Genomic DNA, 72,089 nt, shown 5'->3' on the forward strand with positions numbered 1-72,089 from the left:
TAAAATTTTTACCCCTCGCCTACGAAACTATTCTTTCTTGCCTCAAGACGTGTCCTGTCAACTGAGCCCTTCTTTTAGTCAAGTTGTGCCATAAATTTCTCTTCTTCCCAGGTCGATTATCTCCTCGTTATTTTTCCGATCTATCCATATAACATTCATCATTATTCTGTAGCACTTTACTTCAAGAGCTTGTGTTGTCTTCTTGCTCGAACAGTTTATCTTCCACGTTTCACTCCTGTACAAAGCTACTCTCTACACAAACGTCTTCAGAAAAGACACTTAAATTAATAGTCGATGTTAACAAATTTGTCTTTTTCATAAATGCCTTTATCGTTATTACTAGTCTGGATTTTAAATCCTCTCTACTTTGTTATCGTCACTTATTTTGCTGTCTTAATATACAGGAAGTGTTTGCAAAGTAAATACGAATAAGTTAAGCAATCTGGAGGTACTGAACGGTATTTATAATAATTATATTGATTACATTACCGCTCATCCACGCTATCAATGCACCCAAAAACTGCAAAATTTTAGAGCCACGTACTAAGATTTTATCTGTCTTCCGATGCCACACACTGCCACAAGCTGCCTACGAAAATCGTATCTACAAATTCTTTCTTCCTCATTCATTTAACTAATGATGGAGGTTTTATCTTCCAAAACGTGGTTACTAAATGTGATTGATTACGTTTATATGTGTTTTTCAGTTGATATTCGAAACAGTTAGGGTTAGGCCTAACATAAAATGTCTTTTTTTATTTGTAAATGACACAAAGATTTTGGCTATATCTTTATAATTTCTTTTAACGAAATGTAATGATGTCGCTCCATTTTCAGTGTCTGCTATGGCTGCTGAGTAGGGAAAATCGGTTGGTATTTTCTTTTTTGCACAGCCTTAATTTCTGGTTTGAGGTACGTTTATCATATGAAGAGGAAAATCAGAATATTTTGGAAACTTTAAAAATCCACAAATATTTTGCATAACGTAAGTTTGGCTTAAACAGTCAGACCTAATCAAATACATCCCTTAGGTCTGTTCAATCTTTCGCGTTATTTTATTGATTCATATGTTTTAATGTTTCCACAATTACCCCTGACGTTTTGTTTTGTACTTTTCTACTTTTCTTGTGACAAAATTTACAATATACATCTCTTCCTAATCCAAGGAACATTCCTGGTGACCTACATGATTCTAGTTATGACTACTAGTACTACAACTATCATTCATCAATGACTTAGCGAAGAGTAATATAAAGATACTTTTTCTTTATATTTACAGCAATCAGTGATGTTACAAGCTGAGGTGTTCATGAATCAGTTAATACACAGTTTTCGTGTATTTTCGAGTGTGATAGGCAGCATGAATACCTTATGATGAAAGTATTGTCTGGTGCCTCCAGACAAACATTTATGTTTGGAATTCTCCACACAGCCAGTACTCAGCCACTTACTCCACCTTTACTGAAGGGAGATCTTTCTTTAGTGACAAACATTCGCTAAGAAATCTACCTCTGAATACTGTTCCTCAGGTATTAACAATAGCGGTTTTACATTTGGTAAATTCTCGTTTCTGAAATTGTGGCGTGATCAGGTGAATGGTTTAAGTGTCACGGTAATACTGTCATACAAATTTTTTCTACTTTATTAGCCCCCCTACGTTGTATTTCCTGTATTATTCTGTACTAAAGCTTTCAGCCTCTAATCGGTGCTCTAAAAAATGGTTCAAATGGCGCTGAGCACTATTGGACTTAACTTCTGAGGTCATCAGTCCCCTAGAACTTAGAACTACCTAAACCTAACTAACCTAAGGACATCACACACATCCATGCCCGAGGCAGGATTCGAACCTGCGACCGTAGCGGTCTCGCGGTTCCAGGCTGTTGCACCGAGAACCGCACGGCCACTTCGGCCGGCTCAGTGATCTCATTTTATGGACGTTTTGGTTACAAGATGAGCGGAAACGTGATCTCTGCCTTGATGAATGAACCAGATAACCGTGTTGTAGAAAATTATTTCAAAGCTGCAGGTCAGGTTTCTCAAAACTGCTCTTTTTATTCTATTCTGGTTGAACCGTACTGAAGCGTTCGCTGTTTCCATTTCACTACTGTATAAAATAACGGATCTTCCCTTAAAAACCGAGCAAGAAGAGGATAATGTAAAACTCTGGTAAGTTTTTTTAGACATTATTGAGATACTTTTCATCTACACTGATTATATTAAATCCCAATGTCTCCTTTTTCATCATCGTCCAAGGAAACATCCCTAGGCATTACAGTTTCAGATGAGTAAATTGACATTACTTCTAATTTACCAACCAGAATATTCCATTCTCTTCCGGTCCACCAGTTTTCTAAAAGCAAAAACATTTAATCTTTTTGTAAAATCGGTTGTGCTATGGAGCGTGCACTGTACGAGAATTTGAACTGACTCCAATTTTTAGAGGGTTAAAATCGACGTAACGTTAACACCACCTTATGGAATGGATTAGATGTACCACCTTACCACATATTTAGTTTACCTGGATCTTTTTTTTCCATCTGTATGTCTACATATTTAGATTCGTATTTCGTGCATGGTTTTAAACCTTATGTACGCTAAAGTACATCATGTTCAGTACAATATGAACATTTAACTTATCATGTGCATCACTAGAATTTGTGAGTGCAAAAAATGCCGGCAAGGTTTGTTCAGAAATGTTTTGTGAGGATAACCAAATGAATGTGCAAGGCTTGCTGTGTCACTTTTCTATCGTTCGCTTTGAATATGATACAAAGGAGGTAGCGCTCGTAACTGAATCCGAGCAGTCATTGGCGACTTCGGCTGTATTGGCTACCTTGAAACTCCGTGGATTGCAACTAAGCAGTAGATAATTTAAGCTCCTGATATTTTTTCGGGAAAACTTTTTACTCTGTCACTGTTACTTGATGCTACAGACGAGACTGAACATGCCAAGGGTAGATGCCTTACTTCAGGGTGAAATGCTACAGTAGCTGCCTGAAACAGACGGTCGTTTCTGGTAGTAGTGAGATGACACATTCTTTCTGCAGGTTAGTTTTTGTAAAATTTAGGTGGTATGACTGTCTTCGAGTTAAATTTCAGATGGTAAATAATATTTCCTACTCCTCACATCTTGTCTACAAATTATGGAAAATGTAGATTCATATTTGTAAGTGCCATATGTGACTTGCTGTAAATGGTGGGTTAACACAATAACAAATAACGGGCTACATAAATTATGTAATGCTGATAAAGTTCTATACATGAACTCTACACATACTCGCAGCGGTTGTGAATAAAAGTGATTTATTCACTCTGATTCGATGCGAACTGACACAGCGACCTTAAAACTTGAATTTCCCTCGTTTAACGCTGAAGGGATGGAGATGACTTTTTTTCATATTTCTGAGATGTGAATACCACTTAAGTATAGCTTTTTCTTTATTATGCCACTACATCATTACGTTTCATTCTCAACTAAGTTAAAATTTCATCGTATTTAATACAGATAACTATTGCAATAGTGTCCAAAAAAGACACAACAAGTGTTATTACTTGTTCTTTTTTCGGGATTAATTCTCTCGATTTTATGAAAGAGTAAGGTACTTCTTTCTGATTTGTAAGTACGTAGTATTTCCAATGTAGATAATAAAATGTCGTGTGCCTCCCAGTCTGATGTGGTTTTTCGATTCGATGCTACTCGACTTAGCCAGACAGCTTCTCATTCACTGTCTGAGCAGGCTGCTTAAACTGCAGGCATTAAAAACATCCAAAAATAAAATCTAAATTTTATCCATTTCTACCTGTGGTATAAATATCATTTTATGTACGAATTTTAAATGATTATCTAGTCCCTCAAGTAGTCACTTTTTTAGTTACTACAAGTCGTTTTCTGCCTCCATTCATCGAATGATTTTCGATATATTTCTCCAATTTGACGAAGTTGCGTGTATTATATACGTATTCGCATAAACAGAGTACCCGTTTCTCACTGGTGGTAGGACTCGTAATCGGCCATAGACAATATGCACGTGTTAGAGGCTTCTCGCAGTACATTGAAACTGTAGGAGTATTGTAATCTTAAGGGTCGATAGTCTGAACACCGAACAGCAATTACTATAATCGAAGATCAGATTTGTTTCTTGAAAGACGACCTATTTAGTTTTGCCTAAGCTTCACTCCACAGGGAATTATTTCAGTTTACACCTTGCTTGCTGTTAATTGTTCAGCTACGGAAAATCATCTAAATGTTCACGAAATGACCATATATAGCCTATATCTAACAAAAATAGGTTTATTTTTTCTTTATTTTATTTTATTTGTACAAAAGTGGTTCTTTCAAGTCTGTGACTGTATAAGAGAGCTCCACTGAAACTAGACTCCCGTTCCCGTTTCTGAATCATTTATGTTTTCAAAACTGTTGCAACGTATTGTCACACGACGATCCCATTCTCAACTGCATATGTAAATATTCTATTTAGAATTAAGTTAACAAGACCTTGCTTTCTGTTTTCAACGGATGTTTTCTGAGATTCTTCATTAGTAACTTCATTACTAATCAACAAAATAGCGTTGATAGTTTGCGAAATGTGATGCTACAGGCTTTGAGAGACTGTGTTCGAGATCCAGAGACATCATTATAACAATAAAGAACTAGTTTCGACAAGTGAAACATTTCTTTTATCATCATCCAGCTTCTTTTACATGTAGTTTAATGCATACTAGATATGACCAGCGGAAACAACTGTAATAGTCGAGATCTGTAACCGCCAGAATATGAAGACAAACGAAAGTATGCGGTTTACACAGCGTTAGTTATTTCTAACGTTCTAAACCCCTGCAAGAAAATTCCCCAGAGCGTCTGGTCCCTTCGAAATCCAAACAAAGATCCAAAATACCGTCAGAACTGTTAATCACATATAGACTAATAATCACGATGTAAGAGATCTCAGTTCCTATATCTAACGTCATTGTCGTAGTTGGTGGAGCGAAGTAAGATTTAAAGCCCGTCGCAGTTCATAGGAAGGTAACCGATGAACCAATGGAGACTCTAGGATGATCGCTGATCCTTCCACTACCTTTTCATTTTCTTTATAGATATTTCTCCCGTTTATTTAAAACCGTAGAACTCACTCTCTCAAAAAACAACTCAATAAAATTAAAAGAGGCGAGCAGAAGGGGCATTATTTACACATGGCGCCTAGTTGAAATATTTGATGGAATAATTATTACATTGGGATGTTAGCCTGTTAAGCGTTTCAGAGACATGATAGATGGCACCACCTGTTTACTCAGTACAAAAATACACTGACGGGAAAAAAATTGGAACATCAGGGAGTTGTGCGACATAAACGAAAGTTGGTAGGCGCGTTTCTACATCTGAAAGACGATGTCTCTTCAGATTTCACACCAGTTGGATAAGATTGGCGCAAGTAGCGCCACTATTAGGATGCAAATTAGGTTTGCTTTAAATACACGCTGTAACGGTCATGAGCGTTAGTTACCTTTGAGACTGGACGAGGTGAGTTGATGTTAGTCAAAAACGCTTTTAAGGCGACAAAGACACTATTATTGACGCATCACTGAATTTGGGCGTCCGTCCCAATAGCTGAATGGTCAGCGTGACGGACTGCTGTCCTAAGGGGCCCGGATTCGGTTCCCGGCTGGGTCCGGGATTTTCTCCGCTCAGGGACTAGGTGTTGTGTTGTCTTCATCATCATTTCATCCCCATCCGGCGCGCAGGTCGCCCAGTGTGGCGTCGAATGTAATAAGACCAGCACGAAGGCGCCGGACCTGCCCCGTAGGAGGCCTTCCGGACAATGACGCCAGACGCTCATTTCCACTCCCACTGAATTTGGGCGAGGTCGTGTAATAGGACTGCGAGGATCTGGTGTGATATTACAGAAAGACTGGACAGGAACGTAACCACAGTACATGAGTGCTGGCAGCGGTGGTCACGCTGTAAGGTGCCAGGACATGGGCACTTACACGTTAGCTTACCAACATTAGTATTTATAATAAAGGGACTGGCAAGGGCATCAGATCATGACTCTATTGAATTATGATGAATATGAGGCACTCTCGAGCAGTACTCCCTGCATTTCTGCAGGATTGAGCCACTAACTTGTAGTCTTCTATCTCAGCGACGGACTGATAAGCTTACAACGCGAATGCACGCTCGCAAGAAGACTGCCCTTCGGACGGCCGTGTGGCACTACTGAGAGAGGTCATCGAGTTCGCTGTATGGCTCTGGCGCATCATACTGCTTTTGCAACACCAATTTGAGCAGCAGTTGGCACCACAGTAACAGAACGGACTGCTACAAATCGGTTACTTCAAGAACGGATCCGAGCCAGACGCCCTGTAGCGTGCATTCTACTGACCCCAAACCTCCGCCATTTGGGACTTCACTGGTGTCAAGCGAGAGCTCATTGGAAGGCAGGGTGGAGGTTTGTCGCGTTTTCTGATGAAAGTTGGTTCTGCCTTGGTGTCAGTGATGGCCGTGTGTTTCTAAGAATAAGATCAATAGAGGGGCCGCAACCAAACTGTCTGCGTGCTAGACACAGTCGACCTTTGCTGGAATTACGGTCTTCAATGCAACTACGTACGTCATCAGGAGCACTCTCACGGTTATCCCACACACCCTGATTGCAAATTTGTACGTCAATCCGGCGATTCGACCTGTTGTGCTGGCTTTCATGAACAGCATTGCAGGGGGTATTTTCCAGCTTGATAATGTCGACATGTTGCCTTACCTGCTCGATCACCCGATCTGTCTCCAATCGAGCAGTTATGGGATACCATCGGACCACAACTCCAGACCGTCTCTGTACTGATCGACGAAGTGCAGCACGCACGGAACTACATCCCAAAAACTGACATCTGGCACCTGTACAACATAATACATGTACGCTTGCATGCTAGCATACAACATTCTGGCGGTTACATCGGTTATGAATGTGCCAGCATTCTACATTTGCAATAGCTTATCTCGCTCTTATATTAATCTATAATCTTGCAATGTTAATGGCTTAAATGTATTTCCAAAATTTCATTACTCTACTTTCTTTTTTTTTTTTTTTGTGCTGCGACTTTTTCCGTCTGTTTACATTACTTTGATACACGACAACAGACATTAACTGTGATACATACACTGATTTTATCTTCATGGAGTAAATAAAGCAATAATTAAGGCTAAGGCCACAATTTCAGTGAAGATAGTATGTGGGTGAAAATCTTGTCTTGTCCTTATACTAAGCAGATTCCCTACCTCTTTACAAAAAAAAGCACCGACGTTCCATTGCAGAACATAGCAAACTATCACAATTCTAGACCGACGTTTTTGACAGTTCTGGATGTGTGCCATAAAACAAAAGATTTTACAAAACGTGTTACTAGTGGAAACTATAGGGAAGCGGTTCCCACACTCAACTGGACTACTGAAAAGTCCTTTTATTCTCCGAATTATTAATAAGGGCGTGCGTGGGGAATGTTTCTGTCGTATCATATACTAAGATTTCCACCCGTTTCAGCCACTGGAAGAGCGTCAGAAAATGACTTCTTATACGCCTAGACGCCGGTTCATTTGCTACAACTCATTTGCCTAATTTTATCCGCACATTCTCTACAGGAGAAATACACAGGGAGCTGAAGAATGTTTGTGGTTTCTACCGTGAGAGATTGTTCTTCAAAATTTATAGTCGAGCTCTCGCGTGAACCTTGGTGTCTTTCTTCCAGTGTCTTCCGTTCACGATTTTTCAGTATTTCTGTTAAACTCTCTCGCGTGTCCAACAAGCCTGTGACTTGAGCACCAAACTTCTTAGTATGTGCTCAGTGGCCCTTGTTCGTTCAACCGAATATGGATCCAACATTCCGCACCTGTTTTCTGCTACGGGCCGTACAAGAGCTTTTTAGGCTAACAGCAGCTTCCCAGTATCAACCAATGAATCGTAATCTGACATTTGCTCTGTGTTAACTTAGTCTGTGGTCGTTCTAGTTCATGTCTCCACATACTGTTTCACCCAAATATTTGCGTGACATTATTGCAACTAGCTACAACTCATTTACCCTGTAGTCACATTTTAACACACTTCTGTGTTTTTGAATGTGTTTATACTTTAACTATAGCCTTAATGAGTTGCTGTTTTATCAAGATCTGACTAAACCAGTGAAATGTTTAGCATAAATTTCCATCATCTGCGAAGACTCTAAATGTGCTGCTCCTACTATCCGCTAAGTCATATATGTACGACATGAGCAGCAACAGTCTTGCGCTTCTCTTGGACAGACGATATATTAACCTAGTATTAAGAAAACAGTCTTAATCGCGTTGTTTTTTATTCATTTAGTGCCGACCGCTTTCAGCCCATTGCAGGGGCCATCTTCAGGGCGAAAATACTGTGAAATTACAATTATATCTTAGATAAAACTAATGGCAACCGTCTTTTGTCTAAGATACGTATTGTAATTTCACAGCATGTTCGCCCTGAAGATGCCCCCTGCAATGGGCTGAAACCGGTCGGCACTAAATAAATAAAAAACGCGATTAAGACTGTTTCCTTAATACTAAGTTAATTTTATATCAATCGCTGTTACTTCACAACCATGTTGTCCAAACATCTAAGACGATATATTTCTGTTGTGTCTGTATATGACTTTCCATACGGGATTTGACTCTTTCCGTACCTTCATCTAGATAAGATGAGGAGTGAGGAAGTTCTCCGCAAATTCGGCGAAGAATGGAACATATGGAAAACGTTGTCAATAAGAAGGGACAGGGTGACGGTAGATACGTTAAGACATCAAGGAATAGCTTCTGTGACACTTGAGGGAACTATGAAGGGTAAAAACTAAAGGGGAAGACAGAAATTGGAACTCATCCAACAAATAATTCAAGAAGTTGGTACAAATGCTACTCTGAGATGAAGAGATTTCGACAGGGAAAGAATTTGTGATGGACTGTATCAAATCATTCAGAAGAATAATTATTAAACCAAAAGAATATCTAAAACTTCCATTGAAAACGTTATGTCGCGTATCACGATAGTGCCGCAACAGACACGTCCAGGAAATGCGAACTGGTATGCTTGTGCCTTAACTGGGATATATTGGGAGGCTAAGACGAAACGCTCTCCAATGGAACGTATTCTGGTACAAAAATAGTATGCTGCATTGGAAGGCCTTCGTAAAATATCGTTTGTAACTTTTATTAAGAATTACGTATAGAAACTTTGGTCATGACATCTGCTGAGAAACGTCGGCCCGATTACTTATCACTTGTATTATGCATCAAACATGTCAAGTTGCATTTTAATCGTAAATTGTAATTTAAAATGTTTGGTGCGTAAAACAACAGTTAAGCGCTCACAATTTTGAAATTTCTCACCTAATACCAAGACTAAAGATTCTGGGTTTCTAGTTCTTTGTTTCTAATATTTGATTTCCTACACACTAGTGTGTCTTGTTGGCACTAGTCAGTTGTTTCGTGACGATGATCCAAAAAGACGAAACCGGCTCGAAAAAAACAAATCAGTGGAACAAAACATAGTTTGTTTATTTTAAAACCTGAAACGAGATTAGCTTCCCGTTTGCCTCGCGGTGATTTCACACGAGAATGGGTAGACACTTCCCGCAGTCTTACTGGAAAAACTGTCTTGACAGTTCCAAAAGTGATTCAGGAGAAACACTGAAAATCTAAACTGATTGTCTGGAAGAGTTTTCCTGCAAATTCGAACCTAGTGTCTTACCTATTGTGCCAACTCGCCCGTTGAAATTCTCATAACCTAAGCATTGTTTAATACTTTGAACATGGTTACATTCTCCTGAAGTAAAACTCATGGTAGTTCTATAAGCGATATCCACTACCTCAAAACCTTATCACACAGACCTACACATTAACATGTATGCTGACCCACGACGCAGTTTGTCTTCTCGTAAACAGTGTGAGGGAAACTGATATTTCGCATACGTCAATCTGTTGTAGAATAATGGAACATGTTTTGTGTTCTCGTATTATGACGTTCTTAGATAATACAAATCTCCTTCATCATAACCAACATGGATTCCGCAAACAGAGATCATGTGAAACTCAGCTCGCCCTATTTGCCCAAGAAATTCACAGTGCCGTAGACACTGGCGAGCAGATTGATGCCGTATTCCTGGACTTCAGGAAGGCATTTGATACGGTTCCGCACTTACGTTTAGTGAAAAAAATACGAGCTTACGGAATATCGGACCAGGTTTGTGATTGGATTCAGGATTTCCTAGAAGAAAGAACACAACATGTCATTCTTAACGGTTCCAAATCTGCAGATGTAGAGGTAATTTCGGGAGTACCGCAAGGAAGCGTGATAGGACCTTTATTGTTTACAATATACATAAATAGTTGACAACATCGGTAGCTCCGTGATGCTATTTGCAGATGACACGGTTGTCTACAAGAAAGTAGCAACATCAGAAGACTCGTACGTACTCCAGGAAGACCTGCAGAGGATTAATGCATGGTGCGACAGCTGGCAGCTTTCCCTAAACGTAGATAAATGTAATATAATGCGCATACATAGGGACAGAAATCCATTCCAGTACGATTATGCCATAGGTGGTAAATCATTGGAAGCGGTAACGACCGTAAAATACTTAGGAGTTACTATCCGGAGCGATCTGAAGTGGAATGATCACATAAAACAAATAGTGGGAAAAGCAGGCGCCAGGTTGAGATTCATAGGAAGAATTCTAAGAAAATGTGACTCATCGACGAAAGAAGTAGCTTACAAAACGCTTGTTCGTCCGATTCTTGAGTATCGCTCATCAGTATGGGACCCTTACCAGGTTGGATTAATAGAAGAGACAGACATGATCCAGCGAAAAGCAGCGCGATTCGTCATGGGGACAGTCAGCGCGAGAGCGTTACGGAGATGCTGAACAAGCTCCAGTGGCGGACACTTCAAGAAAGGCGTTACGCAATACGGAGAGGTTTATTATCGAAATTACGAGAGAGCACATTCCGGGAAGAGATGGGCAACATATTACTACCGCCCACATATATCTCGCGTAATGATCACAACGAAAAGATCCGAGAAATTAGAGCAAATACGGAGACTTACAAGCAGTCGTTCTTCCCACGCACAATTCGTGAATGGAACAGGGAAGGGAGGATCAGATAGTGGTACAATAAGTACCCTCCGCCACACACCGTAAGGTGGCTCGCGGAGTATAGATGTAGAAAAAAAATGTAGAAAGGCTTGGCTACAGCAGATTGTTTAGCTGTGTTTGACATTGATGGGAAATATTACGTAGACATCCCAGGAACAACTTGTAAACACGTAAAGCTTATATCACAACACTGCATGAAACAAAATAACGTCCTGTTTCATGTGTGGAATATTGCAGAAATGCACCAATGTATTTTACACAATAGTGATTAAAATAAATTTTACAGGAGTAGTGGTCAAATCTCAATAAATTATTACCATAAGAAATCTACGAAGTATGTTACATATGAAACTATGAAGTAGAGCACTTGCCCGCGAAAGGCAAAGGTCCCGAGTTCGAGTCTCGGTCGGGCACACAGTTTTAATCTGCCAGGAAGTTTTATACGAAACTATGTTAGCATACTGATAAATATGTATATCATTGTTAGAGCTTCCATTTCACGCTATGAGCATAGTCGGAAACTCAGACACGAAAGAGGTGTCAGGCAAGAAAATATCAAATTAGGTACATAGTTCTTTTTACAGACCCACAGTGAAGAAATTTCCGAGTATGTGGAATATGCCAGACCAACAAAAATATATAATTCATATTTGCAAAAAATAATATGCTAATATTTTGATGAGGAGTCGTTCTACTGCTTAATGTAATTATTGCATGTAGTCATTCCGCTTAGGAATGTTAAAAAATTGTATTACGATCTCAATTTCGACATTTTTCGTTTTCAAGCAAACTGAAAACAAACATTGTCACAAAATGAGATACGCTTGTTTTAAAGATAAAACGACAACATGATAAAACTGAGAACACAAGTATTACTCATCTGGAATATTTAAGCCCACTACACAGCGTTAAGTGGTAACATGCTGGAACGTAATTTCCGGCAGTTTGAATGCAACTACGTATAGTGTTACAATAATACCAGCGGTTCAGTACATCACAGAGTACGACCCATGTGGCGTTCAGAGAAACAGCAGTTCACTTATACAAGAAAGGTCAACCACAATATACACTCCTGGAAATGGAAAAAAGAACACATTGACACCGGTGTGTCAGACCCACCATACTTGCTCCGGACACTGCGAGAGGGCTGTACAAGCAATGATCACACGCACGGCACAGCGGACACACCAGGAACCGCGGTGTTGGCCGTCGAATGGCGCTAGCTGCGCAGCATTTGTGCACCGCCGCCGTCAGTGTCAGCCAGTTTGCCGTGGCATACGGAGCTCCATCGCAGTCTTTAACACTGGTAGCATGCCGCGACAGCGTGGACGTGAACCGTATGTGCAGTTGACGGACTTTGAGCGAGGGCGTATAGTGGGCATGCGGGAGGCCGGGTGGACGTACCGCCGAATTGCTCAACACGTGGGGCGTGAGGTCTCCACAGTACATCGATGTTGTCGCCAGTGGTCGGCGGAAGGTGCACGTGCCCGTCGACCTGGGACCGGACCGCAGCGACGCACGGATGCACGCCAAGACCGTAGGATCCTACGCAGTGCCGTAGGGGACCGCACCGCCACTTCCCAGCAAATTAGGGACACTGTTGCTCCTGGGGTATCGGCGAGGACCATTCGCAACCGTCTTCATAAAGCTGGGCTACGGTCCCGCACACCGTTAGGCCGTCTTCCGCTCACGCCCCAACATCGTGCAGCCCACCTCCAGTGGTGTCGCGACAGGCGTGAATGGAGGGACGAATGGAGACGTGTCGTCTTCAGCGATGAGAGTCGCTTCTGCCTTGGTGCCAATGATGGTCGTATGCGTGTTTGGCGCCGTGCAGGTGAGCGCCACAATCAGGACTGCATACGACCGAGGCACACAGGGCCAACACCCGGCATCATGGTGTGGGGAGCGATCTCCTACACTGGCCGTACACCACTGGTCTTCGTCGAGGGGACACTGAATACTGCACGGTACATCCAAACCGTCATCGAACCCATCGTTCTACCATTCCTAGACCGGCAAGGGAACTTGCTGTTCCAACAGGACAATGCACGTCCGCATGTATCCCGTGCCACCCAACGTGCTCTAGAAGGTGTAAGTCAACTACCCTGGCCAGCAAGATCTCCGGATCCGTCCCCCATTGAGCATGTTTGGGACTGGATGAAGCGTCGTCTCACGCGGTCTGCACGTCCAGCACGAACGCTGGCATGGCAAGCCGTTCCACAGGACTACATCCAGCATCTCTACGATCGTCTCCATGGGAGAATAGCAGCCTGCATTGCTGCGAAAGGTGGATATACACTGTACTAGTGCCGACATTGTGCATGCTCTGTTGCCTGTGTCTATGTGCCTGTGGTTCTGTCAGTGTGATCATGTGATGTATCTGACCCCAGGAATGTGTCAATAAAGTTTCCCCTTCCTGGGACAATGAATTCACGGTGTTCTTATTTCAATTTCCAGGAGTGTATATAGAACTGAAGCTCTCGAATAGCCTATATGGTGTTATAATGACAAAGGCATCAGCAAACAGAGATTGGGATATTTGGGGTACAAATATATTAGCATCTGGAGTTGACATCATAGGACTTATAAGATGTGGACCCACAATAGATGATGTGATTAAAGTATTTATAGTAATATATGTTTCACGTAACTAAAAGCGCGAATGAAAAGTGAAAATAAGTAATACGTCATCTGGCAAGAATAAAGTGACTTACCTAGTCATAGTAAACAAAACCTTTAAAACGCGAGTCTAAGGGATAAAAAAATCATAAATTTAAATCAAAAGAATGTGAAATTCACATTCGCAAAGCAAGCACATGCAAAAAATCACACATCATGTGTCGTATCATACACATGAAGTGCTAAAGTGAACATACTTCATAGGTTTAGGTTATTTAGCAAGAAGTACATGATTTATTTTCTACCAATGTTATCATTAAGTAAAATAAGGCTCCAGCCAACAGATTTAACACAACTATTTAAAAATCTGTAAAAAAGTGCGATTTTTTTCGGCGCGAGAGACAAAAGACGTCTTCACTATGAACCTACACACTCTAACGTTACGGGCGCACCTCAAAATCCTTAAGGCCGGTATTACTATTCGACCCTTCGTCAAACAATTAAACGTGGATTGTAGAGCAGTCATGTAGGTGTTGGTCGTTAATTATATAAATAGTTCTGCTTATAAAGATCGCTAAAATTGTACATACTTTGTCCCTCCACTCCTGACACCGGCCGCCCTCAGGTGGCCGAGCGGTTCTAGGCGCTACAGTCTGGAACAGCGCGACCGCTACGTTCGAAGGTTCGAATCCTGCCTCGGGCATGGATGTGTGTGATGTCCTTAGGTCAGTTAGGTTTAAGTAGTTCTAAGTTCTATGGGACTGATGACCTCAGATGTTAAATCCCATAGTGCTCAGAGCCATTTAACCATTTTTTTCCCCCTGACATCGACTACAGACTGCTGCGACGACTTAATTAATGGACAAAGGCATTTATTTCTCGTATAGCTGCTGTTAATGAGCGTGTGCCGCCAAGCCGCAGGTGCAGATCCTAGAATGTCTAGAACAAAGACAAACCCGCAATAACACTCACATACATCAAGTGTTCTAATGTTTAAATGTGTTTCTTTTACAAGAGATCATTTTCGCTAAGAAACTAAAGACGCATGGTAATTTGGACGTAGTATATGGAGCTATGTAAGTGGTAAAAATTTGCGACATTGTGAAGCAAACGAAGACTTCATACAGCTATGTTCCAAAAAAATGATAATCTCTTGTGTCAAGTACTCTTCCATGCACTTCTGTAATGACATTATTTAACAGTATGCTTTTTCCTGGGTAAATAACCGTTTAAATAACTCACTTCAAATGATATCATTAACTATCCCTCGTCAATACAGTTTAAATGTCAATGTTCACCTCATTATAATCGCAGACAGAGATAATACTCTTGCTGACGACAGGAATAATGCGTGTTCTAATATCACTACGATATTAATTCTAGCTGACTTACAAGACACTAGCAATCTACAAAAAGATCACTGTTAGATCGTGTAACTTCTTCAACAACGCCTAAGTAACTCACGTGCTCTAAATTCACGATCGTAGTAATAATGTTCATTGTATTTCTTCTAAGCATCAACTCACTATGAAACTGGTTAGACAAGCATTAACAGTTCGTAAAGCTTTGATTGAAGTTCACTACGCATTGAATACTGAAGTGCAAAATAATCAGTCTGAATCTTCGCAATATTAACTGTCAGAGATGTTGCTACACTTCCGATCCTATTCTGTGGGTAAGAACACTTTCTGTCATTTAACTGTCACCTTAAGCTTCTAGTAACTTCCACTAAGCTGCAAAATAGCCATTTACAGTTGTCCGGCTAATCTTCATGCAACTAGGAGGGCTCGATATTAACACTCCAATGGTCGCATCACTAGGAGGAACATTGGTGGTCGCGTTGTATCTGTGTGATACACTATCAACGTTGCACCATTAGCTTCAATTAACCTCAGATGTTGGAGTGAATAAGTAAACGAAACGCACGTATTAAAATAATAGCAACTAAACATTTATTGTATGAAAATGAGCACTAGAATGTTTATTTATTAACTTCCAGAAACTTAAGTCAGAATACAGCATTTGTATCTAGAAGCTAGTAATGAAACTGACACGAAATAAGTACAAAATAACGTCCCTTTTTGACGAAGTGAAATAAAAACGGAAGACGTAACATCACCCATCATCTTCGATGTCCTCATCAGCGCCGCAGCCATCGGGGCAAAACATTGCACAGTGTGGTAGACAAAAATATTCACTACACCCTTTGCATTCTACTGGGTGAGTCTTGTAGTCCTGTTCGCCCAACATATTTGGCAGCGTTTTCGCGTTTTGGTGTAATGGTTCGAGGCAAGCCGAGCAGGGACGAATGTTTTAGCATCTGGCTTCTTACTAGTTCTTTTCCCAGATTACAGAGGAATGTTCGGCGGACCAACACTTCGATTCCGTTTCCTAGACATATGATCTGGTTGTTCAGGCAAGTAACATTCAACATAGCATAAAAAAATAACCACTGACCACCGCCTTGTGCCTCTTTGAATATTGTACGCCGAACTCATTTTATCGACCATGTCCACACTTATTTTATGGCGGTTTTAATAGGTAATCGTATCGGGTTTCTGTCTGCCCTCGGTTTTCGTCATCAGTCGCTCCATCAGTATGCATGCTGGAAATCACAATGACGTTTTTATTTTTATTTTGGGGCACATACGACACCATAGTGCTCTCTTTGCGGAACGAAAACACGCTAGAAAAAGCGTTCAACGATTTTATCTCTTTCAGTTCATTGGGGATATGCTTTATTTTCTTTTTGAGTGTCCCCACGTAGGACAATCCGTATTTCGCGGCCAGGTCGTGAATAAGAGTGGTTCCACTAAACCAGTTGTCAACAGTGATATTTCGACCGGAGTTACCTGAAAGAGTAACCAGACATTCAGCCACGTCTATAGAATTGTTGCTAACCCGAAAAGGGCCACCGTGTTGCCTTTTTGCATACATTTCTATGTTCAATGTATAGTATACACCTGAGTCTACTGAAGGGAGTATCTTTATGCCGTATTTTGCGGACTTGGACGGTATGTGCTGGATGAAAGAACACCTGCTTCTGAAGACCTCTAACTTTTCGCTTATTGTAATTTAGTCTCCTACACAATAATATTGTTGGCAGTTCAGTACAAACTTCTGAAAAATTTCCCGAATAGGGGCAAGACGACCTAGAGCTTTTCGCTCTTGTCTTGTTTCTCTTTTGTCAAACCTCAGGACCCGAAGTAAGAAACGGAACAGCACGAGAGTCATGGTGAATCGGGAAACCACAATCACGAATCCATCGCTAGCCCATAAATCCTCGAGGATTACTTTTCGAGCTTTATTGAGTCCACTAATACATAGAAGCCCAATAAATGTTTTCAGCTCTGTTTGGTCGGTGCGTTTGACGTCCCTTTCCCCCGAATAATTATCTTTTACGGAATCAATATATTCTTTTGTGAAACGTACGATGATGTCCAAAATACCTGTAAGTAGGCTGTTCAGCTTTTTATATTGGTAACGCCATGTAGCGCTCTGTTTGAAAATCACTGGCTCTGCTGTGTGCAGTCTGTGGCTGGGTAGCGTTGTTGTAATATTCGCTATTGTAGTGTTGGGCAGTTGGCTGTTAACAGCGCGTAGCGTTGCGCAGTTGGAGGTGAGCCGCCAGCAGTGGTGGTGGATGTGGGGAGAGAGATGACGGAATTTTGAGAGTGGACGATCTGGACGTGTGTCCATCAGAGACAGTAAATTTGTATGACTGGATGCCATGAACTGATATATATATATACTCTCCTGGAAATGGAAAAAAGAACACATTGACACCGGTGTGTCAGACCCACCATACTTGCTCCGGACACTGCGAGAGGGTTGTACAAGCAATGATCACACGCACTGCACAGCGGACACACCAGGAACCGCGGTGTTGGCCGTCGAATGGCGCTAGCTGCGCAGCATTTGTGCACCGCCGCCGTCAGTGTCAGCCAGTTTGCCGTGGCATACGGAGCTCCATCGCAGTCTTTAACACTGGTAGCATGCCGCGACAGCGTGGACGTGAACCGTATGTGCAGTTGACGGACTTTGAGCGAGGGCGTATAGTGGGCATGCGGGAGGCCGGGTGGACGTACCGCCGAATTGCTCAACACGTGGGGCGTGAGGTCTCCACCGTACATCGATGTTGTCGCCACTGGTCGGCGGAAGGTGCACGTGCCCGTCGACCTGGGACCGGACCGCAGCGACGCACGGATGCACGCCAAGACCGTAGGATCCTACGCAGTGCCGTAGGGGACCGCACCGCCACTTCCCAGCAAATTAGGGACACTGTTGCTCCTGGGGTATCGGCGAGGACCATTCGCAACCGTCTCCATGAAGCTGGGCTACGGTCCCGCACACCGTTAGGCCGTCTTCCGCTCACGCCCCAACATCGTGCAGCCCACCTCCAGTGGTGTCGCGACAGGCGTGAATGGAGGGACGAATGGAGACGTGTCGTCTTCAGCGATGAGAGTCGCTTCTGCCTTGGTGCCAATGATGGTCGTATGCGTGTTTGGCGCCGTGCAGGTGAGCGCCACAATCAGGACTGCATACGACCGAGGCACACAGGGCCAACACCCGGCATCATGGTGTGGGGAGCGATCTCCTACACTGGCCGTACACCACTGGTCATCGTCGAGAGGACACTGAATACTGCACGGTACATCCAAACCGTCATCGAACCCATCGTTCTACCATTCCTAGACCGGCAAGGGAACTTGCTGTTCCAACAGGACAATGCACGTCCGCATGTATCCCGTGCCACCCAACGTGCTCTAGAAGGTGTAAGTCAACTACCCTGGCCAGCAAGATCTCCGGATCTGTCCCCCATTGAGCATGTTTGGGACTGGATGAAGCGTCGTCTCACGCGGTCTGCACGTCCAGCACGAACGCTGGTCCAACTGAGGCGCCAGGTGGAAATGGCATGGCAAGCCGTTCCACAGGACTACATCCAGCATCTCTACGATCGTCTCCATGGGAGAATAGCAGCTTGCATTGCTGCGAAAGGTGGATATACACTGTACTAGTGCCGACATTGTGCATGCTCTGTTGCCTGTGTCTATGTGCCTGTGGTTCTGTCAGTGTGATCATGTGATGTATCTGACCCCAGGAATGTGTCAATAAAGTTTCCCCTTCCTGGGACAATGAATTCACGGTGTTCTTATTTCAATTTCCAGGAGTGTATATATATCAGTTCATGGCATCCAGTCTTAGTGTTGATATATATATATATATATATAAATAATGACTTTTCAACACTATTAAGGTAAATACATTGTTTGTTCTCTATCAAAATCTTTCCTTTGCTAACTATGCCTATCAGTAGTTAGTGCCTTTAGTAGTTTGAATATTTTATTTAGCTGGCAGTAGTGGCGCTCGCTGTATTGCAGTAGTTCGAGTAACGAAGATTTTTGTGAGGTAAGTGATTTGTGAAAGGTATAGATTAATGTTAGTCAGGGCCATTCTCTTGTAGGGATTATTGAAAGTCAGATTGCGTTGCGCTACAAAATATTGTGTGTCAGTTTAGTGTTGATCAGAATAGGTAAAGAGCGAAATGTCTGAGTACGTTCAGTTTTGCTCAGCTGTTTGAAAATCAATAACTTAAGGGGTTTACCAGCACAGTAATTCATTAGGTTTTCTAAGGGGACGTTTCATATTTTGACCCTTAGCTGAGGATACCTCACTGGAATCTTCTTATTTTTTCTTGTAGTTTGTATAATTAGTGTAGCTATTGTTTATTGCTAGCGCATAATTATAGAGAGAATTTCCTTTCTAGTTGTAGTTTTTCATTGTTGTACAGTAAAACAGTTGTGGCATGCATGCAGATTTGCACCAAGTATTTCGCAGCTGCGCTTGCAATTAACTAGATATTATTTCCAGTGCTATGCTAATGTGTTTTCTTATTTTGCTCTTCAAATTGTGCTTTTCTGTGTTATCGTGTGATATATTGTGACAATAATGGCGAGTGAAAAACGTAATACTAGGCTCCAAAGCAAACTGAGAAATGACAGTGAAGACGAAAGCAGTGTGTTAGCGCCGCCGAGTAATGAATTAACTAATTTGAAAGTAGTAATTGGGTAATTGTGCATAGGGAAATGGAGCGAACTGCAAATAATGGTGTAGACAGTGAAACAATTAGTGAACAGGAAAGCATTATCGATCGATCGGTCGGCAACAGCTCACCTCAGGAATCCGAAACGACAGGACACAATCTTGCAAATACTGTAGATTCAGGTTTTGCGTCCTCACCGTTTTCTCAAATAAGTCAAGACACATTTTTTGCTTTTAAAAATGCGAATATAGCCGGATCAAATGCACTGCTGAACAGCACTGAGCATCATGTTTCAGACACCAGTGCATTGTTATTATAGTTAATGCAACAAATTGGACAAAGGCTACAAAAGTTAGACATAACGCTTGAACAAAATCAGAAACAAATGGGACAAAATCTTCAAAAGTTAGACACAAGGGAACAAAATCTTCAAAATTTAGACACAATGGAACAAAATCAGAGACAAACACAGCAAAAGTTAGACACGATGGAACAAAATCAGAGACAAACACAGCAACAGCTTCAAAAGTTAGACTCAATGGAACAAACGCTTGAACAAACACGTGAAGGTTTAACTGCTGAGTTACTTAAAATCGAATCGAAATGTCAAAAAGTCTGTAATGACGTAAAAACACAAATTTGTGAGCATTTTCAACCTATTTTTTCGCGTCATGAAAATGCATTACAGAATCACGAAGCAGCCATAAAAGAACTGCAAAATATTATTCATAAAAATAACGACAATTTGCAAGCTAAAACTGATTCAGTTGCATCTACCGATTCGGTTACGCAACTTGCAAAAACTCAGGAAAAATTAAAGGACACAGTAGATACGATTTCAACACAAATGGACACTCTGAAACTTGGTTCAGAAAAACACAATGAGGAAATCTGTTCACTATCGGAGAAAGTAGCCGAACTTTCGGATCAGTTCACTAACTTATCTACAAAGGTAGATGATGATCTGAATGACACAAGACCTATAGCCTTCACTGACACAGAAGAGTATGAACAAATTAGAAAATTCAAACAAAATCAAAATGAAATCAATACACAGTACAAAAGAGAAATCCGGGAAGTACAAGATCAGTTGACTCAGGTAATACAAGAATTACATATTTCAGAGGACACTCGCTCTCCAATACGGGAAGAGGGACATAGAAATACGGAACAGCCACAAAATAATAACACAGGGCACTTCGGAAATTATGAAAGAAATTGGCAAGGTACACCGAATTTTGAGATGAAACCGCCGAAACGACGTAACAATGACAGTCATGCCACTCGCCGTCATGATGATTTTGACTATAAGCTGTTTATTACTACACGTAAATTCAAAACATTTAAGAATTCTGGCAACGACATTTATCCAAAAGCGTGGCTTCATCAATTCTCTCATTGCTTTCCTCCCAACTGGTCATTAGAGCACAGATTAGAGTTTATGTGTGGCTATTTAGAGAATGAACCAGCTGTAAGAATGCGATCGGTCATTCACGATTGTCACAGTGAAGGAGAATTTTATCATGCCTTCCTCTCAGCACATTGGTCTCAAGCTACACAAGACCGAGTAAAACATAACATCATAATGATGAAACATTTCGAACAATCTGAATTTTCCAGTCTTGTGAAATATTTTGAAGACATGTTGCACAAGAATCAGTATCTGTCAAACACATACAGACCCTCAGAACTCATCCGCATTTGCTTAATCAAATTTCCTGAACTTTTACGACATATTATTTTGGCAGGACGTTCCAAAGACTACATTGAAGCTTTTCAGGGACTGTTACAAGAATTGGAAATTGACACTGAAAATCGCAAGATGCGAAAACAGGAAACAATTACAGGTCACATCAGTCACAATTCCGCAATGAAAGAAATAATAACTGGACACAACAAGGTTGTTTTTACAACGTAAATCGTGACCAAAACAGACACCACCCGTATGAGAACCGTTGGCAGAAAAATAGTTACAGAGAAAGATCGCATTTCCGTAGTAATGAATATGACAGAGATAACCATAGAAACAGACAATATGGGAACCAAAATAATTATTATCAAGGCAGACAGAATAACTTCAGACACAACGGTCCACCTTACAGTTACTATTCCGGGAGAAATTCTCCACCACATGACCGACAAAAAAGAAACTATGTAAACTATCGACAAAACGACAGACCTGAATTTCATCAGAACTGATGGAGTTCAAACAGGGCAGGGCCCTCTCTGCAAGGTGAATTTGTAGAAGTTAGGTCTCCTAATCTCAATAACGATGCGTGCCAACAAAGAGACAGACAATGACTCGCACCGCAGGCGGCCACGTACGCTGGCTGGTTCAGAGATAAATAACATAGACGCTAACCTTGAGAAAAATTTTAGCATTCTTTACCGACATATACCGCATGATAATTGCATTCAAGTTGATTTGTTGCATACTGAGGAAAGGTAAAGGTTTACACCACATTTCACATGTAAAACCGTCTATTGAGAGATAATTTGCTTTTTAACTTAGTCTTTGCCATAACATCTTTCACTTCACGTTACTAGTATGCTTTGTCAGACTTAGAAACTGTTAACATGCAACAATGTTTGAAGTTAAATATCCAGTCAAGAACCAAGAGAACTAATTAAAACATAAATTACGAATGCATTGTTATAGTGAACAGATGGCACAGTGTTGTTATTTGTACATTCTTGCTTGTTAGTTGCACGATTACGTAACGAATATACAGCTTACATACTTAGAACATATACTTATAATGAGATTTTAATGCAACATTTTGGTTTACTTGAAAAGATATTCTTTATTTCAAGTACATTCTGTGAGATTAAGGATGAGTTAGCTTTTGGTTTCTTTGACAGCTACACGATTATATCACAACGCTACTAATATGCGACACAATTTACATTGTTGCTTTTGCGGGGTATCTGTTTTATATCTGCACAATTTTTCTATATTATTCTGGAAAGTAAAACATGTTTTAGTAGTAACTTTTGTGGTATAGCTACAATGAGACAACCTTTTTCGTAGCACAACAATACATTACAGTATAGTACTTTCTTTATATGGTACTGTACGTAATAAGTACGATATCTATACGCAAAGCATTTAAAAAAAATGGCTCTGAGCACTATGGGACTCAACATCTTAGGTCATAAGTCCCCTAGAACTTAGAACTACTTAAACCTAACTAACCTAAGGACGTCACACACACCCATGCCCGAGGCAGGATTGGAACCTGCGACCGTAGCAGTCCCGCGGTTCCGGACTGCAGCGCCAGAACCGCTAGACCACCGCGGCCGGCGCAAAGCATTTCACTTTTGTTTATGAGGAGGTGAGTACACTGACTTCAGCAGAACTTTGCTTACAGAGAACGATAACTACGACACTTCCACAGAATTATCTTACAGCAAGACGCACATTTAGCGCTACAGGACACGTATTTGAGTGATTAATTTTGTACTTAAAACATTTATTTTTAAAGATTTTTGAATTACAATGATACAAAGGTTTTCCGTGATACATTTCATTCCATTGCTGTAATCTGTAACACCTGAGGGTATAATTACATTAATCCTCAGGGGGGTACACACTCACTTTGTGTACCATGTGTTTGGCAAGCACAAGGAGCCCTAGCTAATATGGTATTTGCATATACAACTTTACACATCGATACCATATTTCTCTAACACATAATTACACAGCTATCTGATCATTTAACTGAGAGAGACAAACATTTATTTTACTACATCAGTGACAGATGTTTACGTAATTACACAGTTGGATAACTTCACACTTATGAAATTGTATTTTGTCTGTACTTTGTGAACTGTTCATATTTTTTCGGAACTATTGTGATACTATGAGAGCTTTGAATGTCGTATTTGGTATGGGATCATGATTTTTAAAGTACGTTTGAGGTAGATGACACTTTCTAGTTGAGAGATTTTTTTTTTTTTCCTTTGGAGACGCCATTTGCCTAGTGAATGACGTTTCATATGTTGCTTTATATCTATATATTTTCTCATTTCGTTTAATATCTAGTTTCTAGTTGCACTACAGCATTGGTTAAAATAAAATTTAATAGATGTACTAATATCACTATTTTCTGTCTATAGACCCAGTAAAGAATAATTTTATGATGTACTTTCTTAGAAAAGAGAGCACAAATAGACATTTCCCTTCACAGGAATTGCATACATAATTTTTGTCAATGACTGAGTAACTTGTTTAGTAGAGTAAGTCAAGGTGATGCATCACTCTAGTGTTAAGATGTGGCATAGGTATTAGACATGGCCATCTTTACTGTAATATTTTTTCTGCTTGAGCTTTGTCATGTTTAGATATAAGTTATTGCATTTGCTGCTGCTGTTTGCCAGGTATAGTGCTACTACATTTCAGTTTGTATTACTCTGTTAAGCCAGTTTTACTATTGATTTATTTTTCTTACTGCTGCACATTGGCTCATATTAGTGATAATGTTGCATTTGCTTTGCTAACTTATATTTATTGCTGCTAGCTTTGCCAATTTGTATTTTTTTGTCATTGCTGTTTCTGTTAATTGTTTTGTGCTGCTGCACTGCCTCGTCCCTTAGTTTATGCATCTAAGCTCAGTAGATTTATGTTAGCTTAAGATGGGGTAGGCTATATAAGAGAACGAGTTGCGATGAATTGGAAGAAATGCATTGAGAAGCTATAAGAAAATGGTTTGGCCAAAAAAAGTATTTTGAAAGAGGATATGAACAAAAAGTACAGTTTAGGGACAACAGGTTTAGGTAGGATTTTCTTGGAAACAAATAATGAGGTAAGATAATGGAAAATAAATAATGAGGTAAGAAATATGTGAACATATAAATACAGAAAGCATGCTTGGATTGGATTTTTTTGGTGGAAACAAATGTTGAAATAAGACGAAAGATCTATGAAATGAAGTTTTGGGTTGGACTGCAGTACCAAATGTTACACTGAAAACAAACCCTGACCTGTCCTTTTGTGTCATTCCACTATGTGTCTGTGTGCCTTGTGTATTTGTGTTCTTCCTGTCTTTATGTGTTTATCTGATAAGACTTATGTTGTAGAATTTTTCTAATACTCAGCTACATTCACTATGATGAGGAATACTGTTATCCTCAAATATAATTTGCATTTATAATATGTTATTTACTTTGTAAAGATGTTTAGACATTATTTATTCTGTTTTGTTTTAATGCTCACGTGTGAAGTTGATGTTTCGAAAGTTATTCTGACCTTTTATGTATTTACTTAAGTCATAATTCCTGTAACACTGATGTATACGTTATTTCGATTCTTTTGTAAAACCTGCATTACCACAAATGTTATCCGTATTGTTATGATCTTTAATGATGTATTTTGTACCTTTGTAATTGTATTCTTATGTTGTAAATTTATAATTGTATAGACACCAGTTCGTCAAATTAAGTTACATTTCACTGCGCAAGTTTCTGTTGGTCATAGTATATGCACAATATGTGAGAAGTTAGAAGTGTTAGTGTTTGCACGTTTGTTAATAATTCAGCAAAGGACTGGTTAACAGCATTGCTGGTTCCAAGGACAATTCCAAAAACTTTGTGAGTACACATGTTGTGGTTTATGAACTTGCTATATTGTCCGCAAGACTCTTCAATGCTGATTGTGCACCTGCACAGTCGCAGAAGAGGGGTGCTGGCCGTCTCTACAAGGACTGCAGTGAGTCTGCACCTTTGATGACCCACAAATACCATTATTTCTACAAGGACTGCAGTGGGTCTGCACTTCTGGTGGCCCACCAATACCATACTCTCTACAAGGACTACAGTGGGTCAGCACCTTTGATGATCCACCAATACCACTATTTCTATAAGGACTGCAGTGCATCTACACCTCTGGTGGCCCACCAATACCGTAATATCTACTGGGACTACAGTGAGTCTGCTCTGTGATGGCCTACCTACCAATATTCTTCAAAACTTCGACTGACTCTGCTGTGGGTTTGCTCTGTTGTGGCCCATTACCTGTTTGCATGTCAAGAGTCAGCACTGTATTTCCGTTGGAAGGACAACACTACTTCTTCAAGACTGCATGGAAATCCACTACTTCCATGTGTATTTTCTTTTACTAATGAGACTTTGTGAAAAAAATCTGTAATTACTACTGTGATGAATGATCAGGACTGTCTTTACGGACTGTAAGAAAATTTTAACTTTTGACCAACATTGTATCAATAAGTGTGTGCATTTGATATCTTTGTTATTGTAATTATGAAATTTTTTTTCAAATCTGCATTGGCCACAGCCCAAAACAATTTGTAAAATTTTTTGTGAGGAGCATGGGGGTTATGGAAGTAGGCTGTTTAGGTTTTTATATTGGTAACGCCATGTAGCGCTCTGTATGAAAATCACTGGCTGTGCTGTGTGCAGTCTGTGGCTGGGTGGCATTGTTGTAATATTCGCTATTGTAGTGTTGGGCAGTTGGCTGTTAACAGCGCGTAGCGTTGCGCAGTTGGTGAGCCACCAGCAGTGGTGGATGTGGGTTGAGAGATGACGGAATTTTGAGAGTGGACGATCTGGACGTGTGTCCATCAGAGACAGTAAATTTGTAAGACTGGATGCCATGAACTCATATATATATATATATATATATAATGACTTTTGAACACTATTAAGGTAAATACATTGTTTGTCCTCTATCAGAATCTTTCATTTGCTAATTATGCCTATCAGTAGTCAGTGCCTTCAGTAGTTTGAATCTTTTATTTAGCTGGCAGTAGTGGCGCTCGCTGTTTTGCAGTAGTTCGAGTAACGAAGATTTTTGTGAGGTAAGGCGATTTGTGAAAGGTATAGGTTAATGTTAGTCAGGGCCATTCTCTTGTAGAGATTATTGAAATTCAGATTGTGTTGCTCTAAAAAATATTGTGTGTCAGTTTAGTGTTGATCAGAATAGGTAAAGAGAAAATGTCTAAGTACGTTCAGTTTTGCTCAGCTGTTTGAAAATCAATAACGTAAGGGGTTTACCAGCATAGTAATTCATTAAGTTTTCTAAGGGGATGTTTCATACTTCCATCAAATAAACGAGCTCACGTGTCTAAAATAGTGTCTATGCACCGAGCTCTACCGATCGAGCCCGGAATTTTCCTAATTAGGTTATGCTTCCCCCTTAACGACGAACAATAAGGAATTTTTTGCAGGAGGTAATCGAGTCGATTACTTTCTTGGATTTCTTTTTATGATAAACATAGAATTCATCGCCCTCTTCGCCTTCAGATGAGACATCCGTGTCGCTTTCCTCCGCTTCAGAACTGTCCTGATGTTCTTCTATTATTTCCTCCGCATTCGTGTCACAGTCCTCTTCTGGCACATCGTAAACTGTAGGCGGTAGGCCTGAAGGACCTGGTGTGGAACCCAACAGACTAGGAATGTCATTAGCCTGCCTATGTGGCCGAGCGGTTCTAGCCGCTTCAGTCTGGAACCGCGCGACCGCTACGGTCGCAGGTTCGAATCCTGCCTCTGGCATGGATGTGTGTGATGTCCTTAGGTTAGTTAGGTTTACGTAGTTCTAAGTTCTAGGGGACTGATGACCTCAGATGTTAAGTCCTATAATGCTCAGAGCCATTAGAACCATTTTTTAGGAATGTCATTAGGACTCATGTCACATCCATCAAAGAGGAGTTCGTGTATTTTTTTCGATGTGAACAAAATTGTAGAAATCATACTCTTTCTTGTGTCCACATTACGTTTTAACAAGACGATTGTATTATATTCATAGATAGCCGTAAAGACAGTACACATATCAGGTGTAACACACGTAGTCGTGTTGTATCTGTGGCATAAGAGTACATATTTGTCAATGGTGTTTTACCGGCGAGTAAATAACTGCAAGTGAGAGGCATCACTATACCAGCGACCTACATCAAGCGTCAAAATAGGAAGACAGACACAATGGACCTAAGTGATAATTTGGTCGTGTGGTATCTCAGAGATACAAAATAGCCTCACATTGACCATTCTGAAGCGGGAAAGGTCAATGCTCGGCCGGTCCTAGTCTCGCAACTAGTTAGAGGCACGGAGGAGGGTCATTGGTTCAAATGGCTCTGAGCACTATGGGACTTATCTGCTGAGGTCATCAGTCCCCTATAACTTAGAACTACTTAAACCTAACTAACCTAAGGACGTCACACACATCCATGCCCGAGGCAGGATTCGAACCTGCGACCGTAGCTGTCGCGCGGTTCCAGACTGTAGCGCCTAGAACCACTCGGCCACCGAAGCCGGCTGAGGAGGGTGAACTTGGTCCGCGCACGTGGGGACCCCTATCATGAGAATACGTAGTCTTCTATCTACTGATCCCACGTGACCATTGGGGTGTTAAAGATTGCCATATCAACCTATTCTAGCAAACGAACTATCTTAATATGTCTTCTCAGAACAAATCAATCACCAGTACGTACGGATCAGATATATCACAATAGAAGTGGATAAAATTTTATGTTCAATTACTAGGAAGACACTATAACAATTAAAGTGAGTCTGGACAATGTCTTCCGAATCGCCTGTCGCCGTTGGCCGTCGATTGGACCCTAACAGCGCCCAATACATCAGCTGCGGTGTCGTCAGAACAGCACCGGAACCACTTGCCCAACTCGATCGTGGCTCATGAAATAAATACAAAACAAACATTTTCAGTGCATTACCTCGTATAAAATATACAATACAAAATTATAACCCGGCGTCTCTTAACGGAACCTATCCGTGTTAGTCACGAGAGACACTATGTGATCAAAAGTATCCGGACACCTGGCTGAAAATGACTTACAGGTTTGTGCTCCTCCCCCCTCCCCCATCGGTAATGCTGGGATTCAATATGGTCTTCGCCCAACCTTAGCCTTGATGACAGCTTCCACTCCCGCAGGCATACATTCAATCAGGTGCTGGAAGGTTTCTTGGGGAATGGCAGCCCATTTTTCACGGAGTGCTGCGCTGAACAGAGGTATCGTTCCAAAACATCCCAAAGGTTTTCTATGAGACTCAGGTCAGACCTCTGTGCAGGCCAGTCCATTACATGGATGTTATTGTCGTGTAACCACTTCGCCACAGGCCGTGCATTATGAACAGATGCTCGATCGTGCTGAAAGATGCAGTCGCCATGCCCGAGTTGCTCTTCAACTGTGGGAAGCAGGAAGGTGCTTAAAACATCAATGTAGGCCTGTGCTGTGATACCGCCACGCAAAACAACAAGGAGTGCAAGCCCCCTCCATGAAAAACACGACTACACCATAATACCACCGCCTCTGAATTTAAGTGTTGGCACTGCACACGATGGCAGATGTTCACCAGGAATTCGCCATACCCACACCCTGTGTCGGATCGCCACATTGTGTACCGTGATTCGTCACTTCACACAACGTTTTTCCGCTGTTCAATCGTCCAATGTTTACGCTCCTTACATCAATCGAGGCGTAGTTTGACATTTACTGACGTGATGTGTGGCTTATGAGCAGCCGTTCGACCATAAAATCCAAGTTTTCTCGCCTCCTGCCTAACTGTGATAGTACTTGCAGTGGATCCTGATGCAGTTTGGGATTCCTGTGTGACGGTCTTCAGAGATGTCTGCCTATTACACATTACGACACTCTTCAACTATCGGCAGTCTCTGTCAGTCAACAGACGAGGTCGTCTTAGCCTGAGAAGGTCCGTTGTAATACCGTCGAAATTTTGGTTTCACAGTTTATAATTAAAGTGTTTTATACAATGACTCGGTACCACACCCAGAAGAATTTTAATCATCATCACGATGGCGCCGTGACGACCATATTCGCCTGATACGAACCTGATAGAACACATCTGGGACGCTGTTGGGCGCCAGCTCTACCCCGTTAACCACGGGCCTGTTACTTACCGCATCTGTGCGACCTCTGGACGTCTTGTGCTACATACCTTCGGAAACCTACTAAGGACTTGTCGAATCCATGCCACGCAGAATTGCCTTTGTATTTCGTTCAAAGGTGGACCAACACGATAATAAGAAGGTGGTCATAATGTGGCTCATCAGTATACCAACAATGCAATGTGGCTTGAACCAAACTGAGCCGTTGCCTAGCATTCGTCTGAAGCATAGACTGCTTGCTGTACGTCAAGCGTAACAGCTCATCGTTAGAAGAGAGCACATTGCACGAAGATTGCAGTGGAGAAGAACGACTCGTAAGGTAAGCAAGTACCAGATATACAAGTAGTTCTCGTGGATCCGTAGAGTGATCATGGTTTGAAGCAGGTGTGCCAGATTTGGTCTGCTCGTGTACATAGATGGTCCTCTCCTAGAATCTGGGAACAGATTTTTATTCTTAACAGAATGCTCACGTGTTTCTAGCCATGACTGTCTGCGGCTACAGATTTAACATCCCTGTGTGCGACGGGATGTATATGGTGACTTTGGCAATCAGCATGTATATGTCTTCATCATCATTTCTTCTTTTTCTATTACTACTACTTCTTCTTCTTTTTCACGCTCTTCGAGGGAAGTTATGTTATTTTCTTGATGCGGCGGCTGGTTCCGCTCTGTTCTAAAGGGGTGAAAAACTTCATTGAACTGCGCCGTAATATTATCCCTAACCTCTTGTCGTACTATTTAGTTCGACGAAATTCGTGGCCAAGCGACTGAAGACGACACGTGTGAAACGGGCCAGCGTGATGCGGGAGACATTCGCAGTACAAGCCGATATGAGGACAACTGCTATGTAGCTACACGTTTATTTGCTTCACGTGATACTGCTTTTGCAGACGTTAACACTAATTTAAGTCGTGTTCCTTTGTTATACATGTTTTAATACGATATCTCAAACAATACTTCAAAATACAAATATAAATTTTCACACATAAGCAATGTTTTAAGAGAAATTATAGTCTTCGTGGGCGTCTTCAGGCGTGTCTTCTTTAGAAAGAATATGATAACACGATGCCTAAACGTAGACATTGTCAACAAAGAATGTGACTAACGTAATTACAAGAAGAAATACTCCCCTTGAAAGAATTTCTAATAGGAAAATTGAAAGAATTTCTAATAGGAAAATACCTTAAACTATAAAAATTAAAAGTCCGGTGTGACGTGGTAATTTAGAAATCATTGTGGTAGATGTAACGCCACTATAAACCTCTTGAATTCCCACGTCGTTTCGCTTCGTACTTTGTGTTTCAAGCACACTTTATTTATGAGTCGGACGGATATGTTTTGGGAAATGGCCTAAATATTGCGCTTGGAGTCGGATGGGTTTTCACTTAATGGTTTTCCATGCTTTTCGTCGTCCGGCAGTTGGCCATTTTTGAACATTACCTCTGCTATATTTATTACGTAATCAACATATATGTCCTTTCTCTGAGCGTGTGTTGCTTTTTCGATAATGTACGTACTGAAAGGAGCTATATCCGACACAATAAGGTTTGGACCGGTTTTCGTTCTCACGAGTGTGGCTCGTGATGTTTACGTTTGGTCCACGTTGTTTCCACGAGTCGGAGTCGTCGAAGTACGGTAAGAAGTTAATATTTTCTCTGTCGCTTCCTAACACGGTCTTTATCAAGTTGCAGAAAGGGAGCGGTCCATCACACTGGCGCGCGGATTCCGCCGCCAATTCACAGCACAACGTGAAAACGGTAGGAACATCTATGCCCCTAATTCGTCCACAATATTCATAAAAACGTCTCTGTTTGTCGCACAATGGAACCACAACAGTAGGCTATTGTTTGTCTGTGGGCGTAGGAGATCCGTGTTTTTACACATTCTGTTTCACGTGACAGGGATATTGTAATAAACTCTGAAGAAGACAACCACGCTATACTGTAAGTGTGTGTGTCTATTACTTACACTATCGGGCCAAATGCCTCAGTCAAAAAGAGAAAATACCATTCTATGCGCTAGGAGATAAGAAGAAGGTTTGAAATTTCAAGACAGAAAGGATGTCCACTCCAGGAATTGGCAGCTTCTCAAACTATGTCGAGTGCTAAACAGTGCTACGTGCAGAAATCTACGAATTCTGTTCTTCAGATGGCTTGGCTGCTCAGAAATGTGATAAACTGAAGAGACGGCGACTGGTCAGTTTGAGGGTGGTTTTCGGAGGTTTTCCATGTTCATCTAATCGTTTACTGACCCTGAGTTACACTTTACCCAATCAGCCCAAAAAATATCGCCTACAAAACATATTTTGTTGAACTTTAGTTAAACAGGTCAACACTAAAAAATAGATGGCACGAAAAAATGCAGCAAATTAATTAACATGATCAGCTGTAAAGTTCTTACCATCAGAGCTATAAAAAAAAATTCAAAGAGTTTCCCTGTTCGATTTAGAGACTTCGAGAAGCGTTAATGTGGCATTTTTGTTGGTTATTTTGTTGATTTTCAACATTGTTTTAGCAATCGTTCTGAATTTAGTAAATTTCAGATTTTCAATTTTCGGTGACAATCTGAAATTGCTGGAATGTGACCAAACTTGATGTAAATGTTTCTAGCTGTCTTTCATAATTCGTAGGCTTTATGGACTGTATCATATGATAATATAGGTTTAAGATCGTTGAATCAAAAACTTGGCGCCCATTTTGACACTAATAATCTAAAACGATGTACTTTGCGTATACTAGATAACTGTCAATCGTTAGGGATAAAATAACTTCATATACATCATGTCTTTCCTTGGGATGACATTCACAGGGTGTGACAAAATGGTAGAACAAAAAAGGAAATAGACCATTTCCTGGTAGACCAAAGGCACAAAAGCAGTGTGATGAATGCGAAAACCATAAGAGGAGCCAAGGCAGGCACAGACCACTACTTAATCATGATAGTGATACGATAATAAACAGCTACTGGAAAGCAAGAAGAGGAAAAGCATAAAAGAATGGAATAATGACGCAGACAAACTGAAGGATACTGTAATGAAAAGGCATGGGAATTCGTCATTAAGCTTCAAAACGCATTTGACTTTCGAACAATGCCAGACAACCTTGACACTGAAGTCAAGTGGGAAATGTGGAAGCAGCAGCATTAGATGTATGCGGAAATAGAAAAAGAAGGAAGAAAAATGCACAGTTCTCAGAAGAATTTGAGCAAAAAGTGAAAGGAAGAAGAGTAGCAAAACGAAAAACACCTACGGGTAGATTCCAATAAAATCAAAGAAGCATATGAAAGTGCTAATAGGGAAACCAAAAATCTACTCAGAAGGAAGATGAGAGAGAATGTCGTAAGTCGAGTTAAAGGAGCAGATGAGGAGAAACTGCATGGAATGAAAGCGATTTTTATAGATCAGTTAGGGTCTTCAGAAATGGATACATACCACGAATGTATTGCATTAAAGACAAAAACGGCAATAATGTTTTGGAAAAAGGCATGGAAATTTGGTAGCAATATTTTTAAGAGCTTTCAAACGTTGAGGATGGAAGTACAGAAGTGGAAGAGCGACATAAATATCAGAACGTAGAACACTTACTTATAACGTGACACTGAAAGAGACAGCAGACGCAATCAAAATACTAAGAAACAACAAAGCTCCGGGGAAAGATGAAATAACAGCTGAACTACTTAAGAAGGAAAAAGATACAATAGAGAAAGAAGAAAACAAACACATGACCAACATTTGGAACGAAGAAAGAATGTCTTCTGACCGGAAAGAAGCGATCGTAGTAGCAATCCATAAAAAGGACGATGAAATGAAATGTCGTGTGACCAGGGCCTCCCGTCGTGTAGACTGCTCGCGTGGTGCAAGTCTTTCGATTTGACACCACTTCGGCGACTTGCGCGTCGATGGGGATGAAATGATGTTGATTAGGACAACACAACACCCAGTCCCTGAGCGGAGAAAATCTCCGACCCAGCCGGGAATCGAACCCGGGCCCTTAGGATTGACAGTCTGTCGCGCTGACCACTCAGCTACCGGGGGCGGATAAAAGGACGCTCAACAAGGATGTATAAATTAAAGAGGAATCTCGTTAATTAGCACCGCCTATAAGGTTTTCTTTAAGATTTTTCAGAAGTGATTGAAACCATATTTAAGAGACGTAATAGATGAGAAGCAAACAAGATTTATGAAGAATCGATCCACCACTAATCAAATTTTTGTACTAAAAAAACATATAAAAATATTAGGAATACAGCGAAGCAGTCAGAACATTGTTGACTTTAAAAAAGCTTACGACACCACGAACACAGAAAAGTTGTGAGAGAAAATGCAGAGATTAGGAACACGGAAGCCTATAACAAAGCTTGTAAAAGTTATACTGGAAGGCTCAAAAAGAATAATGAAAATGGACGAAGAATTTCCATGACCTTTGACATAAAAACAGGAATCAATTAATGAAATGGAATAACACCACTATTGTTCTGTGTAATAACACACGAGGCACTGGATGCAATAAGTGAAGCAGAGGGGGAATGAGACAAGAATAAAAATTAATATACTGGCATTTGCAAATGATGTAGCATTAATCCATGAAAATCTAGATAAAATTAAGATACTGGCAACAAAGCAACTTCAAGAAGCAAAAGAAACTGTATCAGAGGTGAATGAAGAGAAAAAAATTAAGACGGTAGAAAGAAATGGCCAGGGAACTATACAGGTTGATGACCATGTGTTTGAAGAAGCAAAAGCGTTAAATTATCTGGGGACTGTAGTGAAAAACAGAAATGACGAGAAGCTAGAAATGGAAGTGTGGATATAAGTGGCATACAGAGCATCATATTCAGCCAACAAATTACTGTCACCCAAAATTTTATCAAAAGGGACCAAAATAAGGACATATAAAATTATAATCAGACCAGTATTACTACACTGAGGTGACAAAAGTTGTGGGATACCTCCTAATATCTTGCCGGACCTCCTTTCGCCTGGCATAGTGCACCAGCTCGACTTAGCATGGACCCGTCAAGTCATTGGAAGTGCCCTGCAGAAATACTGAACCATGCTGTTTCTATAGCCGTCCATAATTGCGAAAGTGTTGCCAGTGCATGACCCTGTGCACGAATTGATCTCTCGATTATGTCCCATAAATGTTCGATGGGACTCATGATGGGATATCTGGGAAGCCAAACCATTCTCTCTAACTGTCCAGTATATTTTTCAAACCAATCGCGAGCCGGCCGGAGTGGCCGTGCGGTTCTAGGCTCTACAGTCTGGAGCCGGGCGGCCGCTACGGTCGCAGGTTCGAATCCTGCCTCGGGCATGGATGTGAGTGATGTCCTTAGGTTAGTTAGGTTTAATTAGTTCTAAGTTCTAAGCGACTGATGACCTCAGAAGTTAAGTCGCATAGTGCTCAGAGCCATTTGAACCATTTGAACCAAACTAATCGCGAACAATTGTGCCACTGACTTGGTTCATTGTTGTCCATAAAAATCCCACCGTTGTTTGGAAACATAAAGTCCACGAATGGCTGCAAATGGCTCTCGAGTAACCCAGCATAACCATTTCCAGACAACGATAGGTTCAGTTGGACCAGAACTCCCACTCCATTCCTCGTAAACACAGCTGTGTGGGCTGGAGTCACCACCAGCTTGCACAGTGCCTTGTTGACAACCCGGATCCATGGCCTCGTGGGATCTGCGCCACACACGAACCCTACCTACCATCAGCTCTTACCAACTGAAATCGGGACTCGTTTGACCAGACCACAGTTTACCAGTCGTCTAGGGTCTAGCCGACGTCGTCAAGATCCCAGCAGAGGCGCTGCAAGCGATATTGTACTGTTACCAAAGGAAGTCACGTCGGTCGTCTGCTGCCATAGTCCATTAACGACACATTTTCCCATACTGTGCTAGCGGATACGTTCGTCGCACGTCCCATATTGATTTCTGCGATTATTTCACGCAGTGTTGCTTGTCTGTTAGCACTGACAGCTATAGACAAACGTCATTGCTGTCGGTCGTTAATTGAAGCCGTCGGCACACTCTTGACCCTATTGATCGCGGAATATTGAAATCACTTACAATTTCCGAAATGCAATGTCCCATGCATCTAGCTCCAACTAGCGTTCCGCGTTCAGAGTCTGCAGCCATAATCACGTATGAAACCTTTCGACACGAATCACCTGAGTGAAAATGACATCTCTGCCAATACACTGTCCTTTGTGTAACTCGTTTACACGATATTACTGCCATCTGTATATGTAGATATCGCTATCCCATTGTTTTTGTCACTTCAGCGTATTTAGCTCAGGAATGTGAAGAATGGATAAGTATACAGAGAGAAAGATAAACATTTTCGAAAATAAAAGCCTACAAAAGATATTTGGACCAGTTTGTTAAGGGAGGAGAGTGGAGAAGAACAAAGAACAGGGAGTTGATGGAGGTATGTAATGAAACACATGTTGTCGGTGAAGCCAAGACAAGGAAGTTGAGATTGGCTGGGCACGTCTATAGATGAGAGGAGCGGTCTAGATTGAGAGAAGTTTTAGAGATGAAGACGTTTAGGCAGACTCAAAATAAGAGAGAGAGACCAGGTGGCCAAGGATCTTCAGTTACTTGGAGCAAGAGTAAAAATGCCAAGGACAGAATGCTGTGGCGGGGGTTACTTTACGATGCCAAAAATCGACTGCGGTTTGTGAGGTCAGGAGAATAAGATGAAGTACGTCGCGACACACTCGTATTAAATTACAATTAAATCAATATCTTAGCTGCTGACAGGCGTTGATATACATCAACGGGGACAGTTGAAAATGTGTGCCGCGACCGGAACTCGAACCTGGGATCTCCTGCTTCCATGGCAGACGCTCTATTCATCTTTTTTTTTTTCATTTTGTTCGGTATTGTTCGTTGCGTTTGGTCTGGGTGGACATCACAAGACATCCGTTCAAGTTGATCGTTGATTCCTTTACTCAGATTTTTATTACAGAGGGCGAGCAGCTCTATGACCGAACACGCTGAGCTACCGTGCCGGCTATCCATCTGAGCCACCGAGGGCACGGAGGATAGTGCGACTGCAGGGATTTATCGCCGGCACGCTCCCCGTGAGACCGACATTCTCAACCCATAGTCGACACACTACATTCGTGGTGCCCCTGCCATTATACCCAACACTCGCGGCAGACGATCCACCGAGTCCCGTAAGAGTTCAGGCAATTCGTGTGCATCCGCACTGAAGAAGGTCATTAGCCGGATAGATCATGTGAAACTCAGCTCGCCCTATTTGCCCAAGAAATTCACAGTGCCGTAGACACTGGCGAGCAGATTGATGCCGTATTCCTGGACTTCAGGAAGGCATTTGATACGGTTCCGCACTTACGTTTAATGAAAAAAATACGAGCTTACGGAATATCGGACCAGGTTTGTGATTGGATTCAGGATTTCCTAGAAGAAAGAACACAACATGTCATTCTTAACGGTTCCAAATCTGCAGATGTAGAGGTAATTTCGGGAGTACCGCAAGCGTGATAGGACCTTTATTGTTTACAATATACATAAATGACTTAGTTGACAACATCGGTAGCTCCGTGAGGCTATTTGCAGATGACACGGTTGTCTACAAGAAAGTAGCAACATCAGAAGACTCGTACGTACTCCAGGAAGACCTGCAGAGGATTAATGCATGGTGCGACAGCTGGCAGCTTTCCCTAAACGTAGATAAATGTAATATAATGCGCATACATAGGGGCAGAAATCCATTCCAGTACGATTATGCCATAGGTGGTAAATCATTGGAAGCGGTAACGACCGTAAAATACTTAGGAGTTACTATCCGGAGCGATCTGAAGTGGAATGATCACATAAAACAAATAGTGGGAAAAGCAGGCGCCAGGTTGAGATTCATAGGAAGAATTCTAAGAAAATGTGACTCATCGACGAAAGAAGTAGCTTACAAAACGCTTGTTCGTCCGATTCTTGAGTATCGCTCATCAGTATGGGACCCTTACCAGGTTGGATTAATAGAAGAGACAGACATGATCCAGCGAAAAGCAGCGCGATTCGTCATGGGGACAGTCAGCGCGAGAGCGTTACGGAGATGCTGAACAAGCTCCAGTGGCGGACACTTCAAGAAAGGCGTTACGCAATACGGAGAGGTTTATTATCGAAATTACGAGAGAGCACATTCCGGGAAGAGATGGGCAACATATTACTACCGCCCACATATATCTCGCGTAATGATCACAACGAAAAGATCCGAGAAATTAGAGCAAATACGGAGACTTACAAGCAGTCGTTCTTCCCACGCACAATTCGTGAATGGAACAGGGAAGGGGGGATCAGATAGTGGTACAATAAGTACCCTCCGCCACACACCGTAAGGTGGCTCGCGGAGTATAGATGTAGATGTAGATGTAGACTTAACGATATGAAGATGGCATCTGTTCTTTCGGACATGTCAGAAAGAACAGATGCCATCTTCATAATCGTATTAGTTCGTCGGGCAGGACGTGTGTACAACTCACCAAATCAGTTCTGCATGAATAAATGAACATTTTAGAATCTTGCCCCCTCTTGGACAAATTTCTCCGAACACCCATACAGTCCTCTACCACAAAATCAATATAGACTCAACATAACAAGCATCTTTCGAGAGGGATATATTACAGTATTGGAGCTGCGAAGTTGTGGGAATGGTACGGAAGAGAACTAGCACAAACGATTACGTGAAGACAGTAGTGTAAACACATTAGTTGCATCAACTGCCTGACTCCATCATTTTGCATACTCCATCATGATTTCAATATAAATTCACTCATCGGTATGGAGCACTGCAGGAATCTTGACCATTTAATCCACGTTGTTTCTTATAAAAAACGACATGAATGGCTTTGTTTGCCAGAAAGTTAGCAATTTAGATGTTACATTTCGAAAGGATATGCAATCTATTCTCTTTCACTTGTCTGTAGTGTTTCATTTCTAATAACGTTCTCTATCATATGCTGTGCGTTTCTCTATTTCGTTACCATAGCTCTTCGCGTTTACGTTCTAGAGCCGTCATATTATGTCATTAATGTGCCGGATGTAGATGTTTATTCAAATGGATTTGTGTTGCCTTAACGAACGTATAGGGTAAAGAAACCATATGAACGCTCGGGAACTCACTTGCAACATCCTGGACAAGTTAATCAACATTAACAAAAGTGCACCTGTTATTTTCTGGACACGTTTAATGTAGATTGCTAAGAGGCTTTTCAGTTTACAGCTCAGGTTTGCCATACAATTCTGTCGTGTGCGCCTTGTTCTTTTCTATTCTCCTTTCCTGTGGCATCACTGAAAATTACCGTCTTCCCAATATTAACTATTTCCAGTTTATTAAGTACCGCCTCCGTTGCTGGTGACAAATATTGTTGGGTATCAACGTGAGAGTCCAGAGTTCACTCCCGGGATCTGGAACGGGAACCACTCAGCCTCGTGAGACCGAATGAGAAACAGCTCGATAAAAAAGCAAGCAGCTAAATCGGCACGCAAGCGACCATGGGGGCGTTCTGTACAAATGTTTGCATCAGGTGGGGACAGACATGATATAAATCTATCAGACCCAACTAACGGCCGATATTAATCTTATGCAAAGAAGGGCCGTGCGAATGGTCACTGAATTGTCTGACTAATGAGGGGGGGGGGGGGTAATAGAAACGTTGCAAATTTTTAACTGGCAGACACTCGAAGACTGGTGCCATACTCCTGGCGAGAATCTGCGTAGAATTATTGTTAGTACTTTTTTAATTACTTGGTATCTGAGGAGATAATCATAAGCCATCAATCAACATACACTCCTGGAAATTGAAATAAGAACACCGTGAATTCATTGTCCCAGGAAGGGGAAACTTTATTGACACATTCCTGGGGTCAGATACATCACATGATCACACTGACAGAACCACAGGCACATAGACACAGGCAACAGAGCATGCACAATGTCGGCACTACTACAGTGTATATCCACCTTTCGCAGCAATGCAGGCTGCTATTCTCCCATGGAGACGATCGTAGAGATGCTGGATGTAGTCCTGTGGAACGGCTTGCCATGCCATTTCCACCTGGCTCCTCAGTTGGACCAGCGTTCGTGCTGGACGTGCAGACCGCGTGAGACGACGCTTCATCCAGTCCCAAACATGCTCAATGGGGGACAGATCCGGAGATCTTGCTGGCCAGGGTAGTTGACTTACACCTTCTAGAGCACGTTGGGTGGCACGGGATACATGCGGACGTGCATTGTCCTGTTGGAACAGCAAGTTCCCTTGCCGGTCTAGGAATGGTAGAACGATGGGTTCGATGACGGTTTGGATGTACCGTGCACTATTCAGTGTCCCCTCGACGATCACCAGTGGTGTACGGCCAGTGTAGGAGATCGCTCCCCACACCATGATGCCGGGTGTTGGCCCTGTGTGCCTCGGTCGTATGCAGTCCTGATTGTGGCGCTCACCTGCACGGCGCCAAACACGCATACGACCATCATTGGCACCAAGGCAGAAGCGACTCTCATCGCTGAAGACGACACGTCTCCATTCGTCCCTCCATTCACGCCTGTCGCGACATCACTGGAGGCGGGCTGCACGATGTTGGGGCGTGAGCGGAAGACGGCCTAACGGTGTGCGTGACCGTAGCCCAGCTTCATGGAGACGGTTGCGAATGGTCCTCGCCGATACCCCAGGAGCAACAGTGTCCCTAATTTGCTGGGAAGTGGCGGTGCAGTCCCCTACGGCACTGCGTAGGATCCTACGGTCTTGGCGTGCATCCGTGCGTCGCTGCGGTCCGGTCCCAAGTCGACGGGCACGTGCACCTTCCGCCGACCACTGGCGACAACATCGATGTACTGTGGAGACCTCACGCCCCACGTGTTGAGCAATTCGGCGGTACGTCCACCCGGCCTCCCGCATGCCCACTATACGCCCTCGCTCAAAGTCCGTCAACTGCACATACGGTTCACGTCCACGCTGTCGCGGCATGCTACCAGTGTTAAAGACTGCGATGGAGCTCCGTATGCCACGGCAAACTGGCTGACACTGACGGCGGCGGTGCACAAATGCTGCGCAGCTAGCGCCATTCGACGGCCAACACCGCGGTTCCTGGTGTGTCCGCTGTGCCGTGCGTGTGATCATTGCTTGTACAGCCCTCTCGCAGTGTCCGGAGCAAGTATGGTGGGTCTGACACACCGGTGTCAATGTGTTCTTTTTTCCATTTCCAGGAGTGTATATACAAGGTGTCCCAGAAGGAATGGTCAGTATTCAAGGATTTGACAGGAACGATCATTCGAAACAAAAAGTCGAGTAGGCCTATAGATGGGTTATCTATCAAACTAGTGCCTAATGAGTTAGTACAGTTGATAAAATTCATGTACAGTATTTTTGCGACATGTTTCCATGATAGGAATATGTGAAAGAAGAAGGAAATAACGTCCTTCACACGTTATTAGTGATTTTCGTTAGGTTAGCCTATCTCTCTTCCAGGACAAACCTGCTGTTGCAGGATACAGGATAAAGGGCCGAACTGAATGGATATCCTACAATCCACATAAATTGCAAAATAAGACAAAAGATCATAAATGTAACAACTAAAACGCTTAAGATGAATTTTCCGTCGCTATTTTTCGAATGTTTAAAAACATTTATGTCGGTGTAGATACACTGGAAGATATGTGGGTGAAAAAATCGAAAATTAAAATTTGTCACTGGCAGAAACAGGCAGAACGCATTCCTATAAAGAATTAATTATTTTTAACAGACTAATGATTTTACGTTTTCGATTGCATAAGACCAACAGAAATTTAAAAATACGCTGGTGTGCATAACGTAAGACGAAGGTAACTTCTGTGTAATGTGTTACTGCCAAGTAATATATCTCTATGAAACTTGCATTCATATATTCAAAGAACTGATACAGTTTTCTATGCATGGTCCAAAGTTTCATCGGGTTATGTTACTTGGCAGTGACACCTTATGCAAAAGTTCCTTTCGTCCTTAAGTTTTGCACAAAAGTGTATATTTACAATACCCCTGCAGTTGATTGTAGGCTACATCATTTCCCTTTCATTTATTCATCTCCAATTTTTATTTTATCTTTCCCTGAGCGAATGTGTGTGTGTGTGTGTGTGTGTGTGTGTGTGTGTGTGTGTGTTTTTGCGCGTGACACACAGAGGTAGGGAGTGAGAGAAAGACCACGTCCTATGACTCTTGGGCTTCCTTGATGTTTATCACTGTGATTCATATAATGCTGTATCTGCTTATTGTGAAATATGTTTCGAAGCAAACCATAAAACATTCTTCACATGCGAAACTCAAGAGGTACCACTGCTGGTGGCGTACTGCTGTGCTGTCACTTTCTGACGACACTAGTGACGACTTAGTGATGACACGAGCTTTTCCCCACCACTAAACAGCGCCGTTCCATTACTCCGCCGTGGTTATATTTCGAAGCACCAACATTATTTCCTAGCGGTAATCCGTTCGATTTCAAAAGCTTTCATTTTCTTACTGGGAAAATGTCAAAAATGTGGAGAGCACATGCAGTTTGCCAGGTTAAATAAATCGATGATTTTTTAAGGCAGTTTCTACAGCTGTGTGACAAGCAACCGTGCGTATGAAACCAAAGCACCAAGTAATATAAAGATCGTGGTCTGAGCCAGCAGGCAATGCTAGAAATTCTGGGCTGTATGCGGGGAAATAGCCCCGGTGTGCGATGTATCATTTACAACAACAGAAATTAACCGCATTCGAAATGCCTATATCAACGAATACAATAAAATTCTAAAATTATGGAAATGTACTGCATCTGGAGAAGATACTTACAAGCCAGCTATTGGTTTGTAGCGTTTTAGTCTTCGAGTGTTATTTCTATTGTAAGTGTATTTGTTGCCCTCTTTGATTATGAGTAAATGCGAAGAAATGTAACTTAATGCACACGAGTAAGAAAAAAAATCCTATAATCTTCGAATACAGTATAACTGTTGTATTGCTTAGCACAGTCCAGTCGATTGAATATCTGCTCGTAACGCTGCAAAGCGGCACGGAATGAATCGAGCAGATAAGGTCGTTTGTAGGGAAGTTGAATGGCTGATTTCAGCTTATGAAAATGTAGCTCATTTATAAAGGTAACATCGTACAGATCTCGTGTACTGTCAATTCTTGAGCATCAGGACCAGAGAGCCTGACGAAATCGCATTAAAGGAAGACATGGACAAAGTTCTGAGGCTTGCCGCATGATTCGTTACGGGTAGTTTCTATCAACACTCGAATATTACGAAGACGCTATTTTCGCTAAACACTATTAAGAAGTTAGACAAACAGAATTTGCAAAAGATGTAGAACGATTCTACTGCCACCAGCGTACATCTTGCATAAGGATGCCTTTGACGACATAAATCAGGGCTCGTACGGAAGCTTATGAACAGACGTTCTTTTCCTCCCTCCATTTGCCAATGGAGCTGGACGGGGAATGATTAACAGGTGTACAAGGCACCCTGTGTGATGCTTGCTCGGCAGGACGTCGGTTCAAACCCGCGTCCGGCCATCCTTATTTAGGTTTCCCGTGCTTTCCCTAAACCGCTTGGGACAAATGCCGGGATGGTTCCTTTAAATGGGCACGGCCGACTTCCTTCCCTATCCTTCCCTAATCCGATGGGACCGATGACCTCTCCGTTGGCCGGCCGGTGTGGCCGAACAGTTCTAGGCGCTTCAGTCCGGAATCGCGCTGCTACTACGGTCGCAGGTTCGAATTCTGCCTCGAACATGGATGTGTGTGATGTCCTTAGGTTAGTTAGGTTTAAGTAGTTCTAAGTTCTAGGGGATTGATGACCTCAGATGTTAAGTCCCATAGTGCTCAGAGCCATTTGAACCATTTTGAACCTCTCCGTTGGTTCTCCCCCAAATCAACCAACCAACCAACCAACCAGGCTTGCGGAGGAAGTATGTAGATCTAAATTGTGTTCCCTCGCAAAGTAAATTTATGAAGCCACCATGTCGATTTTATTTTCCTTTTACGAATACAAGCTGTTTGGTTTCTACATTTTAGGAGGAGGCAATACTGGTCAAAACAAGAAACTGGTCTCTAATATGCATAGGCTACTTTAAGAACTATGAGAACTTCTTCGGGAGAAGAGATGTGTTTCACAGTAGCGAATATGAGTAACTGCTCATAGTTCTTAAGATATGGATTTTACAATCAATGTTTACTAGACTTCTCTTCTTCGAATAATCGTATTTCTCATATTCTTGAATGCTAACTATTACTCCTGGGACACGCTATTTGTTGACATAAGCGTGGCCATAAAGTAACTGATAGCAACATTAACAACGAAGCTGCAATTTTTTGCATTCGTTTATATTATTAATAATAAAAGCCTCAGGATGGTTGGTACCGCTTCCGGCTTCTTCTTGAGGGGACGGCCGTCGGCCCGGTGACGTGAATTTCCCGGCCTGCGCGAATAACATCCGTCAGCCGTCACCCGATCTCTGCGTCGCTCATGCAATACACGAAACGCAAAACACACACTTTGTATTTTCGTTTTAAATCGTTCTTGCTACACAAATTGTTAACATTCGTACGCAACAGGGACAGCCACGGTGTGCCGTAGGGCAAAAGGGCACGATGTGCGAGAGACGACAGGGGGGCCCAAGCTGGGCCTGTCTCAGATTTTCTCGGTGCTTCCCGGATGCACCCAGTACAGAGCGACGTTTCACTTGAGTATTGCAATTTGGCATTTTTCGGTTGGCACGCCTGTCTTCAGTTCGACAGAATCTCGGTGTCGGCGCTGTTTATTAGCCTTCACTAACTGTTCGTGGTATGACGGTCGTTCGCAGGTCCAAAGGCTGTTAGCACAAAAAGAGGCAGTCTACCAACCCATCGTCACAAGCCTTTAAAGAAGATTGTGAATGACAGAAAAGATGGTTGAGCGTTCTCAGTATATATTTTGCTGTTGCGTAATCATCGTGTGCTGCGAATTTGCTAAGAAGCGACTTTACAACACCATGCAGAAAGAATTAAAGAAGTTATTTCACAATGAAAGAGCAAAAAATTACAGCGGTCGACACAGGTGGCTCATTTTTCTATATTTTGTGCTAAATTTGCAGACATCGAGCATGTGAAGAAACTGTACTGAATTCCTGAAGGTCGGAGGCATTATTCCACTGCTTGTTTTAACATTTTTCGAATGAAATGAGCGAAGCGTATAGAGACTTAGTATATTACCGCACAGTACCTTGGTTAAGTCACGGAGCGATTTTTCGATTTAAAGCCTGCTATTGTTGAATTCATGAAGTAAAAAATGAGCGCAGGAACGAAAATCGAAACATCTGGAATGGATTACAGGCCTCACATTTTAAGTAGACTAGACTGCACACTGATCATGCTAAAATATTGCAAGATGAAAACCAACTATTTCTGATCTGATGCGGATCCATTTGAAAATAAATTGACATTCTAAAACGGACAATTTCTGACAAAAATCACAGTCAACTTTCTAAGCTCAGACTTGTGTTAAAAAAAACGCGAGTTACGAAGAATACATTGTATCCTGGAAAGTAATACAAGGATACTTTTCTGAACGTTTTGAGGACACTGCCAATCTTATATATGTTTTCGAACCATTTTCGAGACCGTTTACCGTTTCAATTGAAAGTGCGACTGTGCGTGTGAAGTTGTAACTGAGTGATAATGTAATTCCTATTTTAAAGATCTTCCGGGACGTTTTTTATTGTTTCCCTCAGGAAGAATTTCCACGGCTCCATAATAAGTTTGCAAATGCAATAAAATATTTCGATCAGTATATGTGTGTGAAAGGCTTCTTTTCGATTATCAGACTAAATAAGTCACGATGACGTAGCAACTTCAGTGCGAAAATCTGTGAAATTGTCTCTGTCTGCCGACAGTGTTAAAAATTCTGTCTTCAGCACGCCAAAATTAATTAGGTAATACTGTAAATTTGCTTCGTTTGTGATCTATGTTGTTGAGGAATATGAAATCACGTCGTATGTAGTACGAGTGCATTGCCATTGAAATACGCCACATTCGCTGGTTACCCCTCTTCCCCCTCACCCCTCAAATGGTTCAAATGTTTGGTGATCACATACTTCACTCCACCACGTCTTCTACACTTACGTACCAAATACTTGTGTCGTTGTTTTTCGTCTACTAAGTGGGTCGCCGACCTAATTCTCTTAATATGCACCCACGACCCATGTCCTTGATTTTGTTGACCCGTAACGTTCTTTCAATAGACTGGAGGCTGAGCTGTAAGGCTCCACCGAGCACTCAGTTTAGGCACGTAACGTTGCTGTATCCACCTTACTGTTTTGAGGAGGTTTGCGTGTCCCCTTATAACATGAGAGCTGTGTTGGCGGAAGCTTAAGCTCGTTCCAGAATCAAAATGGTTCAAATGGCTCTAAGCACTATCGGACTTAACATCTGAAGTCAATCTGACTTAACATCTGAAGTCATCTGTCCCCTAGACTTAGAACTACTTAAACCTAACTAACCTAAGGACATGACACACATCCATGCCCGAGGCAGGATTCGAACCTGCGACCGTAGTGGTCACGCGGTTCCAGACTGAAGCGCCTAGAACTGCTCGGCCACAGCGGCCGGCAGCCTCTATGAAGTTAGTCCATGACACTGTATGTACATACACTCCTGGAAATTGAAATAAGAACACCGTGAATTCATTGTCCCAGGAAGGGGAAACTTTATTGACACATTCCTGGGGTCAGATACATCACATGATCACACTGACAGAACCACAGGCACATAGACACAGGCAACAGAGCATGCACAATGTCGGCACTAGTACAGTGTATATCCACCTTTCGCAGCAATGCAGGCTGCTATTCTCCCATGGAGACGATCGTAGAGATGCTGGATGTAGTCCTGTGGAACGGCTTGCCATGCCATTTCCACCTGGCGCCTCAGTTGGACCAGCGTTCGTGCTGGACGTGCAGACCGCGTGAGACGACGCTTCATCCAGTCCCAAACATGCTCAATGGGGGACAGATCCGGAGATCTTGCTGGCCAGGGTAGTTGACTTACACCTTCTAGAGCACGTTGGGTGGCACGGGATACATGCGGACGTGCATTGTCCTGTTGGAACAGCAAGTTCCCTTGCCGGTCTAGGAATGGTAGAACGATGGGTTCGATGACGGTTTGGATGTACCGTGCACTATTCAGTGTTCCCTCGACGATCACCAGTGGTGTACGGCCAGTGTAGGAGATCGCTCCCCACACCATGATGCCGGGTGTTGGCCCTGTGTGCCTCGGTCGTATGCAGTCCTGATTGTGGCGCTCACCTGCACGGCGCCAAACACGCATACGACCATCATTGGCACCAAGGCAGAAGCGACTCTCATCGCTGAAGACGACACGTCTCCATTCGTCCCTCCATTCACGCCTGTCGCGACACCACAGGAGGCGGGCTGCACGATGTTGGGGCGTGAGCGGAAGACGGCCTAACGGTGTGCGGGATCGTAGCCCAGCTTCATGGAGACGGTTGCGAATGGTCCTCGCCGATACCCCATGAGCAACAGTGTCCCTAATTTGCTGGGAAGTGGCGGTGCGGTCCCCTACGGCACTGCGTAGGATCCTACGGTCTTGGCGTGCATCCGTTCGTCGCTGCGGTCCGGTCCCAGGTCGACGGGCACGTGCACCTTCCGCCGACCACTGGCGACAACATCGATGTACTGTGGAGACCTCACGACCCACGTGTTGAGCAATTCGGCGGTACGTCCACCCGGCCTCCCGCATGCCCACTATACGCCCTCGCTCAAAGTCCGTCAACTGCACATACAGTTCACGTCCACGCTGTCGCGGCATGCTACCAGTGTTAAAGACTGCGATGGAGCTCCGTATGCCACGGCAAACTGGCTGACACTGACGGCGGCGGTGCACAAATGCTGCGCAGCTAGCACCATTCGACGGCCAACACCGCGGTTCCTGGTGTGTCCGCTGTGCCGTGCGTGTGATCGTTGCTTGTACAGCCCTCTCGCAGTGTCCGGAGCAAGTATGGTGGGTCTGACACACCGGTGTCAATGTGTTCTTTTTTCCATTTCCAGGAGTGTATTACATAGCATATGTATATGTCCACATATCGCGGACACGAAAAAATTCACAATTGTGCGGCCCAAATTTTGTATCAGTACATCATTCGACTGGCAATCGATATTCCAACACGAGTATTGTGGCGCCCGCCTCCTTGCCGGCGCCACCTCAAGTCCAGTGTAAAGAGTTTATGTCGTTTCTGGAAGCACGCTGTAGCGACCCCGTACTTAACGGCAGCGGACAAGATAGGCTTAAAATATTTTTAGCTGTACGGCGGATAGTGAATCCATTTCGGTGGCATTTTAACTGGCAACTACCTGTCCGGGAAGACGAATACCTCTGCCGAACCGTTAGGGCTGACAAGACAACGGGCGAGCGGTCAGGCAGGTATGCGGCGATAGGCGGCGGCCGGCGGCGCAGGTAGCCGTGGGGGCGAGCAGTCACAACAGAGCCCGGCGCCCACGCTCCGTCTCCCTGCGAATCCTTTTGTGCGGAGCCAAACAGGGCGGTGAAAGCGGACACTGCTGCCACACCTCGACTGCCACTTAAGGACCGTTCACTGTCAGCACCCCTTCCCCAGACATCGTTAGCCTTTGTGGTGACAAACTGCTGTCTCCACTAGCGATGCTTGCAAACAATATACGGTCCGTAAAACCTGAAAGCGAGGAGAAACTGCAGGTCTACTCCGTGGTTGAATGATAACGGCGTCCTTTTGAGTAAAATATTTCAGAGTTAAAACAGTTCCCCATTCGGATCTTCGCGCGGGGACTACTCTAGAGGTCGTCATCTCAGGAGAAACAAAACAGGCGTTCTACGAATTGGAGCGTGGAATGTTAGATCCCTCAATCGGGCAGCTAGGCTAGAAAATTTACAAAGGGGAATAGGATGAATTAAGATGTAGTGGGAATGATTAAAATTCCGTGGCAGGGGGAACAGAGCGGTGTCCTTTAACCTGCATTCAGGGAAATTTGCACACAATGAAATTTGCGCCCAAAAAAAAGTCGAGGGTGGTTCCACTAATCCCCGCATCCCAACTCCGCGACTTGCCTGCCAGGCAGAAGAGGCGAGGGCCCGCCCCGGCCCGCCCTAATCCGACAGCTCAAGCAGGCAGAATCCGCCGAACAGGACGGCACGGTGGCTCAGTGTGTTCGGTCAGAGGGTAGCTGCACTCTCTAAAATAATTAAAAAAAAGAAAACTGAAAGAAAGGATCAACGATGAACTTTAAGAAGCATCATGGTACGTCCGCCACGAACAAATACAACGACCAATAACGAACAAAATGAGATCAACAAACAAAAAAAAACGCAGTTGCCGGTGCCCACACACAGTCGGACGGTTCGGCGGACCAGTTAGGCTGCGAACAGGAACATTTACGTGGTGTGTGGTGATGAAGAGGAGCGGGAAAAATTTTTACAATCGGAAGTGATTATAGTTGTTTTTATTTTCTGTCGAACCCAGTAATACCTTTTTTATTTACTTATGACCATACCTTCAGAAAAAATAATTAAAACCATTAAAACCGATTTACAAATACTGATTTTGAAAATCGTATCTCTTCTACATGGCCGGCCGCTGTGGCCGAGCGGTTGTAGTCGCTTCAGTCCGCAACCACGCTGCTGGTACGGTCGCAGCTGCGAATACTGCCTCGGACATTGATGCGTGTGATGTCCGTAGGTTCAAATGTTCAAATGTGTGTGAAATCTTATGGGACTTAACTGCCAAGGTCATCAGTCCCTAAGCTTACACACTACTTACCTTAAATTATCCTAAGGACGAACACACACACCCATGCCCGAGGGAGGACTCGAACCTCCGCTGGGACCAGCCGCACAGCCCATGACTGTAGCGCCTAAGACCGCTCGGCTAATCCCGCGCAGCGATGACCTTAGGTTAGTCAGGTTTATATATCTCTAAGTCTAAGGGACTTATAATCTCAGATGTTAAGTCTCATAGTGCTTATAGCCATTTTAACTATCTTCTTCATGACAAAGACTACTTTGAAATAAAATATGGTCTATACCCATGCACCAGCATATGGTACATGTAGTGTGCATGCTGTGAATGCTGAAGATTAGGAGAGTTGAAACGTCCCCTTAGAAAAATAGTACAGGACTGTGCTTAAACCGACACACAATATTTTTTTAGCGCAACGCAATCTGATTTTCAGATATCCCTACAAAGGAATGGCCCTGACTAACATTAATCTATACCTTTCACAAATCACTTACCTCACCAAAAATCTCCGTTACTCGAACTACTGCAATACAGCGAGCGCCACTACTGCCAGCTAAATAACAGATTCAAACTACGGAAGGCACTAACTACTAGTAGGCATAGTTAGCAAATGAAAGATTTTAATAGAGAACAAACAATGTATTTACCTTAATAGTGTTGAAAAACCATAATATACATAGCAGTTCATAATATCCAGTATTAGAAATTTCAAGACTCCGCCATCTCTCTCCCCACATCCACCACTGCTGGCGGCTCACCTCCAACTGCGCAACGCTATGCGCTGTTCACATCCAGCTGCCCAACACTACAATGGCAGACAACAATGCAAACTAGCCACAGACTGCACACAGCACAGCCATTTCATACAGAGCGCTACGTAACGTTGCCAATAAGAAAACATAAACAGCCTACTTACAGAGTATATAACGTAAGTAATGAGTATGTACTGAACAGAACTGGGGAGAAGAGAAATTTGTAGTAGAACGTGACTAAAAGAAGAGATCGGTTAGTAGGACACGTTCTGAGGCGTCATGGGATCACCAATTTAGTACTAGAGGGAAGCGTGGAGAGCAAAAATCGTAGAGGGACTCCAAGAGATGAATAAAATAGCAGATTCAGAGGGATGTAGGTTGCAGTAGTGACTCGGAGGCTTGCACAGGACAGGGTAGCATGGAAATCTCTTTTTAGGGAAAACAATCCCCTTCTATAGTGGTTTTCTAAGCTTTCCTTCTGTTTTTTAGTTTCCCCACGTTCTGAGTTTCGTTCCCATTGCTGCTGATTTACAATTTGGTTTTTTTTTTTTTTTTTACCTTTCCCTAAGCCACAGACCGGGCGCTAATGACCGTAGCAGTTTTGTGCCCTAAAACCATAACAGAAACAATAAACAAAAAACAAACGAATCTTTGAACTGAACACCACAACAACAACTGTCCATAAGATGTCATCCTAACGGAAAGGCCACTTTGCATATACACAGACTGAACCAGAACTTCACTGATAAAGTTTCGCAGGTTGTCCAGGGACATTTTCGTTGGCCTCTGGCGGTTGATTACGTAGTAATTACACTTCGATTGATATCGTACCCCATGTATCGATTTGCATTGAAAACATCTGCACAGTGGTGAAAACGTCCACATCATACAGTGTGTGTCTTTTTGGAAACAAACTTGTTCCATTCACTCATTGTACACGCTGATGGCAACACTAACGCCTACTTTATTCTCGGTCCTCAAGCTTGCATTCAGTACCGCTCAGTCCAATCTCGTGTTGTTTTTTCCAGCAGTGTTTGTACTTTAACAGCGATACACAACGGTACTGATGAAAGATAGGCCGATATGCAGCCGTCTATAGGTTCACGGAATGCAATGGAAAAACAGCACAACGACGATGTGCTGAGCTATTCCGGCAGCGACGGCAAGCCCATAACAACAGTTTTGAATCTGTACATGTGCGTCCACGAATAACCTGATCCTGTCGTGTTACTACATTTTGGTGACTGCGTATTAAAGCCTTTTTCACTTTCGTGACAGTGGATCTCAAATTGATTCCATATATCCAGATTTCCAAAAGGTTTTTGACGCCGTCCCTCACAAGCAACTTCTAATTAAATTGCGTGCTTATAGAGCATCGCTTCAGTTGTGCGCAGTGATTCGTGATGTACTGTCAGATAGGTGACAGTTCGTAGTGACTGATAAACGGTCATCGAGCAAACAGAAGTGATGTCTGGCGTTCCCCAAAGAAGTGTTAATGGGCCCTCTGCTGTAATAATGTATGTAAATGATTTAGGAGATAATCTGGGCAGCCCTAATAGACTGTTTGTAGATTATGCTGACATTTATCGCCTTGTAAACCCATTAGAATATCAAAACCAATTGCTAAATGATTTACAGAAAATATCGGTATAGTGCGAAAAATGGCAAAAACAATTAGAAGTGTGAGGTCATCTACATGAGTACTAAAAGGAATCTGTTAAATTTCGGTTACACGATGAATCACACAAATCCACAGGCAGTCATTTGAACTAAGTATAACAGTTACGAATAACTTTAATTGGAAAGAACACATCGATAATGTTGTGGGGAAGGCACACCAAAGACTGAGTTTTGTTGGCAGAACAGAAGACGCAACAAGTATACTAAAGGGACTCCCTACACTACGCTTGCCCGACCTCTGCTTGTGTATTGTTGTGTGGTATGGGTTCCTTGTCAAATAGGTTCGACGGAGGACATCGGAAAAGTCCAAAGAAGGGAAGCTCGTTTTGGGTTATCGCGCAATACGGGAGAGAGTGTCGCGGATTTGATACGCGAGCAGGAATGGAAATCATTAGAACAAAGGAGTTCTTCGTTGCAGCGAGGTATTTTCACGAATTTTCAATCCCCCAACTTTCTTCCTGATTGCGAAAATGTTTGTTATCGCCTGCCTGCAAAGAGAGAAATGATCATCGTAATAAAATAAGAGAAATCAGAGCTCCTACAACAAGACGTAGATGTTCGTCTTCCCCGCCCACTGTTCGAGAGTGGAACGATAGAGAAATAGTGTGGAGGTGGTTCGATGAATCCACTGCCAGGTACTTCAGTGTGAATTGCAAAGTAGTCATGTATATGTGGCTGTAGACATCCATCATAAAAGAAGAAAAATTAGGACATAAACATTAAGACAAGTAGATGGTTCAAATGGCTCTGGGCACTATGGGACTTAACATCTGAGGTCATCAGTCCCCTAGAACTTAGAACTAATTAAACCTAACTAACCTAAGGACATCACCCACATCCATGCCCGAGGCAGGGTTCGAACCTGCGACCGTAGCAGTCGCGAGGTTCCGGACTGAAGCGCCTAGAACCGCTCGGCCACCGCGACCGGCGCAAGACAAGTAGAACCAATGTCATATATGTATGTAAGAAGGAATGACGTACAGTATGTAGACAATTGGTTGTGCTGTTTCTCTTTTTCCGGCAATAGGGTATTTTATTCACGTTGGTCATTTGCATGGCGGTGTCGACGATGCTCGGCCGGGGCCGGAGGGGCGCTCGAGCGAGGACTTGGGGTACACGTAGGCTGTGACGTAGTGAACAGCTAGTTTCTAGGTAAAGTGGGTGAAAATTGCACAGATTTCTGATTGGGTGCATATTTCGCTGGGTGCACTTTTCATATATCAGAACTGAGCTTCTGGTCAGATGAATACAGGGTTATAAAGACGAAGTCAAATCGGGGTAATCCAGAAGAGGGTTGAACAGAATAGTGAAAGCAATATCGTAGCCAAGACAAACACGAAGCCCACATCTACCACAGTAGGACAAGTTTATATGCCAACGAGCACTGCTGATGATGAAGAGAGTGAAGAAATGTAAAAAATGGTTCAAATTGCTCTGAGCACTATGGGACTCAACATCTTAGGTCATAAGTCCCCTAGAACTTAGAACTACTTAAACCTAACTAACCTAAGGACGTCACACACACCCATGCCCGAGGCAGGATTCGAACCTGCGACCGTAGCAGTCCCGCGGTTCCGGACTGCAGCGCCAGAACCGCTAGACCACCGCGGCCGGCGAAGAAATGTACGCTGAGATAAAAGAAATTATTCACATAGTTAAGCGAGACGAAAATTTAAATGTGATGGGAGACTGGAATTCGATAGTATGAAAAGGAAGAGAAGGAAAAATAGTGGATGTTTATGGACTAGGGAAAGGAATGAAAGAAGAAACCGCTTACTAGAATTTTGCACAGAGCATAATTTAACCATCGCTAACATTTGATTTAAGCATCATTGAAGAAGGCTGCATACGTGGAATAGACCTGAACACACCGTAAGGTTTCAGATTGATTACATAACGGCAAGACAGAGATTTCAGAACCAGATTTTAAACTGCAAGGCATTTTCCGGGACAGATGTGGATTCTGACCACAATTTATTGGCTATAAACTGTAGATTAAAACTGAATTAACTGTGTAGGAAATTAAGGAGATGGGACCTGGGTAAGCTGAAAGAACCAAAGGTTCGTTGAGACTTTCAGTGAAAGTATTGGGCACTGGTTGACTAGAGCAGGAGAGAGGAATACAATAGAAGACGAATGGACAACATTAAGAGATGAAATAGTGAAGGCAGCAGAGGGTCAAATAGGTAAAAAACAAGACATAGATGAAATTATTGGATAACACAGGAGATATTTAATTTAATTGATTAAACGATAAAACATAAAATTGAAGCAAATGAAGCAGATGAAAAGGAATACAAACGTCTAAAGAATGGAATTGACAGGAAGTGCAAACAGGCTAAGCAGGAACGGCTAGAGGACAAATGTAAATATTTAGAATCGTATTTTACTAGGGGAAAAGTAGACACCGCCTACAGGAAAACTGAAGAGGCTTTTGGAGGAAAGAAAAGCAGCTGTACGAATATCAAGAGCTCAGATTGAAAACTAGCACTAAGCAAAGAAGGGAAAGCTGAAATGTGGGAGGAGTATATAGATGGTCTATACAACGGAGATGAACTTGAAGGTAATATTATAGAAAGTAAGAGGAGGTAGATGAAGACGAGATAGGAGCTGAGATGCTGCGAGAAGAATTTGACATAGCACTGAAAAACGTAAGGCGAAACAATGCCCCTGGAGTATATGACGTCCCCTCAGAACTGCTGGTACCCTAGGAAGAGCCAGCCATGAGTAAGCTATTCCATTTGTGGCGCAAGATATACGACACAGGGAAAAACTCTCGAGTTTCAGAAAGAATGGAATAATTTCAGTTCCAAAGGAAGCAGATGCTGACAGGTGTGCATACTGTAAAACTAACAGTTTAATGAATCATGGTTCCAAAATACTAACACGAATTCTTTACAGCAGAACGGAAAACCTGATGGAATCCGAACTCAGGGAAGATCAGTTGAGATTTCGGAGAAATGTAGAAACACGCGAGGCACTACTGACCCTACGACTTGTCTTAGAAGCTAGGCTAAAGAAAGACAAACCTACGTTTATAGAATTTGTAGACTTAGAATCAGCTTTTGTTAATGTTGACTTAAACACTCTCTTCGAAATTCTAAAGGTCGCAGTGGTAAAATACAGGAATAGAAAGGCTATTTACAACTTGATTAGAAATCAGATGGAAGTTATAAGAGTCGAGGGGCATGAAATGAAAGTAATGGTTGAGAAGGGAGTGAGACAGGGTTGTAGTCTATCCTCTATGTTATTCAATCTGTCTATTGTGCAAGCAGTACAGGATACCATTGAAAAATTTGGAGTAGCAAATTAAAGTTCAGGGAGAAGAAATAAAAATCTTGAGGTTGACGGATGACATTGAAATTCTGTCAGAGACAGTAAAAGACTTGAAAGAACAGTTGAACGGAATAGACATTGTCTTGAAAGGAGGATATAAGATGAGCAGCAACAAAAGCAAAATTAGGATAATGGAATGTACTGGAATTAAATCAGGTGATGGTGAGGGAATTATATTAGGAAACGAGACGCTTAGAGTAGTAGATAGGTTTTGCTGTTTGGACAGAAAAATAACTGATGATGAGCGAAGTAGAGAGAATATAAAATGTAGATGTCAACGGCAAAAAGAGCGTTTTTGAAGAAGAGGAATTTGTTAAAATTCAGTTTAGATTTTAGTGTCAGGAAGTCTGCTCTAAAACTAGTTCTATGGATGAACAGTTTGTAGATGATGGATAGTTTGTAGATGTAGTCTCGACTGTCGAAAGGCGTCTGACTCAGTTCCGCACTGTCGCTTGCACCAAAAAAGTGTGCTCATACGGTCTATCTGATGACATATGCAGTTGGATAGAAAGTTTTCTAACAGACAGAAAGTAGTATGTCGTCCTGAATGGGGTGACTTCAACAGAAACAAGCGTAACTTTAGGTGTGCCACAGGGGAGCGTAATAGGTCCGCTGCTTTTTACGATTTATATGAACGATCTGGTTGATGGTATTTACAATGGCATTGGACTGTTTGCCGATGATGCTGTAGTCTACAGGAAAGTAGTAAAACACGAAAGTTGTGAGCAAATAAATGAGGATTTGCAGAAAACAAATGCGTGGTGTAATGACTGGCAGTTATCTCTCAGTATTAGTAAGTGTAACCTACTGCGTACAACAAGGCGAAAATCCCCATTAATGTACGAGTACAAAATAAATGCCCAGTCTTTGGAAGCGGCAACATACGTCAAGTATCTGGGTGTGACTATTCGAAATGATCTCAAATGAAATGATCAGATTACGCAAGTAACGGGCAAGGCGAACTCTAGATTGCGGTTTATTGGTACAATTCTGAAGCGATGCAGTCCTTCAACAAAAGAAATTACTTATAATACGTTAGTTCGTCAAGTCTTAGAGTATTGTTCGTCTGTATGGGGCCCTTACGGGTTGGGTCTCATTCAAGAGATTGAAAAAGTCCAAAGAAGAGCGGCAAGATTCGTGACTGGTACGTTCAGCCATCGCAAGAGTGTTACAAATCACATAGAAAGTTTGAAGTGGGATACACTTACAGATAGACGACGCGCTAAACGGAAGGAGCTGCTCACTGAATTCCAAAATCGGATCTTCGCCGAGGATGTAGTGCATATATTATTACCACCAACTTTCAAATCGCGCAATGATCACCATTCAGAGATTAGAGCTCGTACTGAGGCTTTCAAACTGTCGTTTTTCCCTCGTGCGTTCCGCAAGTAGAACAATGGGGTGGGGGGGGGGGGGAGGGGAAACATGACTTTGGCGAGAATTGTGCCCTCCGCCACACACCGCTTGGTGGCTAGCGGAATATATATGTAGATGTAGATGGAGTGTAGTCGTGTATGGAAGTGGAACATGGACAATAAACAGTTTAGACAAGAAGAGAATAGAAGCTTTGGAAATCTGGTGCTATAGCAGAATGCTGAAGATTGCAAGAGTAGACGACATAACTAATGAGGAAGTACTGAATAAAATGGGGCAGACAAGAAATTGGTGGCACAACTTTACTGAATGGAGGGATCGGCTGATAGGTCACATTATGAGACATCAAGGGATCGCCATTTTAGTACTGGAGGGCAGTGTGGGAGGTAAAAATTTTAGACGGAGACCAAGAGATGAATACAGTAAGTGATTCAGAAGGATGTAGATTGCAGCTGTCATTCGGCGATGAAGAGGCTTGCACAGGACTGAGTAGCACGGAGAACTGCATCAAACCAGTCTATGGATTGAAGACAACAACAAAAACAACAACAAGCGCTAAAGACGTTGTACGATCTAAGATGGATCTTACTGAAAGAAATCAGCAACCAATCACTTTATACATAGCTTTATTTATTAATTTTATCTGTAATGGATGCTGCCGGTACTTCGTAACTGTTCCTTTAATCTCTAACTGGTTCATCTGCGACCTAAGGACCCTAGGGAAACTTCTTTTTTCCATCGCCGCAATATGTGTGGCAGCACTGTCCTGCCTCTACCTTCAATACCCTAGCATTAAATTGGCTATGAGCTACAGCTTCGTTTCAGGTTTGTCTTTTCTAGTTTTGTTTCTACGGGGTGTTTCACAGTGTTCTAACGATTTCAGATTTGAGGAACACAAAAACTAATCGCGAAACATAGTTGAACATATTACGCAAGGTACAACATTTTTTCATGTTTACTTATGAAATACCGCATCGATCAAATGGCGCTAATTCGCTGCTACACAACCACCCACTTTTTGGACACAAATTTCGTAACTACTGGAGGAATCCCCGAAATTTCTTCGTGAATTATTTTAACTATTGCAAGCTTCTCGGCCGGTCGGGGTACATTCTCGCCATCTAATAACCTCGTATGTAAACGTCTGGCACAGTTAAATCAGGCGAGCCAAGTGGCCAATCGACATATACGCGTTTGGGAGGTATGCGATTACCAAACGCTTCACGGAGAACTTCCAAGGTCTTGTTGGATGTGTGGCATGTCGCGCCGTCTTTTTGGAACGTTTTCGTAACTAAAGACGAGCGCTTGCTTGTAAACTGCCACGCACGCTTTCGATGTTCTCGGGAGTTCGGCCGGTTTTCCGAAGACTGGTTGACTTTCGATTAGATGCACTGCCAGTTGCACGGAAGTTTCTTACCCAATTCAATATTGTTCCACGAGCTGGAATTGGATATCGTGTCAGAAATTTGAAATGCTTACGAAAGGCACGTTGCACTCGCACCACAGATTCGCTATACCGAAAACAGCATTCCAACGCGAACGAGCGATGCTGGTTCGACCAGCACGATATTATTACTGATCTGTTTATGGGATGAAACTTGACATTCCGAAATAGTAATAGACGGAACCACTGACGCTGTTTCTTGTTTTTATCGCGCGTTATTCCAATCTGAAATCGTTAAAACACTGTAAAACAGCCTGCATAGAGGTTACCGTCTCCCAAGGACCCAGGTATACCTTCAGTGAAAGTTGCTTTTTCTTGGCATCATTTTCAATATTTTAAATTTGTGCTCCCATACTTAATAAAAATGAACAAGAAATATATTACGCATACTCTGAACGAACCACTGGACAGTGATATCGATGACATAAGCGGAAGTGACAGCGGTTCTGAAACTAGTGAACTTGAAACTGAGAGTGATGACACTGGTGATGATAGACAATCTGGAACTAATAATTTCTGTGGGAGGAACAGATTCAAGTGGTCAAGAACACCCTGCATACGTAGAAGAACCCCCAAAAATCAACGTTAGTGCTCCAATTCATTTCCATGGAGTACATGGTCCAGGTAGGAAGGTAAATAAAAAGACCACTCTAACTTCTCAAGGATGAAATGATTGCAGAGATGGTATTCGGAATCAATGAAAAGATTATATCATTGGGAGCTGAGAAAAAAGAAATTATTTTTTCAAAAATAACTGACAATATGGAAATGACGGCCATCAACTACTTACACCTAACTAACCTAAGGACGTCACACACATCCATGCCCGAGGCAGGATTCGAACCTGCGACCGTAGCAGTCCCGCGGTTCCGGACTGAAGCACCTAGAACCGCACGGCCACCAAGGCCGGCTGGACCCTTTAAATCAGACAGTGAAGATGTGGATGGTTCTAGGCTAGCAACGGCAGTGATAGAATGCTTTTTAGGAAACCTATGCCCTTGCGACGACCACTATTTTTATTATGTTTTCTCGTTTTAATGACTCAGCAACCTGTGACACCAGATAACTCACAGAGAAACTGTACCACCTCTCTTGGCTATTCAATTTATTAATAATAGCTAGCCAATAATTATGTTCACTCGGAGCATATGTCACTATCGGCCAAATGCTTGTTGGTTTCCCTGGTAGATGTTCACTTAGGATGTACACTCCATCCAAGCCAAGGAAATGTGGAATTAAAGTATGTATTCTAGCTGATGCCAAAATGATCTTAATGGGAAGATATATTCTGGAAAATGAGCCTGTACTCATGCCAACAGCACATTAGCTGTTGTTAACTGCTAATTATTTCATTTGATACCTGTTTAATCTTTACGTGTGTATATGTTAATTGACATATACTTGAGCAGTATCTGTAGTTAATTGATTAATATAATGTGTATGATCACAAGTGTGTTTTGTGTGCAGTGTAACCATAGATGGAACACGCTTTACCACCAAATAGAAAAATGGTAACTTTCGACGTCATCCTTTGCGAGAAAATGATATATATGACATCTCAGTTTTTTAAATATGGATTACTGCACTCACATTCCATTGTGAATTTATTATTAATATACTGGTCATACGTGTTGCAAAACGTTATGTCAGCAAAGGCAGAAACGTCATGCAGGACAATAAAATGTCATTGACAATGTTCGTAGGTCACATTCACATTCTAAGTTTACTTCTAGTTACAAAAAAAATCTTTTTTGATTGGGAAACACTGTGAAGTATGATGCAACCCAAGCACAGAATGGGAGTCAAAACAATGATAATCTTTGTCACTTCCTCGAACGATTACTTTCAGACAACGAATCAGAGTTCTTTTTGCTGGTGACAGAGATAGCAGAGTTTCTTATCAGCCCGATAATGGCCTTACGTACTCTTCCGAGCGAGCGTCAAAGATTTGTATCTGCTGCTTTACCAAGAAGTCCAGTGTAATGACTTGTGAACACATGTTTCCTTTGCGAAGTGGTTATTACCTGATAGGCGTTCTCCACATTGCGACAGGAGCGATTGGAAAACACTTGTAAACCGGCAACTGGCTGATGCATTCCGTATCGCCTCTGTAGTTTCCAAATCGGGCTACTTAATCTACGGTGTACGGCTTATCAGAAAATCGGCAGCCGTCTGATAAATTTCGGCGACAGCCTATCACAGCGAATACTTGTGGAAAACGACTTGATGGGTGTTATGGCTCTGAGCAAACAGCTCGCATTGGCTAATAACAAATTGTCGGTGATGGTTGTTTTGTGTTGCATCCATAGGGTTTATACTAATTTGTTAGTTAAAAGGAAAGAACATTCGGTTACTTATCAGCCGATTAACAAAGGAATGAAATTTTTTTTCGTCCCTATTTAATAATTATACTGTGCTTCGGTAGCAGTTTGGCAACTTCAGGTGACTTAGTCTAGTATTACATTAACGTCCATAAAGTCGTAAGGGAGTTGAATTTCACTTAAGTCATCTTGCATTGTTCGAGTATGTATAGTACTTTGGGTCTGCATGATACGCGCATGCAAAATTTTTTTTTTCTTTGGCTTTCACTGCGTAGGGACATTAATATTTTGTACTCACGCCTGCGAGGCGAATACAGGGTGGTCCGTTGATAGTGGCCGGGCCAAATATCTCACGAAATAAGCATCAAACGAAAAAACAACAAAGAACGAAACTCGTCTAGCTTGAAGTGGGAAACCAGATGGCGCTATGGTTGGCCCGCTAGATGGCGCTGCCATAGGTCAAACGGATATCAACTGCACTTTTTAAAAATAGGAACCCCCATTTTTATTACATATTCGTGGAGTACGTTAAGAAATATGAATATTTTAGTTGGACCACTTCTTTGCTTTGTGATAGATGGCGCTGTAATAGTCACAAACGTATACGTACGTGGTATCACGTAACATTGCGCCAGTGCGGACAGTATTTGCTTCGTGATTCATTACCTGTGTTAAAATGGACCGTTTACCAATTGCGGAAAAGTTGGATATCGTGTTGATGTACAGCTATTGTGATCATAATGCCCAACGGGCATGCTCGGTATCCTGGACGGCATCATCCAAGTGTCCGGCCCGTTCGCCGGATAGTTACGTTATTTAAGGAAACAGGAAGTGTTCAGCCACACGTGAAACGTCAACCACGACCTGCAACAAATGATGACGCCCAAGTAGGTATTTAGCTGCTGTCGCGGCTAATCCGCATAAGAGTAGCAGACAAACTGCGCGAGAATCGGGAATCTCAAAAACGTCGCTGTTGAGAATGCTACATCAACATCCATTGCACTCGTACCATATTTCTATTAACCAAGAATTGCATGGCGACGACTCTGAACGTCATGCACAGTTCTGCCACTGGGCACAAAAGAAATTACGGGACGAAGGCATATGTTTTGCACGCGTTCTTTTTAGCGACGAAGCGTCGTTCACCAACAGCGGTAACGGAAACCGGCATAATATGCACTATTGGGCAACGGAAAATCCACGATGGCTGCGACAAGTGGAACATCAGCGACCTTGGCAGGTTAATGTATGGTGCGTCTTATGGGAGTAAGGATAACTGGCCCCCATTTTATCGACGGCATTCTAAATGGTGCAATGTATGCTGATTTTCTACGTGATGTTCTATCGATGTTACTACAAGAGGTTTCACTGCATGACAGAATGGCGATGTACTTCCAACATGAAGGATAATAAAATGTTTAAACGTACCTACGTTCTGTATTTTAATTTTAAATCCTACCTGTTACCAACTGTTCACCTAAAATTGTGAGCCATATGTTTGTGACTATTACAACGGCATCTATCACAAAACGAAAAAAGTAGTCCATCTAAAATATTCGTATTTCTTTACGTACTACACGAACATGTAATAAAAAATGGGGGTTCCTATTTAAAAAAAAAAAAAACGCCGATGATATCCGTTTGACCTATGACAGCGCCATCCAGCGGGCCAACCAATGGACCACCTTGTATACACACGTAGAACACTAAGACAAGAACACATCATCTGAATGTTTGTCTTCAGTTAGTACTTACAGTTGGTGAATGACATTACATGAATATACACAGACAAGGCACTGTGTTCCATTCTTGATTTTTATTATGGTCGGACGTTTCCGCAGATTTATTTGAAAATTGTAAGAAAACTAAACACCGTCCGAACAAGTCTCGGAAGACCTAACGGTACTGACCGACCTCCGTGTCATCCTCAGCCAACTGGGTGAGGATATGAAGGGGCGTGTGGTCAGCACACCGTTCTCCCGGTTTTTGTCAGTTTTCGTGCCCGGAACCGCTACTTCTGCATCAAGTAGCTCCTCAATTGACCTCACAAGGGCTGAATGCAGCCCGCTGGAAATTCTGGTGCAACTTTTAATTAGTTTTAGCACATTCTATTCGCATTACAGATCAGGAAGTGTGCTTTTCGTTACCGACTGTTAACCAATAGAAAAACAAAGTAAATTTCTCAGATAAATCTACTGAAAGTTTATGAGGCCGCAATAGTAAATTATATGACCGCTGGATATGGGTATGTAGGCTCATATTGGTCTGGTCAGACTAAAAGTCAACAACCAAACACGCAGTCTTGTCTATGTATATGTTAATGTAAAAGTAAGATGATTGGTAAATCCTACAATTTACCAGCAAAACCTAACATTTACTATCATGATGTGGTAATACACTACTGGCCATTAAAATTGCTACACCAAGAAGAAATGCAAATGATAAACGGGAATTCATTGGACAAATATATTATACTACAACTGACATGTGATTACGTTTTCACACAATTTGGGTGCATAGATCCTGAGAAATCAGTACCGAGAACAACCACCTCTGGCCGTAATAACGGCTTTGATACGCCTGCGCAGTGTGTCAAACAGAGCTTGGATGGCGTGTACAGGTACAGTTGCCCATGCAGCTTCAACACGATACCACAGTTCATCAAGAGTAGTGACTGGCGTATTGTGACGAGCCAGTTGCTCGCCCACCATTGACCAGACGTTTTCAGTTGGTGAGATATCTGGAGAATGTGCTCGCCAGGGCAGCAGTTGAACATTTTCTGTGTCCAGAAAGGCCCGTGCAGGACCTGCAACAAGCGGTCGTGCGTTATCCTGCTGAAATGTAGGGTTTGGCAGTGATCGAATGAAGGGTAGAGCCACGGGTCGTAACACATCTGAAATGTAACGTCCACTGTTCAAAGAGCCACCAATGCGAACAAGAGGTCATTGAGACGTGTAACCAATGGCACCTCATTCCATCACGCCGGGGGGATACGCCAGTATGGCGATGACGAATACACGCTTCCAATGTGCGTTCACCGAGATGTCGCCAAACACGGATGCGACCATCATGATGCTGTAAACAGAACCTGGATTCATGCGAAAAAATGACGTTTTGCCATTCGTGCACCCAGGTTCGTCGTTGAGTACACCATCGCAGGCGCTCCTGTCTGTGATGTAGCGTCAAGTGTAACCGCAGCCATGGTCTCCGAGCTGATAGTCCATGCTGTTGCATACGTCGTCGAACTGTTCGTGTAGATGGTTGATGTCCCATGCTGCTGCAAACGTCGTCGAACTGATCGTGCAGATCGTTGATGTCTTGCGAACGTCCCCATCTGTTGACTCAGGGATCGAGACGTGGCTGCACGATCCGTTACAGCCTTGCGGATAAGATGTCTGTCATCTCGACTGCTAGTGATACGGGGCGTTGGGATCCAGCACGGCGTTTCGTATTACCCTCCCGAACCCACCGATTCCATATTCTGCTAACAGTCATTGGATCTCGGCCAACGCGAGCATCAATGTCGCGATACGATAAGCCGCAGTCGCGATAGGGTACAATCCGACCCTTATCAAAGTCGGAAACGTGATGGTACGCATTTCTCCTTCTTACACGAGGCATCACAACGTTTCACCAGCCAATGCCGGTCAACTGCTGTTTGTGTATGAGAAATCGGTTGGAAACTTTCCTCATGTCAGCACTTTGTAGGTGTCGCCACCGGCGCCAACCTTGTCTGAATGCTGTGAAAAGCTAATCATTTGCATATCGCAGCATCTTCTTCCTGTCGGTTAAATTTCGCGATGTAGCACGTCATCTTCGTGGTGTAGCAGTTTTAATGGCCAGTAGTGTAGTTTGGATTTTCTTATTATGAGCCTAGATTTCCAAATTTTACCAAGGGACACTGGTAAAACTTAACATACGACCGAACCACGATAGCATTTACTGAATTAGTTTGTATTGATTGGAAAATTATGTTAGTTAAATATTTTTGAATTTCAATGTGATTATAATGAACAATATTCCATATTAAAATTAGTGAAAAATGTTATAGATGCTCAAAAAATGTTATAAAAATATTATTTTGTGAATGTTAACTTTTGTTACACCCAGATCGACTGTTGTGGCTCTTACAATTTCATAACATGGAATACGATTTACGGCCGCGTTTTTCAGTTGTACACTTTCTTAAACAGCTGTACTTTTAGAACCCTCGTGCTCTAACGAAAATTAGTTTGGCAGCCACTTCCCATATGCGACTTTTTTCTCTTCCTTCTTCTTGGACGCGATAAAATTTTCCTTGCACAATGTAAATTGCTTTCTAGTGTACAATAACTTCAGTTAATCAGCTTTCATACCCAAGTAAATAAAATTTGTCATCCTGCTGTTATTTATTTGCATCAATTTTTGCCCAGTCTGCATTCGGTGCTGTAATTCTCACATTTCGTCCGACTGAACGTTTTGGAGTTTTGTTACATGATGCTGCTTTCATCCTCTTCGCTTGCAACTGAAGACCTTGAAAGGTGGCTACACTGAGCCACAGCGCCAAAAATCGCGCCAGAGAGAGTATTGTTCCGCCGCCTCCACTGGCAGTGCTTATTGAGAGGTAGCGGCAAGAGTTCTTGCGGAGAGTTCTTGCCGAGCAGTTGTGGTGGACACTGCTTGTAGCGGAAGATGAGATGTGGTAGTGCAGAGTGTTGTTCCATGTTTTATGCAGTGGTTTGATGGGAGAGATAGCAGATGTTGATCCAATGGAGATATTGTAATGATCTGAGTGCTTTTCGTCAATATAAATTAAGGTAACTAACTACTGTTCTTTATTTTCTTATTATTTGTGTGTCCTAAATAATGCTTCATTACAGGTTCAGTCAACAAAGCATCTGGCTTGTGTTCTTGTATTAGAGTGTAATTTTGGTTTTCTTGCACAATTATAGTATTTGTAATTTTCTTTTATCACGTCAGTATAATCGGTATTTAAAAATTCTTGTCTTGTTGAAGAAGAACCGTGCCAGATGTGCGTTGAGTCATACTACCACATACAGAACAGCTACACTTGTGCTTTGTTGGATTTGTAGATTTTATAGTTGCTGGGGACTTAATTAATCAACTGTGTTAAGGAAAATTTTCTTACATTCTTTGTTGTCATTCTATGCAGTCAGATAGCGTAATAATACTAGTCAGGGCCATCCGTTTACGAGACTTGCGTAATCGGACATACAGCTACCAAAATTATGTGCATTAGCATTTTAGTAAGCCCCCATGCACGTGGCGACCGCTGCTTCGGATCGTCCCTTGGAATCTTCTGATTGCAAAAATAGTAGACAGTATTGTTGTAGTAATTTGTAGTTTGGTAATTGTAGTCCATTTTGCATGTGTAGACTTGGTAATTGGTATTCTTCTAATGGTATTTTTCAAAAGTTATTCATTTTTTTTTGTTGTCTTGTCCACGGGTTTGATAATTTAGTGCAATTATTTCAATTGTTCGAGTAAACGTGTTTGAGGGAAGCATATCGTGTGAATGGTATTGTTGGTGATAACGTGTTAAATTCTCCGTAATTTTCATATAGTGACGAGTTTTGTATATTTTGTAAATGATTACGCGACAATGAAAAAGGCAAAAATGATGGATAGTGAAAATGACGAAATTGTTAACATGGCGAACTCGCCAACACAGGAGAACAGTATGATGGATAATGAAGTGGAAAACAATGTAATAAGTCGGGAAAATAGTCCGGAACCAGTTCAAGGTTTTTCTCAATCAGAAAATTCACAGAATACGAGAGTAACGATAGAAGATTCTGGAATAGTATCGAACACAGATAGCCTTATGGCTATGCAGAAGGAAGTTAGTTTTGTGGGAAATGTGGGGGGTGAAAAGAATTTTGAAACAGTTACTTTGGAGCGGTTGATGAGTGCTATATTAAATATGGGAACAATGCATACTCAGTTTAGATCTGAATTAAAAACAGAAATAGGAACAATTAAAACTGAGATGGGAACTTTGCGATCTGAAATTAAAACAGATAGGGGAACAATGGAGCAGTTTCGATCTGAATTAAAAACAGATAGGGAAACAATGGAAACACGGTTAGACTCATTGGGATTACAGTTAGGATCTGAATTGAAAACGGTGGCAACACGGCTAGAAACAGAGATGGAAACAATGGAAACACGGTTAGATTCACGAATAGGGACATGTTTCAAAAATATGAAAGATGAATTAAAGAAAGAAATCAGAGAAGAAGTACAACCGATTTTGAATTCTCACAATAATAGATTAATTGCAGTAGAGATTAGACAAAGGGAACAGGATAGAGAACGGGAAGAAAGAGATCGCGTGATAGTACAGAAATTTTCAGAGTTAAATTTACAACGTGCAAAAGATAAGGAAGAAATATTTGAGAGAATCGAGGAATCCGTACCAAATGACAGACTAAATAACCTAACACAACAGTATGAACAGTTAACTACTAAATGCGTTAATACTGAAACGCGAGTCGCGACACTTACGGAAGACGTAAATAAACAGAAAGAACAAATTGGTGACTTATCGGAAAGAGTTGAGGAGATTTCAGATAAACTGACAAGTCTTAGTTTAAATGGGGACAAAGATTCAGATGACACAGCACCATTGCCATTTGCAGAAACCGAAGAGTATCAGAACATAAATAAACATGTTGAAAATCAGGGAAAATTTAATGAACGCGTTAAGAGGGAAGTTGAGGCATTACGAAAGCAAGTGAAACAAATTGAAGGCGAAATCGTAGGAAAGGACGGTAGAAGAAATTTGGAATCACCGATAGCAGCGGGTTTTGAAGAAAGCAATTTATTTCATTTACGAGATGCAACAAGAGAGCGCCAGGCGCGCGAACTTGACAATAATCGATATTGGGACTGGGACAGACGCGGTAGGTCTTTGTCGCCACGAGGCGAAAACTTTGACTATAAACACTTCTTGACTGTTCGGAAATTTAAGATCCTTCGTAATTCTAACAATGACATACATCCATGTTCATGGTTAGATCAATTTACGTACGCACTTCCGCTAAATTGGCCACTAAGTCACAAACTGAAATTAATGTGCAGCTATTAAAGTCCTCAGGGGATTCACTACTCTAAGTGAATATGTGCCGTAGCGAGCATAGGGCCCCGAGCTGTAGTGGTGCTATTTCTCTTTTAGTTTTCTGTACCGCTGCCTACTCTTATAGTATTCTTTGCATCTATCGAAACAACTCTTCGACTATCAATCTATCTAGTGAGTAAGTAAACAATAACCTGATATGACTATTTTAGCTAAAAGTGACTTTGGAAATTACCGTTTGAACTTACTGTATTTTCGGCAGCATTCATTCGTAGCTTAAATGAAATTTTATCTGTTTATCTTCGTGACAATATTACTTCTTATGTCGACGACATTCTTATTGCTAAAAATTCTTGGAGTGAGCACAACAAAATTTTGGATTCATTGTTACGTATTTTTGCAAGAGTTGGCATTACAGTGAACTTAGAAAAATCCGAATTTGGTCGTTCTCAGGTGAAATTTCTCGGTCACATTATTTCTACAGAAGGTATTCTTCCTGATCCAGAAAAATTAGACGCTATTCGTAATTATGCTGTTCCTACCACAAAACGTGATGTTCGTAGTTTTCTTGGTGTCTGTAATTTTCTTAGACGCTTTGTTAGATTGGACGATTTGGCCACACCTCGTTTATGTGAACTATCTGGAAAGAAATCTAATTGGTGTTGGGATGAGGAAGCTCAGTCAGAATTTGAACAACTTCGTGATGCTTTAGTTGCTGCTCCACTTCTTTCACACCCGGATTTATCTAAAGATTTTTGTTTGGCGACGGACTCATCATACAAAGGACTAGGTGCACATTTATTTCAAGAGATAGAAGAAGACGGCGTTGTAGTACAAAAGACTATTGCATTTGGAAGTCGTGTTCTCTCGAAATCAGAAAAGAATTATTCGATTACGGAACTTGAAGCTATGGCTGTTGTTTGGGCTTTTACAAAATTTCGCACATTTTTGTTTGGCAGACATACTAAGGTTTACACCGATCATCGAGCTCTGGAATTTCTTATGTCAACAAAATTAACTCACGGCAGATTGTCACGATGGGCGTTGTACCTACAGGAATTTGATTTTAGTATTGTTTACATACAGGGATCTTCAAATATTGTTGCTGATGCTTTATCACGTGCACCTATGGGTTTGAAACAAAGTGCTGAAGAGGACTGCAAGGAAAACAATTATTGTTTGATGTATATTCAAGGTGTTGCGTTTGAGAACTTTATTTCGTCTTCGCTCCAGGACATCGCTAAGGAGCAAAATAAGGATCCAATCTGGAAGGACATTAAGGATAAGTGGAGGAGAAAGGAAAGCGTAGCGATTAGACAGCATTATTTAGTTCGCAATGACATTCTTTTCAAACGAAAATCGGTCGACAACTCTGTTTGGCTAGTTTGCATTCCTGATGAGTGGGTTAATAAGCTGATTTGGTATACGCATTTCAGTTATGCACACTTTGGTCCCAGAAAATGCTTTCATAAATTACGAGAAAATTGCTACTTCAATAATATGGAAAAACGTATTCGATTTGTTCTTGCCAAATGCAAATTATGTCAAAAGGCTAAACCGCCGACAGTTTCTCACAGAGCACCGTTGTTTCCTATCATTCCAGCAAAATTAAAGGACATGGCTGCAGTTGATTTGTTCGGTCCAGTGGTTCGATCAACTAATGGTTTTGCGTACATTTTCGTAGCAGTGGAGTTGACATCAAAATATGTGTGTTTTACACCGTTACGCAAAGCAACAGCTCGTTCAGTATCTAATGCTTTCATTAACCATTTTCTTAAAGAAGTGGGTCATGTTGATAAGGTTATATCAGATAATGGATCACAGTTTCGTTCTAAAATTTGGCTTCGTACTCTACAGCGTCGTAAAATTAAACCAATCTTCATTTCACTTTTTCACCCTCAATCTAACGCTTCAGAGAGATGGATGAAGGAAATCAATAAATTGTGTCGTCTTTATTGTCATCAGAATCACAGAACGTGGGATCAGTATCTTCACATTTTTCAAAACATTCTGAATGAACTCCCTAATGATTCAACTTCTTTACCACCTATACTGATATTAAAAAACAAAGCACCGACAAATCGCATTTCTGAAATCGTTCCTTTTCCGCCTACACGGAAACTGCGGCATTCTGAAGTTGTCAACCTGGCTCTACAAAATATTGCATCTGCGGCTGCTAGAAGAGTGAAATCAGCAAAGCGTCCTGGTCGTTTAAAAATTTTGTCAGTTGGTCAGAAGGTGTTAATTAAGTCCCATCGTTTGTCTCACAAAGGAAAAGGCTTGTGTCGCAAATTTTTTCTGCTTTATAACGGTCCATATAGAATTCGCAAAATTATTCATGATAACACTGTAGAAGTAGAAACTCTTAAATCACGACGCTCTAAGGGAATACATCATATATCAAACGTCAAAATTTTTGTAGAATGACGTACTTGTGAGAAACTAACAGCTAGATGTAAACATGCGGAGAGTACAAGGATACCGCGCTGTGTTTTGGCGGCGGCATATACTCAAAGCAACAGTCAAGTCTGCGCCGCTAAAGGCAGTCGTTGACCGCAAACAATCACTTCCTACGTCACGCGCCTACAGCTGATCGAACGCTCACTGCGAATGCACTGACAGCCGTAAATAAATACACAGTCTAATTTCTCCGACTAAATTCAGTATAAAACTATAGTTACTTGTTGAATTCTGTTATTAACATTCAGTATTTTTCAGGATACGGTTCTATAAGGTATTTAAGAACTTCAGGTAAATTCTGTGCGTGTCCGACGTTAAGACGACTTGCTATCGAGAAAATTTCAGGAAAAATGTCATTTCGAAGAAGAAAGTAATAAAACTAAAAAAGGTAATTATTAATTGAGTTTATTTTTCAGATAACATATTTCCACTTAGGTACGTACTTTAGACGTAATTTGCTGCTCGCGATTACGTGATTCATACTTTGTGCTAATTACATGTTCTATGAATTTACTTGTGAAGCGACGTGCTTGCGTACGTTAACTGATTTTGACAATTTTTTTTTTATGTACTGGATTGTAACTTGTGTATACTATGCATCGCTTGGCTGCACTGCGTTTTCACTGATGTCATATTTTTAATTATGTGCCTGCTGTGCCTATTTATTTAAATTATAATTGTCACCTGATGAATTGTGCTGATGTGGTTAGGTATGTAAGTTATACTTTGTGATTTATCTGCTTGCGCCTTCATGTTTACTTATTTGCTTGTGCCTTCATGTTTATTTATTAGATTACATATGAACATTTATTTGCTTACGGTTATACGATGCTAATGACCTGTTTATTACGTAAGATATGTTTGCTGCTATGCGTATGGATTACATATTTATACATTTCTGTTTGTTGTCACAACTACTCTTTAATTTTGTATATAGAAATGCTATTATACTGTGTATGAACATATAGTTTAGGTTACACTATGGTACTAGTTACAGATTGTTCGCTTGGCAGAGCCTCGTTGTAAGATTTGTGCTGCATCCACTGTTGACATTCTGTTCACTACTGGTATATTTACTCGCTATTGCTTGTTTTGCTTACGCACAGTGCTTTATATTTTAACATAAGAAAATGAACTGCAGTAATTCGACGAGCGACTTTAGTACAAGAAACGTCATAGAAGTCACATGAGCTGGAGGTTTTAGGAAAGCTGTATAAATGTATGCCAATAGGAAGGAAGCTAACGACATGACATACTAACAGAGTTATTACACTGCATTTTTCGTGAGCAATTGAAATAGGAAGTGACACTTGACACAAGAAATACTCCACATGTTTGCTTCTGTTTGCCATAATTCTTGAAGTGGTGTACACACTGTGAAATATTAGGATCATTCACACTCCGTAATCGTACTTAATTACTGAGGGTTATTTGAACTAAGTCTGTTAGAGGTCATGTATGCATTCTTTGTTTATAATTCATAATGAGTAGAAGATTTTGGCCAGATGGATTACACAGAGGTTGTGTGTTGACAGTGTGTCTTCGGATTGTATGGGATGAGGAGGTTTGCATTAGGATTTTATCGACGAAACTGACTAGAGGAAAGAGTTATTATGGAAGTGAAATGATATTGGTGCTAAGGTTTATATGTAGCGACGTATTGAAGAGGTATTATAGAGGTATTGAGATTATATGAAGTTGATTTGAGTCTTAGTGGATAAGAGGCAAGTAAGTGAGGTGCATATTTTTTTGTTGTTGGTCTATATGGAACAAGGAGGATGAAGATAGCAGACTAGAACACTAAAATGGAAGTAAGATTGTCTACACACACTTTGTTAAATCACTAAGCAGTATGTATTTTTTTTTTGGAGAGAGGAAGCATTGCATATCTTGGCACACTGACAGTTGTTCAACAACCGTACATTTTGATCTGGCTTGGCAAACATTGGTCTTGACATGATGACTATGACGTTGACTTAACTATTATTGACTGTTATACATTGCTGTCACTACTACTTGATACACATGATGAACATGAAATTCGACAGAAGTGGATTCAGACAGTTAACACTATACAATTACACAGTAGTACTTAATGTGGATGAAAGATGAGTGAGTGTGTTTTGTGTGTTTTCCTTTCCTAATCCTAC

The sequence above is a fragment of the Schistocerca cancellata genome, chromosome 6 (assembly GCF_023864275.1).
Source record: "Schistocerca cancellata isolate TAMUIC-IGC-003103 chromosome 6, iqSchCanc2.1, whole genome shotgun sequence".
Classification (NCBI taxonomy): Eukaryota; Metazoa; Arthropoda; class Insecta; order Orthoptera; family Acrididae; genus Schistocerca; species Schistocerca cancellata.